This window comes from Tenrec ecaudatus, chromosome 4, assembly GCF_050624435.1.
Source record: "Tenrec ecaudatus isolate mTenEca1 chromosome 4, mTenEca1.hap1, whole genome shotgun sequence".
NCBI lineage: Eukaryota > Metazoa > Chordata > Mammalia > Afrosoricida > Tenrecidae > Tenrec > Tenrec ecaudatus.
The window spans coordinates 84,108,563-84,180,651 of record NC_134533.1 but is presented as its reverse complement, the minus strand read 5'-3'; the positions used below and the strand labels follow the sequence as shown (position 1 = coordinate 84,180,651).

At 45.9% G+C, this 72,089-nt stretch overlaps 1 protein-coding gene across 2 annotated transcripts; it reads right to left on the bottom strand.

The window, feature by feature from the left end:
• Positions 1 to 52,265: 52,265 nt before the first annotated feature.
• Positions 52,266 to 66,434, bottom strand: PRSS23 (serine protease 23). 2 transcript variants are annotated; one of them, XM_075546425.1, is made up of 2 exons: positions 66,280 to 66,434; positions 52,266 to 53,774 (listed from the first exon to the last, which is right to left on the bottom strand). In XM_075546425.1, exon 2 carries the CDS (start codon positions 53,759 to 53,761, stop codon positions 52,625 to 52,627), a length of 1,137 nt encoding a protein of 378 aa, XP_075402540.1. In that variant the 5' UTR covers positions 53,762 to 53,774; positions 66,280 to 66,434; the 3' UTR covers positions 52,266 to 52,624. The 2 variants fall into 2 exon arrangements, with proteins under 2 accessions (XP_075402540.1, XP_075402541.1); XM_075546426.1 differs by lacking the exon at positions 66,280 to 66,434 and adding an exon at positions 65,290 to 65,307.
• Between the last annotated feature and the right edge of the window lie 5,655 nt (positions 66,435 to 72,089).

Below are 72,089 nucleotides of genomic sequence, written 5' to 3'. Positions count from 1 at the left end.
CTGCCACCATGCTAGGATCAGTGAAGAGAAGATGAGGAAGGCCCAGTCTCTGCCTCATTCTGGGAACGGCCACTGAAGGGAAACAGGCATGAGGATTTAAGCTTTTTTTAAGAATCTGATTTTCCCAGCAAGTGCCCCGGTTTTCATAAAATACCACGAATTGACATGCTATGCATTTACAATAATAATTTATGAGTAGTGGAAAACCAAAGGGATGACTGGAAATTCCTTTAGCTCGGGAACAGCTGCGTCCCTTCTCAGGATCACCCGGGAAAACTCCATGAAATGTGAGCTAGCATCTGCAGGGTGCAACTTTCTTTGGAGGTACAGCTGTTTCTCTTCCAAAACCCAAACTTCAAATTCGGTGTTTTGTCATTTACTACCTACACAGCGACTATCCGACGAGTTAGTTAAGTGGCCAGCTGTCACAGGAGACTTCTGGTTAGAAATGTCCTGACTTTGATAAACGGACCTGTTCTTTGATTGATCCCCCTATTTAGTAGCTCTTTGCCTAAAAGAGAGGAAAATTTGGCAAACTACCCCCTAGTAGCTTTGGCTTGAATTAAATTTGGTTTCAGGTCTGTTTACTAATTTGGTATTCTGTCTTGAAGTGATTTTGATCAAGTTTTAGAAGTAGGTGTTCTCTGAAGCCCGGCACTAATTTGTTCTGAAAACATCTAGCCCGCATTGTGAGCAGGGAGCTATGCCAGGTTCTTGACATACAATAGGCTAAATAAAATGAAATGGAGTTGCATGTGTTACAACTGGCAGTTGGGTTGGCAGCATTCATTTATTTTATTTATTTGTTAATCGTTTTATTAATGGCTCATACAATTCTTATCACAATCCATACATACATCAAATGTGTAAAGCAAATCTGTACATGCATTGCCCTCATCATTCTCAAAACATTTGCTCTCGATTTAAGCCCTTGGCATCAGGTCCTCATTTTTGCCCCTCCCTCCCTTCTCTCCCTCGCTCATGAGCCCTTGATAATTTATAAATTATTATTTTGTCATATCTTGCCCTGTCTGACATCTCCCTTCACCCCCTTTTCTGTTGTCCATCCCCCACGGAGGAGGTCACATGTAGAGCCTTGTAATCGGTTCCCTCTTTCCAACCCACTCTTCCTCTACCCTCCCAGTATCACCACTCACACCACTGGTTCTGAAGGGATTATCAGCCATAGATTCCCTGTGCCTTCAGCTCCTATCTGTACCAGTGTACATCCTCTGGTCTAGTCAGACTTGAAAAGTAAAATTTGGATCATGATAGTGGGAGGGGGGCGGGAGGAAGCATTTAGGAACTAGAGGAAAGTTGTATGTTTCATCGGTGCTACATCGCACTTTGACGGGCTCGTCTCCTCCCCTAGACCCCTCTGCAAGGGGATCTCCAGTGAGGGACAAATGGGCTTTGGGTCTCCACTCTGCACTTCCCCCTCATTCACTATGGTAAGATTTTTTTTTTTCTGATGATGCCTTGTACCTGATCCCTTCGACATCTTGTGATCGCACAGGCTGGTGTGCTTCTTCCATGTGGCCTTTGTTGCTTCTGAGCTAAATAGCTGCTTGTTTATCCTCAAGCTTTTAAGACCCCAGATGCTATATCTTTTGATAGCCAGTCACCATCAGCTTTCTTCACCATATTTGCTTATTCACCCACTTTGTCTTCAGTGGTTGTATCAGGAAGGTGAGCATCATAGAATACCAATTTAATAGAAGAAAGTATTCTTGCATTGAGGGAGTACTTGTGTGGAGGCCCAATGTCCTTCTGCTACCTTAATACTAAACCTATAAATATAGGCACATAGATCGATTTCCCCATACTCATATATAAATATATTTGCATATGTACATGTCTTTATCTAGACCTCTATAAATGCCCTTTGCCTCCCAGTTCTTTCCTCTATTTCCCTTGACTTTCCTCCAGTGCCACTATCATGCTCCATTCCCACCTGGGTTTCAGCAATACCTCTTCGTTATATTACCCTTGATCATGCCCTGGGTTGGCAGTATTTTTAAGACTTATCCTTTCTCAATGTAAGGCTAGCTTTCCTATAAATCAGGCCACCCTGTGGACCATTGAAATCCTGGCAGGTTTTCAATAGACAGTTGTATAATCCAAGCAGAGATAGGTTTTACTTCCATTTTTTGGGCAATATAAACTAATCTCTGCCGATACTCAGTAGAGTACCTTTCTACCTGTGGCATGTGGCTGCTACCCAATTCAAGGCTCTCCTGCCTGAATAAACCTCATCAAATAGATTAATTCTATTGACTCAGTTTCTTCTGACAAATACATATAAAGTAGACATAGCTATTCTTGCTGGCCAGGAAACCTAATATCTACCAGTATTGGAGTAACAGGCATTAAATAAATGGCCCCACACATTATAAAATGTGCTAACAAGGAAAAAACTGAGTATGAGAGTATAGTACCAAGGAGCCCTGGTGGTGTTGTGGTTATGCCCTGGGCTGCTAATTACAAGGTCAGCAGTTTGAAACCACCAGCTGCATTGAGGGACTGTCTACGCCTATAAAGAATTACAGTTGTGGGTACTCACAGGGCAGTTCGACCTTGTCACTATGAGTTGGAATCAACTTGATGGCTGTGAGTTTGGTGTTTGATTAATCAGACCTAATCTGGATTGGGGGACAGAGGATACCTCTTTAAGAAGAGACAACCAGGCTGAAACTTGCAGGGGCAGGCGCTAACCAGGAATCATTGGGGAAAGAGATCCCAGACAAGGAGGAGTAACATATGCATAGACATTTTGCTAGCAATAACAGTGTCTTGTGTAAACTGCCAGCAGATAAATGTGGCTGAGGCATAATCATGACAGAGTGGGGAGGCGGTCCGGAGCCAGGTCATGGTGGGCCTTGCAGTGTCTGGTAGAGAGGGTGGATGTCATTCTTGTGCAATGGGAAGTCACAGGAAGATAATATATAGGGAAGTAGTAATGCACTGCATACATTAAAAAAATCTCCGACAAAAAAAAAATCTCCGAAGTATGTATGTAGATAGAACAAATCAGATTTGCATTGAAGAAAAACAAAATAATCTCGCTTGATATGTATACTGCATACCTAAATTGCATCCTGGCTCACTTGCTTTTCCAAACTCTATGGCACTGTGGGCATATTCTGGGCACATATTCCATTGAATAACTCCTCCTACCTCCTCTCTCAAATAGAAGGCCAAAAATTGCTTAATAGCCCATGAAAAACCATCCAGAGGATCTGAAATTGAAGGAGAGGAAGGCTGTGAGGGGGAAATTTACAAATTGAGTTTTAAAGATCTCAGCGACTTAAACAAGCAGATTCCAGTCTTAAATGGGTTCTCGGTGAAAGGAACACATTTGCCTATAAGTATCTCAGGAAACATGTCCTGAGGGTGTGTTGATTTAGAAAATCTCATTTTCAAAGTGGTATTTAGTTTGCCCCTTCCCTTTTCTAACTCAATTTCCTACTCTCCTCTTTCACAGACCATGCATTCTTTGCTTATCTGATTTGTCTTTGCCATTTTTTTTTAAGACAAGTAAAAACATCTTGAAAAAGCCAGCCTTTTAAACTTCACTTGTCATTAGTTTCCCCTCCCCATTCATTTCATGGCCAAGGTCTCCCTTGAGGTAATGTTTTATTTCTTGACCTGTTAAGAGTCAGCTTCATTCTTCCCTCCCCTCTCTGCTTCTGGTAGAGGGTGTGGGGCTTGGGGGAGGGATCGGCCCAGGAATGTGTGCAGACAACGCTGAAGTTTGTTGAAGTAAGGGGGTGTGTATGTTAAGAAACTCGAACCTCCTAACATCACACTCTCAGTGTGATAGCAAGGGAGTGTGGATGCATAGTAGTCTGTTTGACCTGGTATCGGTGGCCAGAACACAGAGAGACGCCGTGGGCTTGATGGCAACGGTTTGGTTTTGGTTTCCATAAAGGAAATAAATATCTTAGAATAATTCGGTAGCCCATCTGGCTTAGTCTGGTTGCCTTCTTCATTATTACCGTGAGCCTCCATGGAAATGGAGGTGAAACACCTCCCTCTCCCTGTACTGTTGACATTATAAACAGTGGCCTACATGTTAACCACCAGGTTCTAATGAAATGAAAGTCTGCCCTGGGGTTTAAATTCCTAACTTTCTGTGTAAGATGATCCCCCAATGAAAGTAATCTAAGAAGAAAAACAGGGATTAGGTGTTAAACATCTTTAAACCTCTGTGAAGAGCTTTCCTTATACTGTATTATCATCTGATTAGACTTATGATCTACAATAGCTGCCTCTTCTACTAATCAGAGAACATTTTTTAGGAAAAGAAATGTACTTTAAATGTGATATTTGGCATATTTTTGAGCCCATTAAAACAAGCACCCTTTGTCATCAAGTCAATTATGAACCCTGATTCATAAGAACCTCATAAGTCAAAGTAGAATGACAGTGGTTAAGTGTTCACCTGCTAAGCGGTGGATTGGCAAGCTGGCTCCTTGAGAGAAAGAGATGGTAGTCTACTTCCATGAAGATTTACAGCTTTGGAATGCCTTTGAGGGCCGTTCTCTGTCTTACAATGTTGCGAGAAGCCGGAATCCACAGCATGGCAATGGATGTGGTTTGATTTGGGTCAGGACGAGGAGAACTGACCCATGGGTTTCCCCGGGCTTTCATCCTTATGGAAACGCACTGTAGTATCTTTCTCCCACAGAGCACTTAGTTAGTGCATTCAAATGGCCAGCCTCTCGGTTAGCAACTGAATACTTAACCCTTGTGCCGCCAAGGCACCTTGAGCCCATAAGAGGGGCTCAATAAATTTTTTAATTAATTAATTTAAAAATCATTTTATTCCCCTTCCTCCCCCACCCTCCTTCCCTCATGAACTCTTGAAAATTGATAAATTATTATTATTTTGTCATGTCTTACACTGTCTGATGTCTGCCTTCACCCACTTTTCTGTTGTCCGTCCCCCAGGGAGGGGATTATATGTAGATCCTTGTGATCTGTTCCCCCCTTTCTCTCCCCCTCTCCCTCCCCCTCCTGGTATTGCTACTCTCATTATGGGTTCTTAGGGGTTTATCTGTCCTGGATTCCCTGTGCTTCCAGCTCTGATCTGTACCTGTGTACATGCTCTGGTCTATCTGGATTTGTAAGGTAGAATTGGGGTCATGATAGTGGGGGTGGGGTGGGGAGGAAGCATTAAAGAAGGAGAGGAAAGTTGTATGTTTCATTCTGACTGGCTCGTCCCCACAACCCTTCTGTAAGGGGATGTCCAACGAAGCACTCACTAATTGCTTGTTAAACACAAATGAGGAAAAAGACATGCTGAGAGCACAGGAAGAGCAAGCTGAAGACATCCTGGTATTCTTCGTCCCGGGGGGGGTGGTGGTAGGGGAGGAGGGGAAGGAAGAGGAGGAAAACGAGGAAGTGGCAGCACCCAGAGTTAGTATTGACTCTGCTTGGCATTGTATAGCCACCTGACCTGCAGCCGCACTCCTTTCAATGCTCACAATCCTGCGAGTGGACATTTGCCTTACTCAGTAACCATGTCCTTGTTAAGGACTTCAGGTTATGAAGTGTGGAGGCTACCTGACTCAGTGGGGACATTCCCAAGCTCTCCACCCCAGTCTCCGCATTTATCTAAGTGAACCAGCACGTCTAGTCTACTTGATGCAAATGAGAACAGTTCCTGACCTACGCCAAGGTACTGCCAATTGGCTCACATGGAGGTGAAAGTTGGACATTGAATAAGGAAGACCAAGATATACCTCTGAGTGACGGTGCTAGCCAAGAATATAAGAAACACCACGGATTGCCAAAAGAACAAACAGATCTGTGTTAGGAGATGCACAACCAGAACTCTCCTTAGAAGCAAGGATGGTGAGACTTCCTGTCACATACTTTGGAAGTGTTATCGGGAGAGAACGGTCCCTGGAAAAGGACGCCATGCTTGGTAAGGTAGACGGGCAGCAAAAGAGAGGAAGATTCTTGACAAGCCAGACTGACCCAGTGGCTGCAGCGATGAGTTCAAACAGAAGAAGGATTGTGAAGATGGCCCAGGACCGAGCAGTGTTTCATTCTGTTGCACACAGGGTGGCGATGAGTCAGAGCCGATGTGATTGCACCTACCAACAGCTCTTTTTATTTCGCTTGGCTATAAAGCAACCGTGCTAGAACAGGGTAAATGATGAACGCGAGTTAAAGACACACACATGTAGAGGGCGTGCACAATAGTGCTTTGCCAACTCTGCAGGATTACGGAGGATTAAAAATGTTCAGTGTAACAATTTGGAGCAGGAAAGTGTTAGCATGTTATAAGGAATTTCCGTTCCTCTGAGCCATTGGGTTTTTGCCAAGGCTGCAGGGTAGATACTGCATTAGTGGAAGACGAATTTGATCCTATAAGGATTCATTTCAATCTCAGTGTAAGATTAGTCTGAATAGGAATCACTTGGTAACAATTTAGAATGAGGTTTGTTAGAATAACATTGCTTTGTCTGGGCTGAGCCTAGAAATGGGTGACAGATGTTAGTGATGAGCGACTGAACAGATGTTTGGGGGAGGATTACAAAAAGGGTTTCTATCACACAGGATCTCAACCTTCACCTTCCTGACCGATATTGAAAGGAGAGCTTGTTTGTGAAACATGTTCTTACAAAACTGTTTGGTGGCTTGTGACAAAGATGAATGACCGGATACTATAATTTTAATTTGAAAATAAGGTAAATGGGAGTGTATGTGTGTGTGTGTGTGTGTGTGTGTGTGTGTGTGTTTTCTGACAAGGGACAAAGTCTTATTCAAGAATGGGGAGGCTGTCTGAGAAACTCATTCCACTGGGCTGTCCTCATTTCCTTCCTACTCCCCAGCTGGAAGGAATGAGCAGCATTTGATAGAATGCCTTGAACCTCAACGAAACTATTAAAATACCGTAACTAACACACATGCTACAATAGCTGTCTTAGAATTACACTAGGAAAAGAGAAGCGTTTTATCATAAAAAATGGAATTTTTAGTTTTAATGGTACTCTAACATTTACTTGAAATTGCAAGGCATCTACTTTCTTTCAAGGTAACAGGAATAAAGGCATATTTTAAAAGCTGCATAGGTACTATCATGAACTGATCCCCATCTTATCCACTGAACTGAAAGATGAGCTCTTTCTTTGAAAAACTATTGAAACTCCCCAAAATAGGTAGGCCCCAACGTCAACACACTCAAGATACAATGAACTACACTTACAACATTTTGTTTTCTTTTTATGATTTGTGAATTTTTAATACATATATATGGTAAATATATCTGTATGTTTGTATATGTTTCCAACCCACTAAACTTACTGTCATCTAGTAAATTTCAAATCACAGTGACCTTATAGGACAGAGTAGAACTGCCCCTTCGGGTTTTTGAGACTATACATTTTTCTGGGGCTGAGAACCCCATCTTTCTCCAGGGGGTGGCTGGTGGATTGGAACTGCTTAGCTTGTGGTTACCAAGCCGACACGCAACCCACAGATAGTATCAGGACGCCTTCTTGCACCAAAGTAAGGCTAAATAAGAACTGCATGGTCCTGTTCCAACTTTCCCGAAAGTTCTTAGGGCCTTCATTTAGCATTCCGGATTTGTTAGGTTTCTGGGGTGGTGTACCTTCGTTCTTGCTTCTCAGTGCTGACAGAATTCACGCGGCAGAAGCACTTTTGTAAGTCCAAGTAACTTTTATGAGGGGAAGGGAAGTTTCAGGTATTACAGTCTCGGAAAGTACAGCTCTTTCTAGAAAGAGTGCAAGGCCGCGGAGACCGCAAAAGAGTTCGCAACCGAGGGTGGCTGAGTCAGCAGCGTGAGTAAACCATGGGAACCACGTTCTGGAACCAGAGTCGGAACCAGAGCAGAGCCAGAGAACGGCTGCCCTTGGGCCCTGCTGGTGTCCCATTCTGCCCTACTGGAGGGGCGTGGTTGAGGGCATTGCCATTCTCAGTGGCTAAATTCAGGCACACCTGTGACATTGACCTGTGAGGGTTGACCACCTGCACCTAGATGACCTAACTGCGCATGCTCAGTTCTGGATTTTCCCGTTGGTGTCCAATGCTTGCCAGATTCCTTTCCAACCCCTTTATTGTGGCATGGCCAGCTAATTTTCGTTTTGGGTAGGTTTCGTTTGGTGGAGAGAACCCCCTTTATCCCAATCTATCGACCTGTCAGATTGACATGTGGGTATTTTGCATTTTTCTTTGAGTCTTACTGTTTCCTTCATTAGTTGATGAGTTAAATAAGGTGTTTACCATGTGTTCATGCCGGTCAATATTCGACCTTTAAAAAATCGCTCATTAACAGGAGCCATAAACCTCTATTTTATTTAAGCCGCTGTAAGTCTGTGTGTTAGTTAGAATGATCAAACCACTATCTTCACAAGATAGCTCTATCAACTTACTAAAAGTATTCTCTTGAAGGTCAGCAGAACGTCTTGATAAAAAAATATAAAGATCTTTTCTTGATCACTATTCACCCTCATTGACCAACAAACCTGTTGTCATGGTGTTAGGTGCTGTGGTTTCATAGAGAAGCCCAGACACACTGCTCTGTGCGGCATCATCTGCCTTGGTTATGTTTGAGCCCGATGTTGAAAACAGAGCTGAGCCGTGTTTTCACCATCACACCCCCCAGCGGGTCATGAATTTAGTTTAGTGGGTCACAACCAGCATTAATAGAAATAGCACAGTGCATTACCCGTAGTAAGGGTGTTTTTAAAGCTGCGGATTCAGATAGAGGTAAGTATATATGCATAAATATGTATTCCTGAATACGGTGTCAGATGGTATTTGTTCCATGGGATAATGTCTAAAAATATTAAGGGGTATGACAAGAAGACTCAGGTTATCCTTTTTCATTTTCATTCCAGAGAAGTATCTCACACGATTGGCCCGTCTACCTTTTTTTATTTTTGCACTAACAGTAGTGAGAACTGGTTTAAAATCCCTCAACAAGTAATCTGATATGCAAGAAATCATTTCAATCTCACAACACCTTGGGAAATAGGCTTTAATAATATTGCTGTTTTAAAGCTCCTCAAACAGGCAAAAGGCAATGACACTAAAAGTAGTTCTGAACACGTTTTCTTCCCCCTCGATCCTGTTCCTTTGGCAGAGCCTGCGACCGCACTGACTTTGGTGGCTCTGACGTGGCTGCATTTTCTGGCTTTTCTTTCCCTTTGCTCAGCTCCTAGTTTTTTCCCTCCACCACTTTCTCACCCTCGCTTCTCCTTATCCAATTCCGAGCTCTCCTTCTTTCTGCTTGCAGGGATGGGCCCTCAACCCCCTGGGCAGGCAGAATGGCAGCAGCTTCTCTGGAGCTGAGGTAAGGCGAGATGAAAGAGAGGGAGGGACCAAGGAAACAGCTCCACTCAGGGGGTGGAATTCTCCTGAGGGGAGGGGAAGGACCCCCCCCATCTCCTGGAACCTTTGGTCATTTGTATGGGACAAGTAGTGACAGCGACAGATGGGGGGGTCGGCTCACATTCTCCCAGTTTGGGACCAGAAGCCCTGGCGTGAAGGGCCAAGTCTGGCCGCAGGGATGAAGTGAATCATTTTTCAGATGAGACCAAGCCTGGACCAGGAAATGAAGCGTTAACACAGAGTTTGGTTACTTCCTTAAAGATAAAAATTTAAGAAAGCCCCCGAAAGAAAGCAGAAGCAAAAACCCAATACCCAGAAGCCTTCCTCTCTGTCACCTCATTAAGTGAGGTGACGACTCCCAGAGACACGGAGGACATGTCAAGGATCCAAGACGGCTGTGTTCCTCAGCCTGGGGAGGCCTTCAACAGCCACAGGCGCCGGGACCAGTTACAGACCTCTGTCTTTCCTAGGTGATTAATGGGGTGTCCCGTGATGATGAGCCAGGAAGACCATAAGCATCAACAACTCGTTTCTTCACATGGGGACCTTTTACATAAGAAGGCATTGTGGGAGGGCAATAAAACTGTCAGAATGGGGATCTGGCTTCTTTCCATCTTATTAGGCTTGAGGTAATTATCCAGATAATTCAGAAAAAATAAATGTCAATTGCCTGAATTACTCAGATAATTACCTCAGTGTTCCACTTCAGCCTGTGGTGGAGGACCAGCTGTGAAGGTCTGCCCCCCCCCCCCAACTGTCTGATAACGGAAAATAGGCTGGGTAACTTCAGGAGCCAAGGGTGAAGCGATGGAGGCAGCTCAGCTAGGACAATTAGAAAGCCTGAGTTTGGACGCCACGATCTACTTCATTTGACCTTGTGGCCCACCGTACCTCTGCGCCAAAGGTTATTGTGGGGAGGGCAAATTGTACATTGGCAACCAGTATAATATAAGCAACTATGTATCAGTAATATTATATCGGTGCTATTATGAGCAACTGGTGTAAACTTTTCTACTGAGTTGAACAGAAGCCTCATGCTTTATGCACTGACCAGTGGTTTTTAACATTAGTCACATATTAGAATCATCTGGAGAGCTTTAACACGTACCGGACTTCCCAGACCTCACCCAAGGCCAATTAAAGTTGAATCTCTGGGGTGGGATCACTGACATTGCGTTGCTCTTGTTTTTTCAGTTCACCGAAGATTCCAATGAGCAGAAGCAGCACAGTCAGACGTGGGCCTCAGAGAAAGCCGTAATGGGAGCGCCATAGCCTGGCTTGGACACACCTGATGGATGAACTTCCTCATGCTGATGGCCAGAAAGGGCCTACCCTGCCCCTGCTCCTGGATCTGGGGGATCCTGATTCCAATGGCAATGGAAGAGCTTGTTACGTCTGTTCCATATGCAGGTCCAGGACCACCCTATCTCCACATTAGTTGGCTCGAGTGAGTAACTTAAGGATTTGTTAAAGGCCATTTGACTACTTCTAGTTAACAGTGAAAGGCTTTTAATTCCTTAAAATTGCACAACACGCACACACACACGCACACGCATGCACGCACGCACACATGCACACACACACGCACACACACACACACGCACGCACACGCACGCACACCCACACGCTCCCCCGCAAGGAGGAGGGCTAGAAACGCTCTTGTCGTGGGTTCCCAGGTCTTGGGTGCATTGGGGCATCACATCAACATTCATTAAAAATAACAAGACAGAACTGCTAAAGACATTACTTCATCCTGGCAGCAAATGTTTCCCAAGTGCAAACCTGCCATCTGCTAGGCAGTGCTGGAAACCGGGACTCTTCCTTCTGAAGCAATTTGGTTGAATCCTCGGGTTTCGAAGCATCTGGCTGGTAACTAGCTTGTCAGCATGAAGCTGCCCTCTCAGTTTCAAACACCCCAGCAGTAGAGCCCAGGATAGAATTCCTGTGGTCTAGACAAAAACTCCTGCTACTAGAGCTTACAGCTGGGGGTCTCCACTAGTTCTTGGGGGCAGTAGGGAGGCATGGCTTAGAAATGATCAAGCAGTCTCTCAGGAATGATCAACAAGCTCTCAGAATACAGTGGAACATCTGTTTGCTACGTGTAACTCCCCTAAACATAGGCTACCTTCCCTGTGCACATGTTGCTTCTACTGGAGTTTTATGACATGGGAATTCAAAGGACCATTTCTTTTGCCCCATGACAAGCCTTTCTGAGGGCGAAGTGCTTGGATTTACAGTGGTTCTCCCTGGGGGCTTTCCTGGAGGTGTTGAAACGTGGCAAATGCCAAGTGCTCCCTGATCTATCACAAGACACAATGCAACAATTGTTCCTTACAGAGTGCTTGCCACACTCCAGAGAAAAGCAAATATTAGTGTGTTCCCTTTAGTTCCCTTAGAAAATAGTCTAGTCTTAGAAAATTCCCCTTGACCCTGTAAACCCTGTTACCTTTCAAGTACTGTTCAAATGTTACTTTCTTGCTCAAGCATTCCTGGGTCGATTGAACTGCACTGATGACCGTCTTCTTCCTAGCTTGATACTCAGCTGCATGGGGTGGTATTTGGTAGTTCTGCGTCCCTTTCATGCTAGCTTCCCACTCTTTGAAAACTAGGTTCATGTGGGTGCATACCAATCGAATTTTATTTCGGGGATATTATATCAGGGACACTGGGCTGTTTCCAGTGCGGGAGGGAATCGTGTCTCAGCTTCTCATCTATTTCTTTATGTTTGTTGCAGATGCTTTTATAGCTTTCTCCTGGGACAGTTCTGACTTTTCTCCCAAGAATTTCTGGATTCTGTTTTCTTATTATTTGTTTCTGGCTCTTTTCCTATCCCTATCTTGTTTTCCCATTCCAGGATGATGTGGCTTCCCAGGAAAGACCTCAGAGGACCCTAATGTCCCCTCTGGCTGACCTTTGAGAGTCTGAAGAAGCAGGAAGTGAAGGCGCAGGTGGAGTCGTTCATTTCCTGCCTACATGTGGAAGGCCTGACTTACCTGTCCACATAGCTCCTGGACCAAGACTGGGAGACACTTAAGGAAATCTCTGAAAGTCATTGGCCCCCAACTAACCTAGAAAAGACTCCAGCAGCCAGACATACCACAGGATAAGTGCTTCACAGAACTAGTTTATGAAGTCGCTAAATAGCAAAAGTAGCCGCAGCAACCGTAACAGTAATTACCAATGCAAAAAGCCCTGGGAGCCACGTTAGCTTACTTAAAGCTTCCCGTTTCAGCAACAACAAAAAATATGAAACATATCAAGAAATTAAAAGTATAGTCTATACACGGAAGAAAAGCCTCAATGGGAACTGTCCCTGAGAAAAGACAGGCATTGGACTTACTAGACAAAGACCTTATATTAGCCATTTCAAATATATTCAGAGAACTAAAAGGAAACAATATGTCAACAATTCAAGGAAAGTAGGAGAAGGATGACTCACCAGGTAGAGAACATCAATAAAGTGATAAAAATGATTAGAATCAAACCAATTCCGGAGTTGGAAAGTGTGCTACATGACATGAAGAATTCACGAGGGGGGCTCGACGGCAGATCAGAGCAGTCAGAGGGATGAACCAGCAAACTCAAGATCAGCCAAACTGAGATTATCAACAAAGCAAAAAACCAAAGCGAAACGAACAAAGCCTCAGAGAGGCATAGGGCACCATCAAGGGTGTCAACACATGTACGAGGAGAGTCCAAGACGGAGAAGGGGTATCTGAATGCGTTTGGTGTTCAGTTTCTTTCACTTAGTGTAATGTTCTCAGGTTCATCCATGTGCTAAGCTGTGTCCTAACCCTTGATGGTGTCCTACGCCATTGTTCACTTCATGGTATGTCAAGTACAGTATTTGAGAAGCTTGCTGACCAATGGTTTTCAGAGATTTACAGCAACCCATCATTCTCCCAGTCTTTCTCCAAGGGCTATGCTTATTTTGAAAAAAAATAAACTATAGGCCCAATTTCCTAAATTTGATCAAAAAATACTAAAATGCATGCATATTCACATTGCTGGTGAGAATGCAACATGGAAAACAGTTTGGAAGTTCCTTAAAAAGTCATAGAGTTAACAGATGACCCAGAAAGTCCCTTCCTACACTATACCCATATCATTTTTAAGTCTCTATCTAAAAACAGATCTATTACAAGGGAGGCTTCAAAAAGTTCATGGACAAAGATGGACCTAAGAAATTATTATTACATTTTAACAAATGGTATGTTAACATTGACTCTCAATGAAGAAAGCATTTGCTGCTGTAACTGCTTTGGGAAAACCATCTGCCGATTCTTCACTATACAACAAAGTTGCCATAAACAGAGTGCCCACGTGACTCAGCAGTTCCATTTCGGGTATGGACTGGAGAGCAATGAAGACATACATCAGCATACACACATGCACACATACGTACTTTTATAGAAACATTACCAGTGATTGCCAAAAGGGGGAAATTACCCAATGTTTATCAACTGAAAAATGGAAAAATAAAACGTGATATACTTCTACAACAGAATATTATTGGGCAATTAATAGAAAAAAATACTGATATCAATCTATCAAATGAATGAACTTTGAAAACATCATGCTAAGTGAAAGAAGCTGTCCCCATATAGTACGATCCCATTTATATAAAATTTCTCGAATGAAAAACCTACAGAGAAAGCAGATTTGTGGCTGTCTAAGGCTGGGGAACTCGAGGACAATGTTTTCTTATGGGGTGATGAAAGTGTTGTAAGATTGATTATGACAATGGTCATGCACAGTGTGAATATGCTAAAACCTACTAACTAGATTCTCTAAATGAGTGAATTGTATGGCACGTAAATCATATCTCAATGACACTGTTTAAAAAGAAAGAAAACAATTGTATGCTGATGTTCATAGCAACATTATTCATAATAGTAAAAAAGTGGAGATGAAAGATGTTCATCAATTGATGAATGGATAGACAAAATGTGGTACATCCGGGAAAGGAATGAAGTATTGCCTCAAGTTATGACACAGAGACACTTGAAAACATTACGCTGAGAGAAATAAACAAAAAGGCCACCTGTCTGTGTACATGAAATGTCTAGAATAGGAAACCCACGGGGTCAGAGGTGTCTCGAGAGTCGAAAGTCCTTAGCGTGGGAAGGACTGGGGAGAGGGGGAGCGCAGAATGGACACGGACTTCTTGGTTTGGGTTTTGAAGATGAGGAACATGCTATGGAATTAGAGAGTGGCTATACTTGCACAACGTTGTGACTATACTACACACTATTTTATAATGGTATGCCAAATAGCATGCATGTGTGTGTCGTGATTGGATCTTTTCACTATATTTATTTAATCGGTAGGCTGAGCAAATAATCTAGGAAGCTGGACTATATGAAGAAGAATTTGGCATCAGGATTGGAAGAAGACTCCTAATAATCTGCATGACGCAGCCGACACAACCTTGCTCGATGAAAGCGCAGAGAACTTGAAGCGCTTACTGAAGACAATCAGTGAACCTAACCTTCAGGATGGCATGCACCTCAACACAAGTCAAACAGAAACATCAAAAACATCCTTGCACCCGGACCAAGAATCAGCGTCATGATACACGGAGAAAGCACTGCTGCTGGCAGGATTTCATTTTACTTGGGTCTACCATCCATGTCCATGGAAGCAACGATCCGGACGTCAATTAATGTATTGCATTAGGCAATGCGGCTGCAAAAATCTTCTTCGAAGGGTTAAAAAGCCAAGATGTCACTTTGAAGACTAAGGGATCCTGAGCCCCCCGCCCTGCAAACCTACTGACATTGATGTGGTTCTGACTCATAGTAACCCTACATAGGGTTTCCAAGGTGGGAAGCTCTTAGGTGAGCCGGCAGACTCCTCTGCCTCCCACACCGGTTTCTGAACCGCCATCTGCTAGCAGCCTAACGCGAAGACCGTACCTCCTTCACCAGAGCCCAGACCCAAGCCCAGGTATTTTCAATGGCCTCATAGGCATGAAGGAGAATTGATGCTTTTGAAGTGGCCATCTTAGGATATAGACCAGGCAGCAGAAAGTATCGATTTTTACATACTAATGGATGTGGAAACTGAGGCACAGGTTGTCTAGTCAGCCAAAGTTGGGAGGCACCCTACCTGGAACTCACCTTCCTACGTTCTGAATTTATGACAGCAGACACTGTGCCTCCTTAATCATGTGTGATAACTGGGGACAGGAACTAAGCCTTGTTCAACACGGTGTCATTGAAGTTTCCCCGGCAGTATCTGTGAAGTCACAAGCTTTTCAATTTGATTGACTACAGAATTTCTCTTTATGTTCCAAGAGTCACGATGCAAGGTTCCAGGTGCTTTCTTTTCGGTGTGTGGTTCTAAAGCTCACACGGACCCTCTGAGATCAGGCCATGGTCCGCATTGCACAGCCAGGAAACCAGGGTCCCCAATGTGTGTGACGGGCTCGGTGCTGGCTCGGTGCTGGGGAAGGCAGGAACACAAGGCATTTCAGTCCGTGTCTGTCTTATTAAGGAGCTCATGGCTGGCCATCTGATTAATTTTGTACACACATCATCCAGTAAAGCAATGCTTCTCAACCAGGTTGGGAAGGTTGTAAAAAATCTTCCAACGCTTGATCATGAACATGTTAGTTGATCTTCACAGGCTCTCTGAAGATTAAAAAAAAAATGCTGTCTTTAATTTCCTACCATGTACCCTCACAGCTGTTGGAAGTCCATGCCCAGCTTTACGTCAAATGACAGAATACTTGATGCTGTTGGGGGATTCACTGTCTAGAAAGAAAACACATTTGTTTTGCTGTGTCTACTATGTTATATACAGCGGCTTAAATTTTCCCCATTCGTATGTGTATGATTTACATGTATCTCCGACTCACGTGAGAGATGTTGTTATCATTTTATGATACCATTGTAAATCATCTACTGGTAGTCTCATGTCTTTAGCCAAGTACAGAATTTAAAACACAGTTGAGTGAAGGTAATTCTACACTATAGGGCAGCTTCGGAGTGCAATGCATGAATTGCTGACGGGAGCAGATTAAACTCACACGTCAGTGACTGGACAGTATTTACACGAGCAATGGACATTGGCGATAGATACAACTCTCAATAGCACCCAGTCACAAAGGCGGAAGTCAGAGATCGTGTTCACCGACAGTATAGAAAAAGTTAGTCTTCCTAAGGATGGTCTGAATAGGCATGGAGAAGGGGATTTTATCCAGTGGACGCATTAAACATTCAAGATTTTCATTTATGAAGGAGCTGAGTTCCTTCTGGAGAGAGGCACGTGACAGATGTTTGGAAGCATGTGAAAAGTGACATTCTGAGCTTGGTCAGTGGATTCACGTGGCACCGTAACAGCTAAGCTGCAGTCTTTTTCACATGGAGAAGTACAGATGGTGGTGCCCCCCTCAGGAGAGACTTGTCCCTAGGAAAGGACATCATGCTTGGTTGATGATCAGCGAAAATCGGAACCACTGTCAAGGAGATGGAGTGACTCAGGGGCTGTTAACAATGGGCTCACACGTAACAACAATTGTGAGGCCGGCTTAGCACAAGGCTGAATGGCCTTTTGCTCTGTTGTACGTAGGTGGGCTATGAGTTAGTCTTCTCCACGAGGGTCCCAAAGCTCAAACCAACCCCACTGCCATCTAGCAGATTCCAACATATGGATCTGCATCCCCACTCCCCACCCTGAGGGTTTCCAAGGCAGGCAGACTGCCGAAGCTCTCTTCTGTGTAGGAGCTGGTGGGTTCTAGCCACTGACTTTTTGGTTGTCAACAAGCCACCACGGCAGAACAATCCAGATGGCAGATTTAGTTCCACCTTTGACCCTACCGAGACTATGATTCCAGGGGAGTGGAAAAAATTATGATCATTTTAAAGGCTAGTCTGTTTAGAAATGTAAAATGTGAAAGATAATCCGAGCTTTCTTTCCTGGTTTCAACTAGGTCACCAGGCCACTCGCCGCTTGGTTTAAGGCTTCAGATTTTCAATCTGTGTATTGAAAAGGGAGCAAGATTCACATAAACACCGTCTCCCACCGGGATAGGTGATGCTGACACAAGTAGGATACTCTGGGAAAGGACTTTCAGCTTTGGTGCTTTTTGACCCACAGTGTTAAAATCAGATTTCTCTGCAGAAGGCCCAAGGAAGGCTCTGGTCTCCAGGGCTCAGCTACTAAGTCCATCCAACTCTGCCCTCTGCTGGTCAAATAGACTTACATCAAGTTTTGTGAAAATTCAATTAATTTGAGTCTTGGGCTCTTAACGTGTTGCTGATGACGACGATGGTGTTGTTTTTAATCCCTACATACTCCTCCAGGTTTCTAAAATCTATTTCAGGGCCACCTGGGTTGGAGCAGAGAGTGAGCATGAGAGAGGGAGAGACAGACAAATATAAAAAGAAAATACAGGAGCTGGGTTTTCTAAAGAGCGGCACATTGTACCTATCACCTTTGACAACCAACCAAAGGAACCCACTGTCATTGCCTTGATTCTGACTCATAGCGATCATATGCAGCAGCTCCAAAGCAGTAAATGTTTATGGGAGCAGATAACCTGCCTCATCTTTCTCCCAGGGAGTGGCAGGCTGAGGGTTTTAGCAAGTTCTAGTTACATGGAGGTGTTCCCGGGCATGGGAACTCACTTTGGTTCATTTTCTCCTGCACTCCCTGTGGGAGGGAAAAGGCCAGGCAGAGTTCAGGGACTTGCCCCTCTGTGCGCGTTGTCCCAGCACTGTCCCAGCTGTCATTGTGTGTTGGCCAAGTGACTTTGAACACCAGGTTACCCTCTGTGAGCACCATTCAGTATTCAATCTTTACTGAAGGCCTTTCTACATTCCTTATCTTCTGTCTGACTTAGGGGCCTACATAGATGAAAGAGTTTCCAAGTTCCTCACAATCTGGTGGTGGGCCAGGGCCGATCTCACAGAGGCGATGAATGCATGGTGCTCTGGCGACCTCTGGGCCCCGCCCCCAGACATAGGTCAGTCAGAGCAGTGAGAACTGTGTAGGCCTGGAGCAGACACGGCAGTCGGCACTCCTCTTTTCTGACGGGTGGGCAGCTGTTAGTCCAGCTGTATGACTTTGGGCAAGATTTAACATCTCTAAGCCTTTCCTCCTCTTCACCCCCCCTCATACTGCCAAGCCTGTGCTACTTGGTGACCTCCTTCCTCATGGTCCAATGACCTCTCCAGCCTCGTGCTTAACACAGGGAATTGCAGCAATTGGTGGTGTGCTGCTCTCAGTAGACTCTGAGCACACAGAAGGCAGGCAGGGTCCTTGGCTGTTTGACACTGAGCTCCTTGCTGCTCCTTTCGGGGCCTGCTGTGTGGTGAAGACATGGGGGTATGCCAGTGGAGCTCTGTGGCAAAGAGTGGCTCCTTTGGCCTCCATGGCTGGTGCCTGCTGCTCTCTGGACAAACAGCACTCTCTGGTCCCTTGACAGGCTTTGAATTTCCTTCCCAGCATGATGTATGGCATGCATTGAGTGCCTGCTACATTCCAGGCAATGTTCTGTCAAAGCTGATACACAGTATTCCACGTTTCTGCAAACAGTAACCATTTGCAGTAGTCAACGCTATGTCTGCTTTACATTACAGATGAGTTTCAGAGCAACTGAAAAACCTGTCCAAAGTCAGAGCATTAGAAGTGGCAGCTGATGATTCCCTTCAAAGGCCTGCACTCCATAGGGCTTCGCTTCTCTACACAGCCAAGACTTTCCTGATGTCATCTCATTCCTGCATGCCTGGACTGACACTACCACAACCTACCATTTCCCCCCACTAACCACAGCCCCTCCCTCCCCACAACTGACAGTAGAATGCCAAGGTCTTCCTACATTCCCGACCACAGGCTTCCTCTGGGAGGAGGGGTGGGAAGGTCCGGCCTATTCTGTGGGGTTGCACTGCATGCTTAGCCTGGGACTATAGGAAAATTTAACACAACTATGGATACACGTGAGAAGAATGGGAATTCCAGAATATTTAACTGTGCTCCTTTGGAACCTGTACATGGATCAAGAGGCATACGTGCAAACAGAACAGGGAACCCTGCATGGTTTAAAATCAGGAAGGTGTGTGTCAGGGATGTATCCTCTTACCACACTTATTCATTCTGTTCGCTGAACAAATCATCAGAGAAGCTGGATTATATGAAGAAGAATGGGGTATCGGGATGGGAGGAAGGTTTACTAATAACCTTTGATCTGCAGATGACACAATCTTATGTGCTGAAAGTGGGGAGACTTGAGGCACTTGCTAATGGAGATCAAGGATTGCAACCTTAAATATGGATGACAACTCTATGTGAATAAAACAAAAATCCCCACAAGTGGACCAATAGATACAGCATGACAAACAGAGAAAAGACTAAAGTTGTCAAGGAATATATCTTGCTTGGATTCACAATCAATGTGTCTGGAAGCAGCAGTGAGAAATCAAAGGAATCATTGCATTGGATAAATCTGCGGCACAAAACCTCTTTAAGATATTGAAGAATAAAACTGTCACTTTGGGGACTAAGGTGCAACTCACCCAAACCATAGAACTTTCATTCTCCATGTGCATGTGAGAGTTAGACAGCGAATAAGGAAGACCAAAGAAGAATCCATGTAGCCTGGTGAAGCTTGATCAAGGACAATGTAGCTGAGAAGAATTATTGAAACCCAACTGAAGGCTGAACATGATACTTGGACAAGAGAAAATAAAAGGAAATGAAGAAAGAACTGGGAGGCAAAGGATATATAGAGAGGACTAAACACAGGCATATATATGTAAATACATTTATATATAAAACAATAGGGAAATAGATCCATGTACATACATTTATATGTTAAGTATGAAGGAAGCAGACAGACATTGGGCCTCTACTCAAGTACTCCCTCAATGCAAGAACACGTTGTTCTAATAACCCAGCATTCTGTGATGCTCACTTTTCTGATATGATCGCTGAAGACAAAATGGGTACATAAGCAAATGTGGTAAAGAAAGCTGATGGTGCCCGGCTATCAAAAGATGTAGCATCTGAGGTCTTAAACAAGTGGCCATCTAGCTGTGAAGCAACAAAGCCCACCTGGAAGAAGTACACCAGCCTGTTTGATCATGAGGTGTCAATGGGATCAAGTATCAAACATCAAAGACCCAGAACAAAAAAATCATGTCAATGTGAATGGGGGTGGGGGGAAGCATGGAATGGAGACACAAAGCTCATATGTAGACACAGGAGGGTCACAAGGAAGGGACAAGTCAGTCAGGGTGCAGTGTAGCACCGACAAAAACCTACAACTTTCCTCTAGTTCTGTAACTATCATGACTCTAATTCTACCTTACAAATCCTGCTAGACCAGATCATGTACGCTGGTACAGATCAGAGCTGGAAACACAGGAATCCAGGACAGATAAACCGCTCAGGACCAAGAGTAGGTATACCAGGAGAGTAAGGGGAAAGTGGGAGGAGAAAGGGGGAACCGATCACAATGATCTATATATAACCCCCTCCCCAGGGGACAGACAACAGACAAGTGGGTGAAGGGAGATATCAGTTAGTATAAGACATGAAAAAAATAATAATTTATAAATTATCAGGGGTTCATGAGGGAGGGAAGGTGGGGGAGAGGGGGAATGAGCTGATATCAATGGCTCAAGTAGAAAGCAAACATTTTGAAAATGATGATGGCAACTGTGCTAGTCTGGATACTTTAGAGAAACAAATCCACAGAAACTCATATATAACAGAGAGTTTTATATAAAGGTTAAGAGCACATCAAGAAAACATCCCAACCCAGTGCCGCGCAAGCCCACAAGTTCAACATTAACCCATATGTCTGACACCAATCCACAAGGTCCTCCTCCATCTCACAAACACATGCAATGATGCTGACTACAGGAGGAAAGCCGAATCAGTGAACGTGTAAACATCTCAGCACTGGCAGGGGTCTCCACATGGCTACTCCAGCACCCAGGGCTAGCTACATTGGGGTAGGTCCATGTGGCTTCTCCTCAGGGATGTCTTGCAGGAAGTGAGCCTTGCCAGATGAAGCAGGGAACTGGCTAAGGCAGCTGCACCCTGGTCTGACCATCACAAGGCAAGAGACCCAAGAACTAGAAAGGCGAGGCTCACCCATTTATCTCTCCACCCTTCAATTGACCCCACATGTGTTTATCAGCCAGGTTGGTACAATAAACTTTAACTATCCCAGGAACATAGGTACAATGTGCTTGACACAAGCACAAGGTCAGTAGACCTCGACATGAATCCGTTCTAGAAGGAGCATTGAGATGCGATGCAGTCGAGTTCCAAATCAATTTTTCCCATACGAAATAACTGAAAATGGATCAATCCATTCTTAACCAAGTTTTTACCCTAACCTTACCTTTTTATACAAAACATTACACAGAAATTTCAAAGTAAATAAGTTCAGAGTTAAATAATATAATTTAAATAAGAGACACAACATTCAGAAAGTTTTTTTTAACAACTACAGTATGGTCCATACCTTGAGAATGATGAGGATCTGGATCTGGGGACACGGATGTGGAGAGGAGGGATGGAGAGAGAGTCAGTGTTGAGAAGGGGAGTCCCCTTCCATGACATCAACTGGCAGCTGCTTTTTAGGAGGTTTTCCCTTCTTTGCCCTTTTTCACTAGGACCTGGCTGGCTTTATCTAAAAAACAATCTGTCTAATGTGCTCTGCTGTTGGTGTTTCCTTAAGTGTTTTCTAAAAGGGTTTACTAAATTATCATCAACAATATTGATAACACGGTTAACCAGTTCCTTATCATGAGGATTCTTTTCAAAAAACTCTCTCTTAGGACCCAGGTTTTTTATCTAAAAACAGAAGAAAAAAAAGCCACAAAACTAGGAAAATTATAGCAAAACACTTAGGACACAGCAGCAAAAGGTTTAAACAATGCCTACTAACAACACCAAGTGACTGAAACATGAACTGCTTCTGTTTACAACAATCATGTGCATCTGGTTGGATTCTGATATTTTGTTCAAGCTCAGTAATCTGATGTGGTCCAGAGAAGCACACAGCCTAAGCAAATACAAGGTGTTGAACGGACCAGGTAGCAGACACCAAGGAACAAAAATAATTATTGTGTGATCACCTTCCTCACATAAACGCTGAAGACGAATGTGTGCATAAGCAAGTGTGGTGAAGAAGGCTGATGGTGCCCGGCTATTGAGAGATATAGTGTCCAGGGACTTAAAGGCTTGAAAGTAAACAAGCGGCCATCTAGCCCAGAAGCAACAAAGCCCACATGGAAGCAGCGCACCAACATATGTGACCGTGAAGGGCAGAGGGGACCAGGTCTCAAACAACAAAGGCAGGGTGGGGGTGGGGATCGCATCACTGTGAATGAGGGGGAGTGCGTGATGGGGACCCAATGCCCATCTTCAGACAGCGGGACACCCCTTCCAGAGGGGTAGTGGGGAGGAGATTAGTAACTCAGGGTTCAGTGTAGCAACAATGAAACTCAAAACCTTCCTCTAGTTCTTGAACGCTTCCTCCCCTCCCAATTATCATGATCCCAATTCTACCTTGCGGACCTGGTTAGACCAGAGGATGCAAAACGGTGCAGTAGGGATCTGGAAACACAGGGAATCTAGGATGGATGAACCCCTCAGGACCAGCGGTGGGAGTGGTGACACCGGGAGGGAAGGGGGTGCAGAAAGCAAGAACCGATCTCAGGGATCTATGTGTAACCTCCTCTCTGGGAGACGCCGGGCAGCGCAAGATAAGATAAAATCATTATTTATAAACTATTAAGGGTACAGGGGGAAGGGGGGAGCGGGGAGGGAGGGGGAGGGAAAAAAAGGAAAACGAGCTGATTCCAGGAACCCAAGTGGAAGGTGAATTTTGAGAATGACGAGGGCAATGAATGTATAAGGGTGCTTTACTCAATTGATGTATGTATGGATTGTGATAAGAGTTGTATGAGCTCCAATAAAAAGATTTATTAAATAAAAAAATAATCTGATGTGGTCGAGGACAGGGGTTCTACTGTATGTCTAGATTGTGATGAGCTTTACAAGCCCCCAATAATTTTTTTTAAAAAAGGAGGAATACATATATTTGAGTTACGGTGCTAGCAAAAAATATTGGAAGGACCAGGGACTGCCATAAGGTCAAACAAATCTGCTTGGAAAAAGTACAGCCAGAAAGCTCCTTAGAAACAAGGATGGTGCGGCTTCATATCATGTACTTTGAGCATGCGAAACCAGTCTCTGGAAAGGGACATTATTTGGTAGAGGGGCAGCTGACAAGAGGAAGATCCTTGACACGATGGATTGACACAGTGTCTTAGCCCAGGTAGACTAGAGAAACAAATTTATAGACACTCATATGTGTATAAGTAAGAGGTTTATAGACAAGAGGAATTATACATTGAGAAAACATCCCAGCCGTCCACAAGTCTGATATTAGCCCATGTGTCCGATACCAATCTCTAAAGTCCTCTTCAGACTCACGAAACACATGCAATGATGCTGAGTGCAGGAAGATCACAGACCAGTGGGTGGAAGTCTTGTGGATCCAGTGACGTTGTAAACATCTCAGCACTGGCAGGGGTCTCCACGTGGTTCCTTCAGCTCTGAAGTTCTGACTGCCTCCGGGTAGCTTAATGTGGTTTCACCTCAGAAATGTCTCGCAGGGAGTGAGCAGAGAGAGAGAGAGAGAGAGACTCCTGCCTCCAGGGAGAAAATACCGGAGTTCCCAGAAACCTCAGGTCAAGGTCATGCCGTACAGAAGCCTCACTGACTATGAACCGATTGACAGACTAGACTCTCTATTCCTTTGCTCTTAATCCTCTCAGGTGCCAAACTGACACCAGATTGTGTAATAACCAAACACAGTAGCTTCAACAATGGGCTCATACAGAAGGCCCGCTGTGAGGATGGCGCAGGACCAGGCTGTGTTTTGCTCTGTTGTTTACAGGGTTGTAATGAGACAGAACTGACTCAATGGCACCAGAACAACAAAACACAAGAAAATTTGCTACTGGGAGGGGCTGAATTGCATGCCTTCGAGACTTTGATGTTAAATGCCACTGATGATTAGAGAGTCTGACTACATCCCGAGTCTTATAGACATTGACCCACCTTTCACTCCACCCACTTGTCCTCTGGCAAGAATGTTTGTAGCTGGCGTTCCCACAGAGGCCCCGGTGGAGAGCTCCTTTGTCTAAACGTGTTTGGAATCCTCATCGTCACACTCACAGAACTGGCTCACGCAACATCACAACGGCAATGATGCGTGCCAGGCACGTTGCGTACATTTACTCCAAGTTTAACAATAACCCTGTGAGATAAGTACTATAGTCGTGCTCACAAAAGGACATTGAAGTGGAGAGAAGTTAAAGCAACTCATGCCAAACTGCAGTAAATGGTGGAGCTGAGAATCAAATCTCACATCTGACTGGCTCCCAAGTCTGTGGCCTCCCTCCTGTGTCGTAATACTTCCATAGAGCAGGAAGTTCAGCTCTAGATTACTCACCCACTGAGCTCCTGCCACTTCCCTCGTCTGTAGAGAGACTGATGGTCCCCTGAAAAAGGATCTATGGTGACGCTGTCAGCTAAGCATTGGGCTGCTAACCACAAAGTCAGCAGTTCAAACCTACCAGCCACCCTATAAAAGAAAAATGAAACTATCTATTCCCATAAAGCTTTACAACCTCAGAAGCCCTAAATAAGGTCACTATGAGTCAGAATCTACTTGATAACTGTGTATGTGGTGTGTGTGTGTGTGTGTGTGTGTGTGTGTAGTGGGGGGTGTTTGAGGAGTGATGCTCACACTCTTATCACCAGAACCTATGAATATGTTACTTGACATGGCCAAGGAGAATTTGCAGGTATGATTGCATTGAAGATCTTGAGAAGGGGAGATGATCTTGGATTATATGAAGGGGCTGAGTGAACCATAAAACCCAACCCAACCCACTGCTATTGAGTCACTTCAGACTCACAACCCAGTGGAACTCATTACCACAGAGTAGACCTGTTCCACTGACGTTCCAACGCTGGGAGGCTGTACAGAAGCCGACTGTCACGTCCTTCGCAGAGGGAGCAGGTTGTTGGGTTTGCACGGCCAAGCTTGTGGTTAGCAGTTGAATAACCATGGCCCTTCCAGGGCTCCTTTTGATCAAAAGAGCCCTTATAAGAAGGAGACAGGAAAGTCACAGAAAGTGCAAAACATGTGACAATGAAAGTAGAGTCAAAAAGAGATGGGGAGATGTCAGGCTGTTGGTCTCAGAGGTGAAGTGGGCCACAGGTCAGGGAGTGAAGGCAGCGCTAGAAGGTGGGAAAGGCAAGTGGATGGACCCTTCCTTACACACAGCCTTCAGAAGGGACGCAGCTCTGTCGACATCTTGATTAAGCCTTGTTCATCCAGTTGTGCACTTCTGACTTCCAGAAGTGGAAGAGAATAAATCTGTGTTGTTACACACCATGTAGTTTGTGGTATTGTTATGACAGCAGCAACAAGAAAATCCAGCATGAAAACAAATGACCAATTGCTCAAAAACAACATATGGTGTCTTGAGAGCTCTGCTTACTTAGCGGGAGCCACTGGAAGAGGGAGCTGTGCGAGACAGACCCAGAGAGAGCCGCCATCCTGCCCAGGCCCAACTACAGGCCATCTCCTCTGGGTTGTGGCTTCAGCCTTTCTGTTACCAGCTTTGAGGGACGTCAGGTGTTAGACTTGGCTCCCTGCTATCCCCTTGCCTCTCCCAACAGAGAGTAGTGTGATGTAGCAGCTCAATTTCGAGCACTGGCTCTGTCATCTCCCTCCCTTTTTCATCTGTGTCTGGTCCTGTCAGGACACCAAACTCAGGAAAAAGAGCCAAGTTACAACTATCTGATTCGAGGCCTGGTAGGGCATGATCAAGGGTAATGTAATCAAGAGGTATTGCTAAAACCCAGGTGGGGACGGAGAATGATAGTGGGACAGGAGGAAAGTCAAGGGAAATAGTGGAAAGAGCTGGGAAGCAAAGGGCATTTATAGAGGTCTAGACAAAGACATGTTCATATGCATATATATATGAGGATGGGGAAATAGGTCTATGTGTCTATAATTATAGGTTTAGTATTAAGGTGACAGAAGGATATTGGCCCTCCACTCAAGTATTCCCTCAATACAAGAATACTTTCTTCTATTAAATTGGCATTCTATGGTGCTTACCCTCCTGACACAACCACTGAAGACAAAGTGGGTGAATAAGCAAATGTGGTGAAGAAAGCTGATGGTGACTGGCTATCAAAAGGTATAGCATCTGGGGTCTTAAAGGCTTGAAGGTAAACAAGTGGCCATCTAGCTCAGAAGCAACAAAGCCCACATGGAGGAAGCACACCAGCCTGTGCGATCACGGGGTGTCGAAGGGATCTTGTATAAGGCATCATCAGAACAAAAAATATTACCATAGTGAATGAAGGGGGTGAGTCCAGATTGGAGACCCAAAGCCCATTTGTCGGCCACTAGAGATCACCTTGCAGAGGGGTCTAGGGGAGGGGATGAGTCAGTCAGCATGTGATGTAGCACTGATGAAGAATACAACTTTCCTCTAGTTCCTAAATGCCCCCCCCCCCCCACTATCATGATCCGAATTCTACCTTGCAAGTCTGGATAGAGCAGAGGATGTACACTGGTGCAGATAGGAACTGGAGGCACAGGGAATCCAGGGTGGATGATACCTTCAGGACCAGGTGGGTGTGAGTGGCAATACTGGGAGGGTAGAGGGAGAGTGGGTTGGAAAGAAGGAACCGATTACAAGGATCTACATGTGACCTCCTCCCTGGGGGATGGACAACAGAAAAGGGGGTGAAGGGAGATGTTGGACAGGGCAAGATATGAGAAAATAATAATTTATAAATTATCAAGGGCTCATGAGGGAGGGGGAGGGGGAAAATGAGGACCTGATGCCAAGGTCTTACATGGAGAGCAAATGCTTTGAAAATGATGAGGGCAATGAATGTACAGATGTGCTTTACACAATTGATGTATGTATGGATTGTGATAAGAGTTGTATGAGCCTCTAATAAAACATTTAAAAGAAACAACAACCAATGACAGTAAAAGAAGTGCCTGTAAACAAAACGAAACAAAACAAAACAAAACTATCCCATTCACAGGCTGTGTAATGGCTACAGCCACAAACTCAAAGGGAATTTCTTTAAAATTAAAAAAACCCAATAATTTTGTTGTGGTCCAGAAGAGGCACAGCAAAATATGCCCCGGTCGAACAATTTCTACACAGAGCATTTGGTGGCAGGCAGCAGTTGCGTCCTTTGGCTTGTGCAGTCACTCAAGCATTGCCTGAGTCGTTCCTCCCTGCTGGTACACACTCACTGTGCCCGAAGCTTCCCATGACTCTTTCGAGTTGCTGTTGGCATGTGGATCCCATACAGACAGCTCTTAAAAGAGCCTAATGTTTAAGGCAGGCCTTCTTTATTAGTTAAGGTAGACTGTGCTTTGGTGTTAAGAAGACTTTGGGGATATTTTTGACTTATGGTTTAAAGATTATCTCAGGGCAATAATTTCACGAGTTCATCCACACCTCGTGATTTTAGAAAGTCTGGAATCCAGGAAAATTGAAAATTCTATTCTGTATTTCCCCTTTTTTGATCAAAATTCTTCCATAGAATGTGTGATCAAAATATTGAGTAGTGGTAGTCATCAGCATCCAGTTTTTGTCTGGTCTTATGGCCAGGAGGCTGTTGATAATGGAGGTCATCAGCTGCATGTTGCATATCTCCACCCCCGTCCCCCATTCCTGCCTTCTTTTTCCTCTGTTACTCCGGGTGACGAGGGCCCATTTGCTGAGCCTTATATGATTGCTGAAAGCAAAGCTAGTTTCTGAATATCTTCCAGCCTTGGTGACCTCATCTGATAAACACAGAGAGGAACACCTACCCCATGAAGCTGTAGGAAAACTCAGACGCCTTATACACTACACAGCACAAGACACAAAGTAAACTTCCCGTCAGGGACAGCTATTATTGTTATGATTGCACATGTTAAACGTGAGTCATGTATGTGCGTTCCAAAGTGATCTCAATTGTAACAGTCATTCAGATATTTGGAAATTAGGCAATTCCTTGGGGTCCAGCATTACACTCTCTTACAGAATTATAATATAGACTTGTTCCAAAATATAGAATGAAATCTGGAGACAGTTTCTTCTACTCACAGCTTGTGACTTTATCATTCTTTTTTTTAAAATGCTGGTCACCAGGCAGCCAATATTTTAAATGCATCGTGGGTGTTGATGAAGCATTTGAAGTGTAGAGAAGGACTTTATGGAGCAGAAAACAGTTCTAGGGAAAATCCAGTCAGCGGAAAATCGAGAAAGAATGGTTGTGGCCTTTGTAGGGCGTTTGAGCTGCGGTGGCTCTGGAAACTCGGAGTGAGCATTCCAGCATGATGAGAAACAGTACGGGGGCATCACACAATTGAAGCTTTTCTGAGGCTGTGTGTAGTGGGCTGAATGACAAGTTCAGTTAACTCTCCACCCCCTCCACACTGGTTCCGGTTTGACTGGCAGGAGAAGGCCACCACAGGGCCTTTACAAACCCCTCATGGTTACAGGTCTTCCAGTGGTAAGATGTCTGAAATGAAGGTATCGCCAGGGCTCATGCTTTCTGGAACGCTGAGAGGAGAATCCATTTCCTTCCCTTTTCAGCTTCCAATGACTGTCTAAGGAAGCGGTTCTCAACCTGTGGGTCGCAACCCCTGCGGGGGTCAAATGACCCTTTCACAGGGGTCGCCTGATTCATAACAGTAGCAAAATGTCAGTGATGAAGTAGCAACAAAAATAATTTTATGGTTGGGGGGGTCACCACCACATGAGGAACTGCATTAGAGGGTCGTGGCAGAGCCCTGGCAGCACAGTGGGTTAAGTGCTGGAATTATTTTTGATAACTTCCATGAGAATCATGGAAGCCCGAATTATGTCTGCGTCTTCTTGGTGATGAGAATTTTGCTGATCTAGTCAAAGCTGCCATTCCGTTTCTCTCCACAGTGAAGTGCTTTTCTCCTTTCCAACTCATCCGGGATCCGTGGGGAGATGCTTTGTCATCATATAAATGCTCCTCAGGAAACGTTGCCTCCTGGATTTAGCTTCCATTGTCGATTCTTGAACTTCACAAGGATGTTTTAAAAAATAGTGGTTTTCCACCCAAGGGGAGGGTATTGTTTATATCTCCACAGGAAACGAGGGACCAGACCAACCCAGTGCCTCAAGGTGTGAATGCAACATTATGGCGTGGGGTAGGGAACCAGTGGAGAGGTCTGGGAGGCTGGCCCCAGTACCAAATATTAAGGGGATGTCTACACCTCCCCCCAGAAGAATTTGTTTCAAAGGACGACATTGATTCTGCAGCTTTGGGAGAGGGACATATCTGATTGGAGCACACGGGAGCAGATGAAGGGAGAGAAGGAGAGAGTGGAGCACAGCCTGGCCCACCAGGCCGTGAGGATGAGGTTTCTGATTAGAGCAGCCAGTCCACAGAGAGGACAACCTGGCCGGCCCCACTATGAGACATGATGCCCCTCACTGGCCCATGGTGCTACAGGGGACAGCACCGGAGACACAGTGTGGGAATTGCATCTGACCTGATCCCACCACGCCGAGGCAAAGCACTGGGGGAGTGCAGCAGAACAGCAAGGGAATGGAGCAGCAAGGTCCCCAGGGAATGCTGAAAGTGGACTTTGGGGCCAGGGCGTGGTGCCCCAACAGACTGGACTGGAAAACACTCCTGAAGGCCAATAAACGATCCTCGAACTAACTACAAGCTTTTCTTTCTTGATGTGTTTTGTTTTGTTCTTTGTCAGTAGTTTGTTGTTATTGTTTTGTTGTATACTGTTGTTTTGTTTTCTTCTGTCTTGTTTCTGTGCAGGTTATTATCTCCACAGGTCTGTCTAAATAAGATAGGCTGGATGAACTATCTGGCAGAAAAACAATGGGGCCGACAGTTCCGGGGGGGACTTCGGATAGGGGGAGGTGGGGGGTAAGGAAGTGCTATTAACAAACCCAGGGACAAGGGAACAACAAGGAATCCAAATTGATGGTGAGGGGGAAGTGGCAGGCCTGGTGGGGAATGATCAAGGGTAAGGTTACATAAAGAAGAGGTATAGCTGTAAGCCAGGTGGGGATGGAGCATGATAGTGGGGCAGGAGGAAAGTCAAGGGAAATAGAGGAAAGAGCTAGGAGGCAAAGGACATTTACAGAGGTCTAGACAAAAACCATGTACATATGCAAATATATATATACGAGGATGGGAAAATAGATCTATGTGCCTATATTTATAGGTTTAGTATTAAGGTGGTAGGAGGACCTTGGGCACTACTCAAGCACCCCCTCAATGCATGAATACTTTCTGCTACTAAATTGGCATTCTATGATGCTCACCTTCCTGACACAACCGCTGAAGCCAAAGCAGGTGAACAAGCAAATGTGGTGAAGAAAGCTGATGGTGACTGGCTATCAAAAGAGATAGCATCTGCGGTCTTAAAGGCTTGAAGATAAACAAGTGGCTCAGAAGCAACAAAGCCCACATGAAAGAACACACCAGCCTATGTGATCACGTGGTTCCAAAGGGATCAGTTATCAGGCATCAAAGAACAAAAAATCATATCATTGGGGCACACCTCCATGATATGATCACCGAGGACAAATGGGTGCATAAGCAAATGTGGCAAAGAAAGCTGATGGTGCCCACCTAGCAAAAGAGATAGTGTCTGGGGTCTTAAAGGCTTGAAGGTGAACAAGCAGCCATCTAGCTCAGAAGCAACAAAGCCCACATGGAAGAAGCACACCAGCCTATGCGATCACGAGGTGTCAAACGGATCGGGTATAAGGCATCATCAGAAAAAAAAATCTTACCATAGTGAATGAAGGGGGAAGTGCAGATTGGAGACCCAAAGCCCATTTGTTGGCCACTGGAGATCCCCTCGCAGAGGGGTCTAGGGGAGGAGATGAGTCAGTCAGGGTGTAATGTAGCACCAATGAAGAATACAGCTTTCCTCTAGTTCCTAAATGCTTCCTCCCCCCAAACTACCATGATCCGAATTCTACCTTGCAAGTATGGATAGAGCAGAGGATGTACACTGGTGCAGATAGGAGCTGGAGGCACAGGGAATCCAGGGCACATGATACCTTCAGGACCAGTGGTGTGAGGGGCGATACTGGGAGGGTAGAGGGAGAGTGAGTTGGAAAGGGGGAACCGATTACAAGGATCTACATGTGACCTCCTCCCTGGGTATGGACAACAGAAAAGGGGGTGAAGGGAGACGCCGGAAAGGGCAAGATATGACAAAATAATAATTTATAAATTATCAAGGGCTCATGAGGGAGGAGGAGCGGGACGGAGGGGAAAAAGAGGACTTGATGCAAAGGGCTTAAGTGGAGAGCAAATGCTGTGAAAATGATTAGGGCAGGGAATGTACAGATGTATGTATGGATTGTGATAAGAGTTGTATGAGTCCCTAATACAATGTTTTAAAAAAATAGTGGTTTTCCTCCAGCTTCCACATTATCGGCAGTCAGTTTAAATTTTAAGGAGGAGCTCCCTTTTCCTGTTTATTAGTTAATTGATTTGTTTATTTTCTATTACCCACATAGGCTTTACGGATTACGGCTTTCTTCAATGTATCATAATCCTTTATTGTCCTTGTATAGTATGATCCACGAACCATTCCAGCATTGGTCAGTAGGAGCTCCTTCAAGGGGGCTCCTGTGCCTTTTTTAACTTGTCTTCATTATAATCATCACCATCTTCTTCTTCTTTATTATTTTGACCACATCCTTACTTTCTGAACCAACAAGGAGTTCTCAGCTCATCTTGTGTCTTCCCTATTCAAGCTCTAAAATCAGACATGTTTCCAAGGACTCCTGCTTCTTTTATTGGATCAAAGCCCAAGCTCCAGATACTAGTGAGGTTCATTATTATTGGGGTCAAGTTGCTTCCATGCCCCTTTAGCATGTATGTAGATTTCTGGGTGGTGCACACGGTTGTCACTTGTTAGTGACCCTGTGCACAACAGAAGACACACTCCCCTTCACCATTGCTCCTGTGCTTGAGCCCATTGTTGCAGCCACAGTGTCAATCCATCTCCTTGAGGGCCGTCCTCTTTCTTGATGCCCCTCTACTTTCCCAAACATAACATCCTTCTCCAGGGACTAGGCTCTCCTAACATGACCAAAGTGTATTAGATGAACTCCTCCATCTTTGCCTTTCAGGAGCACTCTGGTCACACTTCTTTCAACACAGACCAGCCTGTGCTTGTAGCAGCCCGAGGTCCTTTCGCATTCTTCTCGGGCACCGCAGTTCAAATGCATCACCTCATTGGTGTTCTTCATTCAAGGTCCAACTTTCCCATGCAGATGATGCAATTGAAAAAACCATGTCTTGGGCCAGATGCACCCTCGTTCTCAAGGAAATACTGCTGCTTCTCCATACTGTAAAGAGGTTTTGTGCTGCAGATTTACCCAAAGCAACTCATCTTGTGTTCTCTTGACTGCTGCTTTCACGAGCATTACTTGTGGATCCAACAAGACAAATCTTGGACAACTTCAACCCGTTCTCCATTTATTATGATGTGACCCATTGGTCCAGTTGTGAGGATGTGGGTCTTATTGACCTTGAGTTGTAATCCGCATAGAAGAGTGTCACCCTTGTTCGTCATCAGCAAGTGCTTCTAGCCCTCCTTGTTTTCAGCAGGCAAGGTTGTGTCATCTGCAAATTGCAGGTTGTTAATAAGCCTTCCCCAATCCTGATGCCTCATTCTTTTTCACATACGCCAGCTTCTCGGTTGATTTGCTCAGCATACAGATTGAGTACGTATGGTGAGAGGATACAACCCTGACACACACCTTTCCTGGTTTTCGACCATGCAATGTGGCCTTGTTCCATTCTCATAACGGTCTCTTGATCTGAAGTGTTCTAGAATTCCCATTCTTCTCAAGGTTATCCATAGTTTTTTTTTTTATGATCCATCAGAGTCAACTTGACAGCTACTCCATATATATCCTCTTTCTCCAACAGTGCCATATATATATTATCGGAGAGAGTTTTAAATGACTCCTTCCTTTTGAGACCTCCAATTCCAATTCTACCTCAAGGCATGCAGCCCTTTGTTACCTCCTGTTTCTCCGATTTATATCCTTCCTCTTCCTGGGACAGAACTGACTTCCAGCAAGACCTAACAGTGATACAGTTACTCAATCTTACAGCACACACAGAGAGTTTTAGATCTGCTACCACTATGAAAAATTAAACCGACCCTGAAGAGTTCAAGATCCATTGGCAATCCCTTCCACCCCCATGGCTGCATCCTCAAAATACTTCAGTGTGATGATACTAATCATTAACGAACAGTTTAGTTCTTTTGTTTCTGCTTGCCTTGCTCAAGTATTTGTCCACATTCTTGAGGATTTATTTATCTTTAAAATGTACAACATTAACATGCTTCCAAAAGTCAAAATTCCATGAAAAAATGTGTCAGTCATCCCTTATCCTCTTCACCCCCACCCCCACCCTCATGGCAACAATCGAATTGATTTCTGGTTTTGGTCATATTCTCTACTGCTTGGTGTCCATTCCTTTTTAAAAAATTAAAACTGGGCATTATCAGATTGCATTGTGACCTCCTGATCACTGCTGCCTGCTTGAGTCTATCTTTTTCTTCAAAGATTGCGAGCCTTTGTTCCGGCATCCAAATCAGCAACCTGTTGATCATCGTGGGGAACACACCCAAGAAGAAACATCATACGGAGAGGAGGACTTCATTACGTTCAACCCATTGGAGTTTCTTCCTCCAAATGAGCTCTTTTGTGAACACACTCAGAATGCTTGGTACATGGGGAGGGGGATGGCATTCTCTAGTAACTTTAATACAATTATGGACTTAAAACCAGTCTTAGCCAACATTTTGGATCCCTACTTGCCTTGCTCTTCCTGATTGAAGTTGGACTCCCCAGCACTTGGAGTTCATGCGTTTTTTTTTCACTATGAGTTGGAATCCACTTGACAGCAGGGAGTGGTTCTTCTGAGGGGCTTGTCCCAGCGCCCCCAGTGTTTGAGAAACATTTCTACCTCTCAGTCTTGAGAGGCATGGTGTTGGGCCCTGGGCTTTGGAGTAAAACAGTTCTGCTTTGAAAATTTAGAGTAGTGGTTATAAGACTCGCTCACCCAATCTACATTCCTCATTTATGAATTAGATGATTATCTTTTATTAAAAATAATTGATAATAGAATGTGATGTAGAATATGGTCTCAAAAACCTCACTGTCATCGAGTCAATGCTGACTCATAAGACCTTAGGGAAGAATGGTTTAAATGGCAATCTAAGTGTGTGCTTAACAAAATAGTGGGGTGACCTTAATGAAGTGTAACTGCTATTATCACCACAGAAGCACATGTTAAATCTGACTCTTATTTCACTTACTCTCTTGCGTTCAGTCAATGCAGACTCATAGCGACCCCCTGGGGGTTCTCCAGACAGTAACTGGTGATGGAATTGAAAGTCTAGTCTTTCTCTGTGTTGTTGCTAGTGGTGTTGAACTGCTGACCATGTGGGTCTCAGCCCCGTGTGTAATCACTGCACCAACCAGGCCTCTTCCTATGACTCTTATCTAGTGCTTTTGTTTAGTGAGAACAACACACACACACACACACACACACACACACACACACACCCTAGAGGTGCCAATTCAGGTATAGTTACGTTCCATGTTTTCATTCATTTGGTTCTTTTAACAATTTAGGGCATATTCAATATTCTTCATCAACAGTATAACTCAAGGCATCAATTCACTGGCCTTCTTCCCCCGGCTTTTGCAGTACAAGCATATCTTGGGAGAAGTGTAGCCAGAATGCTCCTGAGAAGTAAGGATTGTGAGACTTCCTCTCACCTACTTTGGATAGCTTATCCGCAGGGGCCAATTCCTGGAAAAATGAGACTGCTCGCTAAAGGAAAAAGTCAGTCAAAAAGAAGACGACTCTGGGATGTGGGGGCGATCTGGCTGCGACATCTGTCACCCCACTGATCGCCAGGGTTGATTCGGCTGATCTGGCTGGCTAGGCGGGTGTCCCCTTCCACCCATGTGCGTCCCTCCCGAAGCTGCACGCTTGGTTGAAGAGGACGACCTCCCCCAATAGAAGGAAGACCGTCCTTCGGTCAAGGGTATACGAGTAGCTGCGCTCCCCTGCTAGAACCTCCAAACAAGTCTCAAGAAGACGACTCTGAATGAGCTGGACAGCGCAGCAGCTTCAACAATGGGCTCGAACACGGCAACAATTGTGAGGATGGCACAGGACCAGGCCGGTTTGCTCTAGTGTACATAGGGTCACGATGGGTAGAAACTGACTTGGTTACACCTAACAACGACACCCTCCCCACCTGACATAGAGCAGGCACTTTAGACGTGCTGGTGCCACATTAACTAGCAGTTGGATGAGTGAGTGAATGAGGCGTCACAAGACTGGCCCTTCAGGAAGACTACAGAGTGCTTTCTCATGACTGATGTCCTGACTCGGTTGCTAAGGGCCTCCAGGGGTGTGGACCTGAGCAGCTCTCAGAGGATGGTTGAGGAGGAGTGTGGGAACGTCCGCCTTTGGCCAAGTGCTCGCTTTCGCCCCTGTTTACCCTGCTGGCTTGGATGTCCTCCAGGCAATGACCACAGAGGAGTCTCCGCCAGTATTTGGGGTTTGTTTATTCCCAGTGGGACTCAATTGCTATGAACTCAGTTTTCTAGCTTTGGGTTTAGACAATATTCAAAAATTACAAGGGAAATCCCAGCGCTGTGCCTCTTCCAAGAATTGATTGAGCCCTTGCCATGGTACATAAAGGCCAGTTCTCAAATACACATCCCACCACTTCTTGCTTTTCACTGAACATCAAGTCCCACACATATGGGATAAACGTACAAGTCAGACAACTGGGTTAGGACATATTGTATCATCCACTGGTTGCGTGAGTTGAAGGAGCAGTCTCCTCATCCAGAAAGGACTGGAAAGAGTAAATGGTCTTACTCACATGTGGTGCTGATGGCTGGTCATACTGTGGGTGTGCTCAATGTCTGTTGCCTCATGTCCCACCCCTTTATACAGGGAGAATGAACAAGGATTTTTCTTCCTAAGTGCAGCCGTCTCCCGCCCTGTCCTTCCTCTCTACTCTTTGGAAAGCCTCAGTTGCCAACAAATTAGGGCCAAATGACACACTTTTATGCCTTGAATGGATTCTGGCCACCACCCTGCAAATTCTGGAACACCCACACCCACTCTCCTCATCGGATCTCCACACCAGAAGGGAAATGAGGACTTGTGGGATCTCTGCTGTCTGTCACTGATGGACATGGGGGGCTCTGGTGGGCGTGGAGCGCAGGATCCCAGGCACAGAGATGTGTATCCACTCTGCCCTGGGCCTCCAGTAAGAAAGTGTGCATGCAGAAAGAGTTGAGTTGGTATGTGTTTTTCTGTTTTTATTTTCAACAACAAAATAAATAAATAACTTAAAAGATATCTAATGTACTATGAGAAAAAGCTGAAGTTGTCAAAGGTTTTGTCTTTGGGTGCACAATCAAGGTTCGTGGAAGCAGAAGTCAACAGATCTAAAGATGAGTTGAACTGGGTCAATCTGCAGCACGAGAGCTCTTTCCAATATTGGAAAGCAAGGAGATAACTTTGAGGACCAAGGTGTGCCCGACCCGAGCCAGGGCATTTTCAATTACCCCCTAGGCATGTGGAATTGGACATGGAATAAGGAAGACTGAAGAAGAATTGATGCATTTGAATTGTGGTGCTGGAGAAGAACACGGAAATTACTATGGAGAAAAGGACAAACTAATCTGTCTCGGAAGAAGTATGGCCAGAGTGCCCCTTAGAGACATGGATGGCCAGACTTCATCTTGAAGACTTAACGTAACTGTTCTCTGACTTCTAAGGGTTTGCTCTCTGGTTGCCATCCTACAGCGGTGGATGCTGGATCCCCAGGTCCCTCTGCTGGCCAGTCTTCCTTTGGTCTCTTCTACGCCGGTGACTTTCCAGCGTTCTACCCTCCTTCTTCCATCCCCAGCCTACACATTCTTCCTGAGAGACCTTACCTGCACGGCAGCAGGCCATCTCCCGCCAAGCACTGCAGGCTCCCAAGTCTGCGTCTTCAGCCTATGTCTCTCTCTTCAGTTCAGTTCACCGTCCATCTTTCAGACATCATCATATTCACATCCCAAGATGCAGTAAGTCCTTTAGCTCCATGCACCCCGAAACCATCATCTCGCCCTGCTTAGAGAGGAGCTTTGTCTCTTGTCGCTGCCTGTGTCGGTAAATGGTAACACGAGCCACTCAGCTGCTTCAGCCTGCTTGCCTTGCTCACTCCTCTATTGCCAAGTTCCATTCATCCAACCAAGTATTTATTGAGTACCTGTTACATAATGATTAGGGAAGCTAATTACTTTTGGAGGTTTTTTTGGGGGGTGTCATATTTTGTGTTTACTGAACATCTAACTATATGAATTAATTTTATTAATGATTTTTCCCCTTATAAGCCATATCACCCATTCATTTAAAATTCTTACAGGAGAATGCAAGTGTTGTGTCAAATCTGTCACAGCCTAAATGTGGAGCCTTGTGGCTCAGTGGCTAAAGCACAAAGTCGAGCACTCAGAGGGCTGAGTTCAATGCCCAGCTCAATCTCTAAACTTAGCCACCCAGAGCCAGTGATTGAGCTTCGTTAGCTCGCAGTGTTCCCATCTGAAACTGTGCACAATACCAGATGCTCCATTAACTTCCGGGAACTACCAGGGGATTCATGAAACCATGAATAAGTGTTTCATAACTGTACCATTTAATACACAATCATCGGGGACGAGGATGATGAAAGTGATTATCCAGGCCATTATGAGAGGAGAGAAAATTAAGTGTCAAAGTTTAAAGCATTCTTCAAACCTTGGACACTGAAGTCAGAAAAGTAATGACAGACACAAGCAAAGTGGAGGCCTCCTTCTCCCTTATTTCAACCACCTTAATGAACGGCCTACATTTGGGAGTACAAAACTGGGACATCGTTTATAAACTCAATGCCATCAAGTCCACTCAGGACAGGGCAGAACTGCCCCTTGGGATCTTTGAGACTGTAATTCTTTATGGGAGTAGAAAGCCTCGTCTTTCTCTTGCGGAGTGGCCTGGCAGTTTCAAACTGCTGACCTTGTGGCTAGCAGCCCGATGCATAACCACTGTGCCATAATTGAATAGCCTCCCTACTTTCTCCTGGAGCAGGTATTTAGATTCCAGCTCCCTGATACTGCTGAACTGTTCCTCCCTACAAGAAGCTGGGCCAAGTCCATGGCAACCAGCGGGAGACACGCACATCTGTGGTGAAGTGAGGTACCATGTATGGTAACGACCCCAAATGATTCAGTAAGAGAATAGAAATAGGACATGGGGCTTGAATGAGATCAGTCAGTGCTGCCATTCCTCTGGGTACACAGCGAGCAACCTAGGAAGCAGCAACAGTGAATCTCGTGGCCATGCATGTCTTTTGGACCCTGAGATCCCTGCAGGGAGAGGCAGCAGTAATTCCTGATTTTAGATCTGGAAGCCCCTGGGTGCTATTGCCACTGACAGTACAAGCCCCTGCTCACCCCTCACTGATTCTCAGGGCAGCCATCCCCTTCCTGGTCATCACTGATTATAACGAGGTTCGTCCTCACATTGAGTGACAACAGCTGCTTTTGAACGTCCATCAATTGGTACTAATTTGTTTCCATGTCCACGTCAATCATGGCAGTCCCTGTCATGGGACTCCCCATGAGGCCCCAACAGATGGCAGTCATCTCCCTCCTGAGTCGACTCTGGTGACACAAGGGCACACGTCATGCTTGTCATAACTAGATGGGTGTCTTGCATATCACAGTGAATCCGCTGCATGAATTCACACCAACAGGTACTACATAATTCACTGGTCACCTTGTAAGTTCTCACAACAGCCCTGCTAAGAAGAAAAGACCCCTTTTACGTGCATTACATTGCATGTAACCCAGGGTCTCCTCTCTTTTATTGGCTCATTTCCATTTGCCCTGTGATAAAAACCCAGTTTTTGTTATTCACTTTGTTGGTGGCTCTTACCGCTCTGATCACAATCCATCCATTTGTCAAGCACATCTGTTCATATGTTGCCATCATCATTTTCAAAACATTTTCTTTATACTTGTGCCCTTGGTATCAGCTCCTCATTTCCCCCCTCGCTCCCCATCCTCCTTCCCTCACAAACCCTTAATAATTTATAAATTATTATTCTTATAATTTCTTACACCAACTGCTGTCTCCCTTCATCCACTTTTCTGTTGTTCATCCCCCCAGTGGGTGGGTGTGGGTTATATGTCAATTATTGTGATCAGTTCCTTCTTTCTCCCCCGACATTCCCTTCCCCTTCTGGTATCACTACTCTCATTATTGGTCTTGGGGGGGTATCTGTCCTGGATTCCTGAGTTTCCCGTTCTTTTCTATACCAGTGTTATTAGAACAAAGTGTTCGTGCATTGAGGGAGTACTTCAGTAGAAGCTCAATGTCTGTCTGCTACCTTAATACTTAACATATAAATATATGCACATAGATCAATTTCCCCATCATCTTATATAAATATATTTGCATATGTACATGCCTGTATTTAGACCTCTATAAATGCCATTTGCCTCCCAGTTCTTTCCTCTATTTCCTTTTACTTTCCTCTTGTCCCACTATCGTGTTCAGCCTTCATTTGGATTTCAGTAATTCCTCTCAGTTGCATTGACCTTGATCAAGCCCTACCAGGCCTCCTACACCCTTCTTGTAATTGATTTTAGGTCACTTGTTGTTCCCTTGTCCCTGGGTTTGTTGGCTTCCCCCCTTTCTTTCCCCCACTTCTCCTTCTCCTGTGTCCCTCTGGAACCATCGATCCCATTGTCTACCCCTCCAGATTGGATAACAACCCTTTTAAAATATAGAAAAGGATAACAATCCTTTTAAAATATAGAAAATATGCAGGTATTTTTCCTTGTAAATCTTTAAAACCATTAAAACCTTATGGAATTGAATCAGTTGTTGGTTTTCTGCTTATTAAAGAAGCTGTTCAGTTGAAGAATGTGTCGTTGCCCTGAGTTTCCAGGTTCTGTGATGTGGTCAGGGTGCCAAGACGGAGCCAGCAGCGGTAGAGGGTCAAGTTTCTGATGCTGGGCCTCTTGCTGGCTTTTGACAGAACCTTGAGGGTGTTTGGGACTGTTTGGTTGAGGCTCAAGTTCTGGGTCCCCACATTACAGCTTCAATTACCAAGAAGGAGCCCAAATGCATGGGACTGACTGAGGTCTCCAATGTGCCTGCCGGTCCATATGGGTGAGTGTGTGGAACCCCCTTTCAGCATCCTTCTTCTTAAGGCACAGCGTTGCCTAGAAGTTATCATCAAATCCCAAATTAGAGTAAGGTCACACAAGGAGAAAAACAGTAGATAGAAGGATTGGTATTTATATAATCTGTTCTCAATTTGAGACTTATGAGTGAAGGCAGCAGAGTTTTCCTATCACTCGGGTCACAGCTCAATGACCTCATTTGGAGGCACTAAGGAAATAAATAGCTAATTGGAGGTGAGACACACGCTCACTCGCTGTGTGACATTTCTGACACCAAGCCTGATGGAGCTACCCTGATGCAGCCAGAGAATGGGAGCTGGAGGAGCCACATGGAGACCCAGGCCAGCACTGAGATGCTTCCACCGCCACTGGATCCACAAGATTTTCCACCCACTGGCTTGTGATCTTCCTGCATTCAATGTCATTGCAGGTGTTGCATGAACCTGGAGAGGACTTTATAGATTGGTAGCGGACATATGAACTAATATCGAACTTATGGACTTGATCTGGACTGGACTGGGATGTTTTCTCAATGTGCAATTGCTCTTGTATATAAAGCTCTTTCCTATACACATGCGTGTCTGTGAATTTGTTTCTCTGGTCCACCTGGACCAACACAGAAGGCAAGCATAAGCACAAATGTGAGTGAAGGGTTTCACCATCATCATAACCGAGAGCATGTACCGAGCACCACCAAGTGTCTGGTTTGCTTTCCAGTTTTGCTCACTTTGGAGGTCTCTCCGAGCAACTGGAGGACAGTATCGGGGCCAAAGACTGAAAGACAAATGCCTGAAGCAGCAGGGCTTCCCTAGTAGCAGCTGGGAAATGATCAAAGCTCTGATGGCATCGTGGACTAGTTAGGTCGCTAACCACAAGGCCGGCAGTTTGAAAGCTGCAGCCGCTCCTCCGTGCGAGGTAGATGGGAATCTGTGCTCATGTAAAAAGTGGCAGTCTCCGACCTGCGAAGGGAAGGTTGTACCCTGCCCTGTAGGATTGCTATGAATGGCCATCACTTGATGGCCGTGAATTTTTTATTTTGAGAGAAACAGCCATAGGTCAAACAAACCACCAGGGGGCGATGCAGGCATGAGCAAAAGTCAAAGGAAAGTTCACATGGGGAGAGATTTTTCTGTTAGCGAATTTTCCAAGGCACAAAGAAATCTGAGATCCTTTATTCTGAATCAGCGGGTCAAGGTGATATGTTATGCACTCAACTTACTTCTTGAGAGGGTGTGTGTGTGTGTGTGTGTGTGTGTGTGTGTGTGTGTGTGTGTGTGTGTGTGTGTGTTACTTAGAGAGGCGAAATCTTCCAAAATGGTCAGAAACCTGATGATCGGAATCAGCACAGTCATAGGAAACACACATGAAATAAGTACTAACGTATGTGTGTTTGGGACATGTTATCTGGAGGGGCTTGGTAGAGACCCGTGAAAAAGAGGAAGACGCTCAAAGGTATGGATTGACACAGCGCAGCTGCAGCAATGGGCTCCAACAGAACCATCGTGAGGCTGGCCCGGGGCTGGGCGGTGCAGTGTGCTCTGTACACAGGGCTGCCAATCAGAACCTACTCCGCAGGCCGAACCACCACAATGCATTGACAATCATCCTAATTCCGAGAAACTTGGGAAACTTCTGAATGTTTTTATCCTCAGTAAGTTTTCATTATTGACATATAAGCTATCATGAGGATGTACGGAACGCAAACAGTATTTCACGAGCATATATAAATGAACAAATATATGCATATTTGTGCATTACTTTTTCTGAGGATGTGAAATTATAGGTATACGATGTAGCTTTTCGTAGAGGTGCAAGTAGCTTTTATTTTATAGTTTTGCTGTATCTTGTTTCCAGATTACTCACTATGTGCTGACCAGTTGCCAACATGGGTGCAGTGGAAGATTCATCAAGGATAGAACACCTCCTGCTGTTGCCTTCTCGGGTTCTCCCCCTTCTCCATCAGGAGCCATCGTTTGTTGCTCGGTCTTCCCAAGGCACCTTGAAAGGCAGCTGTGACTTGAATGAGAGCACAGTCTATTGGAGCCAGGCAGCCTCTAAATCCCAATCAGAATAGTGTGTCTTTTGGAAAGTTGTTTAATGTTTATGTTCTTCAGTTTCACCATCACTGATGTGAAGATAAAATCAACATCTACTTCATGAATTAATATTGGTCAAGCATTCAGGACAGTGTCTGGCACATAGCAAAACTCAAAAATACTTGACTTAGCGAATAAGTGGCCAGATACTTGACTCTTTCTCAGTGTAAATTTAATATAAGGATAGACTCATGAAGAATGAGAAGCGGGGCTACACAGAGAGACATGCCAGGACCACCAGAGGAGGAGCGTGTTTGCGATCCCTGTCTGAAGTGGTGATGGGGGAGATCAAAGGCACTGGAGGCGGTGGTCCCCACATTATGGGACAGAGTAAAAGGGGCGGGCGGAGACCAGTGGTCGAGACTCCATGAGACAGAAATAGAGGAGCAGCATCACGATTATGGGACTGTGAGGCAGAGGTGGGCTTCCTGGTCCACAGAGGTCAAGGGCAAGGCACCATGTAGCAGAGAGGCTGAGGACCAGAGAGAGACTTGGCTGCTGACTGAGGAGAGGGGCTGCTGTGGACCAGTGACCATGCTTGGTGTGCACTGATCCTGACCTGTGGTCACCTGTGAACTCTCCTAATAAGCCCCCTTAATCCTGAAGACAGAACCGAAGAAGAAACTCCAGAGGGTTAACGGGTTGTAAACATCAACTGCCCAGTCGCAAAGAGAAGAATTGAATCGCGATACCCTTCATAAAAGAAACTCTAGTCTGTGTTAAAGCCGACGAGACAAATCTCTTTGTGTTGCTGTTCAAACGTGGCGACGATCAGTGAGCTGGAAATAGAGGACATTTCAATAAGAGTGTCGCATTTTTGTCTCAAAACACCAGGCAGCCACTTATAAGGTCCTATCTGCATTCACAGACTTTCTTGCTTGGTTTTCATCTTCACAGTTGCAGTCATTTAAGAAGTTTAAAAAGAGCTGAGCTGTTAACTTGACTCTCCAAACAGATTGATAACATTTCTAGAGAAAAGTGTTCAAAATGGCATCGAAAAGAACTGTTCCGTAAATGGGCTACAGAACTCCAGAGTCAAGAAAAACATGATCCAAGACACATTAGAAATGAACACAGAATATGTCCAAGGAAACAGCAGCTCATGGCTAAACAATAATGAGGAGAAATCCAAATAATGAAAAAAATCCTTCTCACTCCTGTATGTTCAAGCAAAAACCAAACAAAACGGGGGGCTGGGGAGAGTGGCTATATGAAGAACCATGGACCGAGAAGAAAGACAAATATTAATGTCCAGATTTGGTCATTGTGTCTTCTTCCCTTCACACGGGTAAGCCCTATCAGTCACGGGGCATCGAACCACGCTCTTGTGTAAAAGATGAGTCTGTTCATCTTGCTGCTTTTGAGACCTCCGAAGCCAGAAGGCAGAGCAGAGGGGACCCGAATCCGTCTACAGAGCCTGCGGGCATACAGAAGTCGCTCCAGAAGAGCGTAATGACGTCATAACTGCCTTCTCCCTGGGGTCGCATTAGAGCCCGTCCTTTATAGAACAGAAAAACAAAATGCCGCCTTTCTGTGGCTTTTACCCCTTTTCTCACACCTGGCAAATATTTGGGGTGGAAAAACAGGTCGCGCACTATTAAAGTTCAGTCACCTCCTGTCCTCACCATGGCTTAGCCCCAAGGAGAAGCTGCATGGACCTACCCAGAGGCAGCCCTGGGTGCTGGAGCAGCCGTGTGGAGACCCTGCCTGCGCTGACATGCTCACACACTCACTGATTTGGCTTTCCTCCTGCCACCGGCATCATTGCGTGTGTTTTGTGAGATTGAGGACTTTGTAGACTGGTGTCGGACATATGGGTTAATGTTGGACGTGTGGGCTTGGGCACACGTGTGGGCTTGGGGTGTTTTCTTGATGCGCACTTACTCTTTATATAAAACTCTCTCTTCTACATGTGAGTTTCCGTGGATTTGTTTCTCTAATGTACGCAGACTAACTCACAGAGGAAGAGGCACGGCGTGCTCAGGTACTGCCGTTAGAAGATCTTTCGGGCACTGCGAGGAGAGGACTGGGGCTGAGTGTGCAGTCTGTTGTAGTAGCTTATAGAAGAAAAGGCAAGGGCAGCCGAGAGGAACTGAAGAGGGGCAGATGGACACCAGGCACCTAAGGGACTTGCTGCCTGAGTACAGGTCAGATATGGGAGAGGAGGATTCCTGGGCCACAGGCTAAGTCACCTCAGATAATAACCATCATTTCCTCCCTATTTCCATTGCTCTGTGTCAGGCCATGGGTCAGGCAATGGTGGAGACAGAGAAAAGCAGGATTCAGCCTCGGCTCTCACAGAGCTCACAGTCTACTTGGAGAGACAGACCCCTGAAAAACAACAAGAGGATAAATCCTCAGATAGATGTATGTTCAAGACAGCATAAGAATGTTATTCCAGAATATGCTTGGACCCAAGGAATAGCTTCTCCCAAGTGAATACCAAGCCACAGTGCTAAAGGTTATATAAAGCTAATAGGTAGAGACCTAAAGCCTATCTGTAGACAATTGGACATCCCCTTATAGAAGGGTCACAAGGAGGAGATGAGCAAGTCAGGGTATAGTATAACACCAATGAAACATACAACTTTCCTCCTAGTTCTTTAATGCTTGCCCTCCTCCTCTATCATGACCCCAATTCTACTTTACAAATCCAGCTAGACCAAAGAATATACACTGGTATAGATAAGAGCAGGAAACATGGATCCAGGACAGATAAACCCCTCAGGACCAATAATGAAAGTAGTGATACCAGGAGGGTAAGGGTAAGGGTAAAATCACAATGATCTATACATAGCCCCCTCCCTGGTGGGATGGACAACAGAAAAAGGGGGGAGGGGGACATCGGCCAGTGTTAGACATGAAAAGTAATAATTTATACATTATCAAGTGTGTATGACAGAGGGAAGGGAAAAATGAGGAGCTGATACCAAGGGCTTAAGTAGAAAGTGTTTTGAAAATGATGATGGCAACAAATGTACAAATGTGCTTGACACAATGGGTGGGTGGATTGATTGTGATAAGAGCTGTACTAAACCCCAATAAAATATACATATATAAAGGGAATAAGAGTCAGTCAGTTACTTGCAAAGGGTTTACTGAGCCCCTGTGTGCACTCTCTGAAAACTGGGGCTAATAGCAGTGCTGACACAGCTGACAAAAGCCAACACCCTCAGTAAGTTTCCGTGCAGTAGGGAAGGACAAGACAAGGAAAACGAATGCAAGACAGAAAGAGTGACAGAAGTGCTGAAGAGGAAAACCAAATCAGGAAAGGGATAAGGAGCTGTTAGAGGTACAGGAAGGTCAGGGTGGGGGACTAGGGAATGCTGGGCTTTTAGAAAAGGTGTCCAAGGAGGCCTTCCTGAGACATCCATTTGTTGGCAAGGAGAGTCCTTCCGACTGCTGAGGCCCTGAACGCAGCCGCTTAGTCTATTTATGTGACGTCCAGAGACTCCTCATTCTCCAGTGCAAACACTCCAGCCTTGCTTCATTGGTTTGGAACTCGATGCTTCTCAGAACTGTCCTTGCTCTTTATGGAAGAGAGTGTCTTCATCCTTTTAATAGTCTGGACCCACAGACAGGGATAAATCAAGATGAAGGGAGAGCTGGTATTTTTACACACTTGATACAGATATGCACAGACTGAAGAGTCATCTGGCACTTCCTGACCCTTAGAAAAGATCAGGCAGGCAGGAGGGGATGGCCGTGGGCTGCCCTAAGACCTGGTTTTTCCCAAACAGTTGGAGCCTGAGTTCCTCCCAGGAGAACCTGGCCCAAAGTCCCCAAGTGAGGGGCTGAGCCGAGGCCTCCCTGCCTCCCGCCCGGGGCTAATTAGACCTTCAGCATGCTTTGTGCATACCTGGTGCTCAGGGCGCCAGAGTGCAGGAAAGCGCAGACAGTTCTCTCATGCCTGCCAAGAGCTGAACTCGGTAGGACTACACACAAGGGGTGCCCCCCAAATTGGATTTTTTTCCCAAAGCTGTTTTTTTACAAAACAACCTCATCCCCTTCAAAGTACTCTCCATGACACTTAATACACTGGTCAAATCTGCAATTCTATTCTTGTAAACATTTTTCAAACTCATCTGTTTGAATGACTGGCAGCACCTCCCTTGGTTTTTCTTTCACCTCTTCTATGTTGTCAAATCATTGTCCTTTCACATCCCTCTGCATTCACGGAAACAGCAAGAAGTCACACTGAGCGAGGTCAGGTGAGTCAGGTGCGTGGGGAAGGAGAGGCGCACTGTTTATTGCCCCAATCTGGAGCCCTGAGATGGCCGTGTGAGCAGGTGCACTGTCGTGGTGGCAAAGCCAGTGCTCCATGTGCCACAAATTAGGCCTTTTTTGTTTGATGCTGTTACGCAATCTTTTCACGACTAGAAAGTTTTCTGAATAGAAAGCTTGATGAACAGTCTGACTGGGTGGAAGGAACTCCAAATGAACTACAAGTTAACATTTTCCAGTTGGGTTTGGGTTTTTTTGGTACCGCTTCACAGACTCCCTCTGGTCTCCTGCTCTTCAGCCCTTCTGGTCCACAGGACCAGAACACACTTCTAGAGAACACACTTCTGTACACAACTCAGAAAACGACCTGGTCCTGTTTCATGCTCTACCCCATGTCTCCCGACCTTCTTTCCTCCAGGCTCCAAGATTGCTTGATTTTCCTCTGGCATCATTTGTTCAGGTGTATGAGAATCTGCTGCTGCTCATCCTTCTGGTTGACCCTTCTCCCCCCCTTTACACTAAACCAAATCCCCCCCTCCAGTTTAAAATATTTACTAAAATTAATTTATTTGACATGGCTAAGATTTTTAAACATTATTTTATTGGGGGCTTGTACTACTCTTATCACAATCCATCCATCCATCCCTTGTGTCAAACACATTTGTTGCCATCATCATTCTCAAAATATTTGCTTTCTACTTGAGCCCTTGGTATCAGCTCCTCATTTTTCCCCTCCCTCCCCACTACCCCCTTCCTTAGGAACCTTTGATAATTTATAAATTATTAATTTGTCATATCTTAACTCTCTGATGTCTCCCTTCACACACTTTTCTGTTGTCTGTTCCCCTGCAAGGGGGTTATATGGAGATCCTTGTAATTGGTTCCCCCTTTCTATCCCACCTTCCTTCCACCCTCCCAGCTTTGCTATTCTCACCACTGGTCCTGAAGGGATCATCTGTCCTGGATTCTCTGTGTTTCCAGTTTCTATCTGTACCAGTGTACATCCTCTGGTCTACCCAGATTTGTAAGGTAGAATTGAAATCAGGATAGTCAGGGGTAGGAAGCATTTAGGAACTAGAAGAAATTTGTATGTTTCATAGTTGCTACATGGCATACTGACTGGGTCATCTCCTCCTGGTGACCCTTCTGTAAGGGATGTCCAGTTGTCTACAGATGGACTTTGGGTCCCCACTCCATACTCCTAATTCAAAATGATATGATTTTTTGCTCTTTGATGCCTGATACCTGATCCCATCGACACCTTGTAATCTCACAAGCTGGTGTGCTTTTTCCATGTTTTGCTCTGCTACTTCTGAGCTAGATGGCTGCTTGTTTATCTTCAAATCTTTAAGACCCCAGATGCTATATCTTTCAATAGCTGGGCACCATCAGCTTTATTCACATTTGCTTATGCACCTACTTTATCTTCAGTGATTGTGTTGGGAAAGTGAGCATCATGGAATGCCAGTTTAATAGAACAACATGGTCTTGCATTGATGAGTCCTTGAGTGAAGGCCCAATGTCCACCTATATACCAAACCTATAAATATATGTACATAGATCAATTTCCCCATCATCATATATAAATATATGTATGTATGTACATGCCTGTATTTAGACCTCTATAAATGCCCTTTGCCTCCTAGTTCTTTCCTCTATTTCCTTTTACTTTCCTCTTGTCCCACTATCATGCTCAGCCTTCATTTGGGTTTCAGTAATTCCTCTTGGTTACATTGCCCTTGATCAATCCCTACCAGGGCTCTCACACCCTCCTTGCCACTGATTTTGGATCACTCGTTCCCTTGTCCCTGGGTTTGTTAACACCATTCCTCCCCTTGCCCCTCCCATGTCCTCCTGTTTTCTGTTGGTCCATTGTTTTCTCCTCCAGATAATTTATCCCACCTATTTTATCTAGATAGACCTGCAGAAACAATAATATGCACAAAAACAAGACAGAACAAAACAAAGCAACAAAAGAAAACAACAACAAAAACCAATGACAGAAAAAAAAATAGCCTGTAAATAGTTCAAGGTCTGTTTGTTGACCTTTAGGAGTGTTTTCTGGTTGAGTCTGATGGGGTGCCATGCACTGACCCAAAGTCTATTTTTGGTATTCCCTCAGGACTTCCTTGCTGTTCTGTTGCATATCCTTAGTGTTTTGCCTCAGTGGGGTCAGATCGGGTACAATTCCCACACTGTGTCTCCAGTGTTGTCCCTTGTAGGGTTATGGGCCAATGAGGAATGTTGTGTCTCATAGTGGGGTTGGCCACATGGTCCTCTCTGTGAATTGGCTGCTCTGATCAGGGATATTGTCCTCTAGGCTTGGTGGGCCAGGATGTGCTCCACTCTCTCTTTCTCTCCCTTCATTTGCTCCTGTGTGCTCTGATCAGACATGTCCCTCTCCCTGAGCTGTAGCTTCAGTGCTGTCCTCTGAAGTACATTCTTCTCGGGGGAAGGAGCACCTGTCCATGTAGCTGGGATTGGGGTCGGCCCCTCAGACTTCTGTACTGTAAACCAAATCTTTAAATCATGGCGGACCATGATCCTGCTCAGCCCTCTTCTCTTTAGCTTCGTTGGCTCTCCCAGGTGTGATGGATCTCACTCTATGACTTTAAATACCATCTCGGTGATGATTCCAGCTCTTTCTATTAAGCTTCACAATTAGACTTCCCACTGCTTATCTGACCTCTGCACTTGGCTGTCTCTTAGACATCCCCAACATAACACGTTCCATGTGGTAGGGTGTTATACAATGCTGTTAGCGGACAGTGGTCTAGTCATCAGCCTTCCAGTGGACTTGGTTATTTTTAACAAATCTGAAATAAGGACCTCCTTAGAGGGTAGTTAGGGACAGAGAGGAATCTTAAATAAGTTGTCACTGAAGTGTCCCTGCCCACTGAGTGGCTAGTGAATAAAGAATATGATGTCAGAGTTTCCACTTATTTTCTATTTTAAAAAATCTTTCTGGTTAAAAATAAATAAATCTGCTATGAACAAGCTCTACTTTATTTCTATTTTCTGGGGGTTTTTTTACTAGTTCCTTTCTGAAATACAAAAAAACTTAATAAATAAAATTTTAAAAAACTGAATAAAGTTTGCATACTTTTGTGTCCTAGATTGTGACACAACCCTCAGATTCTCAGTGACAAATTAGTTTCAAATTTACTCCTCCCCACTTTTATGCTTCAAACATTTTCCAAATCCTGGAGCCAAGGTCCAAGTTAAGCCCCAAAGGCACCTCTGCCTACACCACCTAGATACATTATACTTTGCATCAGCACTTGGTACAGAGTCTCAAAATGTATTCATTACAATATTAGATTGCTTATAGGTATTATCTGAGGAAGAAAGGGGAAAAAGTCTGGGATCAAATACATTTATTGAAATGCAAAAATGTACATGTCCGTATGTTTCCTTACCACTAAATTTTCTAGTCTTTTTATTATGCAAACAGGCCTCTTAGTGTCCCAGCCTCTGCATATTTGAGGGCTCATATAACTCTTATCACAATCCATATATACATCCATTGTGTAAAGCACATTTGTACATTCATTGTCCTCATCATTCTCAAAACATTTGCTCTCCATGTAAGCACCTGACATCAGCTCCTGACTTGCCCCCCTACCTTCCCCGCTACCCCCTCCCTCATGAACCCTTGATAATTTATAAATTATTTTGTCATATCTTACAGTGTCTGATGTCTCCATTCACTTTTCTGTTGTCTGTCCCCCAGGGAGGAGGTCACATGTAGATCCTTGTAATCGGTTCCCTCTTTCCAACCCACCCTCCCTCCATCCTCTCGCATTAATGAAGGCATTAAGGCTCTCGCATTAATGAAGGCATTAAGGCTCTCGCATTAATGAAGTGCATCAGTAGCGAGTACAACTTGTTACAGTAAATCATTTTGAAAGACAATCTGGCAGGACGTATCACAAGGGAGTGCTGCTGGCATAGTGCAGTGTATGCATTGGGTCGGATCGCACGGTTGGCAGTTCAAAACCACCAGCCACACCACAGGAAACTAACGAAGCTTTCTAGTTCTGTAAAAATTTAGTCTTGGAAAAGCACAAGGGCAGTTCTAGCCTAGGAGGTGGAATTGACTCAACGACAGAGTGAGTTTTTTGATGACTGTTGCCTCACACACTCTCCCAATTTCCATTCTCACTATTCTACCCGGTGACGCGCATCTCTAACCTAGAGCATTCCAGCAAAAGAGCACCCTTTGAAGTTGGTAAAAGGAAAAATGAGATCACACTAGTTTTTCTGAAAAGCACCTTCCAACTACTTATACTATGAAATCAGCTGAGTGAGAGGAAAGTGTCCAAGTGGAACGTGTTCACAGCTTCCCCAAAGCGCACGGCAAACCTGACAGAGGCATTTTCCCTCGGCCCTGTGACCGGGCCAGGCTGCAAACAAATACTGACTCTGCTGTGGCCTCTGCCGAGAATGCATCCATTGTTCCCTGGAATTTTCTTCATTTTCAATTACTCTCTCCAAATGATAAAACATGAGATGTACTACACGCCGGGGATAAAATGCTATGATTGTTTTTCAGTCTGACCACAGCTGTGGCTGGGGAGCAATCCAGGCTGGACAAAGTAGGTCTTGCTTACTGTCCCCTGTGAACTAGCGAGTGAAATTCTGTTTAGGGGAAGGCTTGGGGTACACAATCCATGCCCACTCCGGTGCGACTGTAAAACTAGCAAAGCTGGGTGCAAAGGTAACCCTCCCCCCCAAAAAAGCAGAACAACAGGCTACAGAAGAGAAACCATTTCAAAATGAAAAGCAGCCTGGTATCTGGGTCTACTATGAAAAACAGTTTAATATATGTATATATCTAGCTGATACATTATTTTATTGCTGAAGAGCTACCAAGTAAATGCCTCAAGCTTAAGACATTATAACTGCCTCTCTTCCCAGGAAGTGTAAAAGTTTCCTAAGAGTTGTATCCATGGGGAACACTGATTTCAGGGGGCAGTAATTGACCAGGCATTGGATGTGGCGGGGGGGGGGGATGACTTTCAGGACAGAACACACACACACACACGCACAGAGAGACACACACACTCATATACACACACATACACACACACTCACACACACAGACACACACACACTGACACACACACTCATACACATAGACACACACAGACACACAGACACACAGACACACACACCCCCCCACACACACATACACACACACACAAGAATGTACGCCTCCTGTCCACCACATATTTAATACAAGTTTCTGACACACGTTCAAACAAAATACAAATCAAGGGTCCTAAAAAAAGTGAAAGATTAATTTAGTCACCAAACATTCCCCATGGCCCCAAACATCAGTATGCTTTTTATTTCTATGCAAAAGTATGCCCTCAAATGGCTTAAATGATATGTGATACACAAACCAGTTTTCAAATAACAAAGCCAGTCATCTTGCAATTTTAAGACATTATAGGTAAAAGGTACCATATGTCACATAACACGTGCACGCACACACACACATCCATGACAAATGTTGGCCTTTCCTAAAACAAGTCTATGAAGACCCTTAAGTGCTGCCAGGGAGACACTAGGTCACCCCTCTCTACAGTCTAGGTAGTTCCCTTTAATCCAGTAGCAAATCTGGGCATATTTGAGAGGCGTGATTCTCACGGCCACGTTAAAGTCCTGTGGGGAACCGTTCATATCCACCCACTGGTGGCCTGAAAAAATACCAATAATTTTCCGTTCCCACTTGTGCTGCTCTCTCTTCCACATCCTCACGTAGACCCCTGACCCACTGGCCCCAGGCTGGGCATCACACTGCTGATAGAGCAGATCATAGGTCTCGTCTCTGATGTCGCAGAAGCGGTACACCAAAGTGCCCGGCCGGTCATTGTCATAGCCTGAGAAGTGAATTCTGCCCCCTGGCAGCTGTTTTGCTGGAGGGCTCACCCCGATCTTCATAAACTTTCTCTTGTGGGGTTTTTTGAGTTCCAGGAGGGCATAGTCATAATCCATGCCAATGTCATTGGCATTGCCCTTGATCCACCCCTTGGGCACGTGGGTGCGTTTCACCCGGATCCACTGAAATTTCATCTTGTCGGGGACGGCTGAGCTCGAGCCATTGGCACTGCGGCCATCTTTAAACTTGGGCTTCAGGAAGCCCACTCGAAGTTTCTGGGTTCCTTTCACATAGGTTTTCCCATCGTGAATGCAGTGGGCAGCTGTGAGGACATGCTTTTCTGCCACCAGGGTGCCAGTGCAGCCTGTTGACAACTTCACGGATGTCGAGAAGGGGTAATTCAGCAGGAAGTCCTTCCCCAAAATGCTGAACCTGCTGTCATAGCCGTAAATCTGCCGCTTCCTGCGGGACCGCCCTGAAGGCTCTGCGCCTTGACGCCGGGCTCCGCGGCCGCCGTTATTGAGGATGTAAATGCCCACCTGGGTCTCTGTACGGCTGCCGTTGGCATAGAGTGTTTCATAGGACAGGTATTGCTTGACCTCTTCGTAGCTGGGCAGAGGAGCTCCCTTATGACACTGGGGCCCGCACGAAGACGACACTTCCAATTTGGCTTCAGCCCCAAAGTCTGGCTTGGATAAGTTGAGGGTGGACTGGGGCAAGACGACAGGGAGGCGGTAAGCAGGCCACGTGGGCTTCCAGTGGACACTGTGGGGGAGCACCTGCACCGCTGCACAGAGGAGGAGGAGCAGCCCTGGAATCCCCGCCATGCTGAGCACCTCCCTGAAAAGACAAAGACAAACAGGTCAGGAGGGCAAGTGGCCGTCCCTTCATCGCAGAGGAAGCCTGGCGACATCCCTAGCGTTGTTTCTAACACTGCTCCGGCATCAGGCCATGGAGAGGAAGCCTCAGCTAATGGTCTTGGGCTTGACCAGGGGGTCGCTGCTGGGGCTGGGTGTCCAAGACAAGATTAGGTGTTCACTGCCTTCCTGTCTTTCCTTACATGGCCCCAGTGACAGCCAATTCTGGGCAGTCTGCATTCAGCCCCAATTTCCACCGAATGCCGAGCCTCTTTAGTACTTGCTCTAAAATCTTCATTCTTTCCCTTCAACTCGCGTGCCCACTCTTTCTCTTCCGCTTCCCTGTAGTCCTCATTACAGCAAGCACTTGGGAAAAGCTTGGCTCCATGTGTTCATTCCAAAGGTAGATCCAGATTACACAGTTTACCAAGTCACCAAGGCACGCACACAAAGATTCCTGTAGCTGCTAAGTGGTCGTCATGATCAGAAGCGAGCATGAGCTCTTTAGTGGGTTTTGCTTTGAATTTAGAACAATCTTGACTATTGTAAATTTAGTTATAAAGTAGCCTCATATTCCTTCCTACTTTAGACAATGCTATATGCTATCAAGATCCTTGTGCAAACATCTAAAGTTCTCCTGTTACATCACTCATCCATTGTACTGTTATTATTGATCCCTTATTCAGGTGTTCGTATTGTGTGTCCCGTTAGTAGAAATGTCTTGAAGTTGGGTCTATGTTGGCAACCAATAAAAATATATGGAGCACCCGAGACACTTGACAAATATATATGTTGAGTGAGTGTTTGCATTAGTGGATGAGTGAATGAATGAATGCACTGCCATTGAGTTGACCCTGATTCATGTGGACCCTATATGACTGAGTGGAAGTATACCCAGCCTGAAACTGTCCGTCTTTATGGGACCAGACACACTCGTCTCGCTCCCAAGGAGCAGCTGGTGTGTTGGAACGAGGGGCGCTGCGGCTAGCAGCCCAATCCTACTAAGCCCACGGCATCATCAGTGCTCATTGAATGAACAAATGAATGGCAAGCGTTACGATACCCAAAGCAGGATGCCTCCTGAGTGCTCCTGACAGGGCTGCGCAGGAGCTGATGCAGCAGCCCAGTGAAAGGGTCTGCAATTCCCGCAAGTCAGCTGGCAGGGAAGAAGAAGAGCAGAGCTCCATGAGATGGACTGCTGGCGATGACTCCTTTTGGGAATTACACTTAGTTCAGCCAGGGGGGTCTTGAGGAAGGGGTGAGTCGGAGTATGTAAGTTGGAGTATGGAAGCCTGTTAAAAAACCTGCACCAGTCATCCCATCCAAAAAAGGAATTGAAAAGAAGAGGAGGAGGAAGAAGTTGGAAGTATACCCAGCCTTCACTTGCGGACATCGTTAGACTCCAAAGACCAGGTCTATATGCAACATCCAGCTATGTGGGGAGAGGAAGGGAAAGGAGGGGGACCTGGAGGTGGGTGTGGAGACTGGAACCTTGTAACGGTTCTGTCCCAGCACCACTCTGCTCCAGACCCAAGACCTGGCCATTTGGGCTGCAACGCCAGCAACCTGGGGCCTGGAGGCTGGGCTAGAGACATAGTTGGCATCATTGAGGGGTGCCAGGGTCAAGATAGGCAGGGGTTGCCGGCCACGCCCACCTGCACATCCTATGTAGCCACAGTTATTTGCTGCCCCCTGTAGGCCAGGGAGGATCCTCAGGAAACGAATCCCTTGCTCTGGGTCTTCTGAGACTTAGAATTTGAGCAGTGACTTAAAAGCCTGGGCCCTCAATGAGATGGATTGGCATAGAGGCTGCAAAATGAGCTCAAACTTAAGAACAATTGTGAGGAGGGCACAGGATGGGGCGGTGTTTTGTTCTGTTTTATATAAGATCTGTCTGAGCTGGAGCTGACTGAATGAAACCTAACAAAAACCACCACCACCACCCCACTTCCTGTTCAAGGCCTTGGTCCCCCAAGGAAACACTGGAGTAAAGGGGAGCAGCAGCAGCAGCAGCCTTCCTCACCCCTCTTCTGAAGACCTGCAGCAACTCCTAAGCCGTTCTCAAAAGGGCTCTCTCAAAACCTGCCTCGGTCGCCTCTTTCTTAAGGAGCGTGGCAGCTGTGGCTGCGGTGGTGGCGACTGGCAAAAGGCCTTTCGGAGAGTTGGCTGCTTCTGCTTGGCTGGTTTTGTGGGTAGGGAGCTGGGCTAAGGGAAGACACCGCGTTAGTTAATGTGCAAAATAGTCGGATTGTAGATTGTGTACTCATGCAGTAAATGCCAACCATCAGAGATGGAGGTAGTCAATAAGTGGAGTATCACGAATATTTAAGTGTCCATTGGCTCTGAATCTTCTAGTTCAAGAGACGATGACTTGGCAGGTGGGGTAGTGCATTGAAGAGGGGACACTAACCATCAAGGACCCCACAAGGACAAGGGAGGTGTGAATGTTAGGCTTTGTGCCAATTTGCCCGGGCCAGGGTTCTGAGTATTTTGGCAGGAATCCTCTCTGCATGATGCGATCTAACACAACGTAATCAACTCGGTGATAGGATCTAACCATGTGGGCTGCCCTGTGAGCACCTTGCCCCTGTGATGGCGTGCAGCCTCCCGGATCAGCTCACAGCCTTGAGGCAGCAGGAAGACAGACTGCTCAGGGGTGGCCTGCTCCCTTTTGGTCAGACTCTGAGACAACTGATCGCTTCTGCTGGATCGGGGTCCCACATCTGGTTTGTGGACATCCTGCCATCTTGCCTGTCAATCCCCGTCACTATCAGCAGACTGTCGACCGTGGATCTATTAGAATTTGCACCCATGAGTCTATGGTCTTCCTGTTTCATCTTCCTGCACCTGGTGCTTCAGCCTTCCCAGCTGTGTAAGTCAGGAGACGCCTCCAGCTTAACCTGTGACACGTGGTTTACACCAGACTGGATTTACCCACCACCGCGTGGGCCATTTCTTGGCGTAAATGCATTTCATTATGCATACAAATATAAGCATCTTTGGTTTTGCCTCTCTAGAGAATGCAGCCTAACCAAGGAGGGATCATTCTCAACAGGCAAGGGGAACAGCAAGAGTCAACGAGAAACTTGCTTTATCATTCTTACCCTCTTTCTCTTTGAAAGGATAGACCCACTGGAAATCTCTGGGGATATTTTTTCACTCCTCTTCTTCCACTTCCTTTTCTTTTTAATAAATCGAGAAATGTCCACTGATCTCCTCTAGTCCAGGTGAGGATGCCAACCCATGAGTCCCAATCTCCACATACTGTATTTCTAAATCTGGGGCTTGTTCCACCCATCTCTGGGACCTGTTTACCTGGCTTTGACCCTAGTTCTTTTTTATAATTTAATTGGGGGCTCATACAACTTTTATCACAATCCACACATCCGTCAATTGTGTAAAGCACATGTGTACTTTCATTGCTCTCATCATTCTCAAAATATTTGCTCTCCACATAAGCCCCTGGCATCAGCTCCTCATTTTCCCCTTCTCTTCCCACTCTCCCTCCCTCATGAACCCTTGATAATGTATAAATTATTATTTTGTCATATCTTGCACTGACCCTAGTTCTACCTTGGAGAACACCAGAAAACAAACTCACTACCATCAAGTCAATATTGACTCAAAATGACCCTTCTGGGTTTCTGAGATGTAACTGTTTCCAGGCCTAGAAAGCCTAGTCTTTTTCCCACGGAGGTTTCGAACCATCAACTATGTGGATAGCAGCCCAACGTGTAACCACTACACCAGCAGGGAAGGGAAAAGAAGGGAATATGGTTCTAAAAAAGCAACATCCTATTTCCTTGAAATTCTGCTTTTTCCATCTCTCTACTACTGGGCCCTTTGGTTATTTTTCTCTGAATGGGGTGCATGTGTATGTTGGGGGTATTACAGAAACTAGCATTGCTGTTAGCTACCAATGAGCCAGCCCCCAACTCAGGCCGACCTTCTACACAAGAGACTAAAATGTGGTCTGCACCAACTCTGATTAGTTGTAGTCCTAGCCGTTGAAATCCATAGGTTTTTTTCCATTGTCCGACTTCTGGCAATAGATACCCAGGATTTCCTACTCCATCCTAGGCCATACATTCCTCTGGAGCTGTGCAGCCTCAGAGCAACGTGCAAGCCTGCCCTGCAGCACAGGACACAGCTGCACCTGACGTGCATTGGCTTGGAATCAAACCCAGGTCTCGGGCATGGGCAGTGACACAACTGCCACTCACTGCCTCCAAGCGGATGAGGAAGGGGATGGGCATGTTAGCAGTGCTCTTTGCAGATGGAGAATGTGGAGGTGGTCTGACAAGCATTTAGGAGATTTCCCAGGGATGGCTCTGGGCCTGATTATCCTTATTGCCCAAGTGAAGAGCCAGTTTCAGGCCTTCTCTAGGGATTGGGCTGCCTTATCTTTAGCTAAGCTGTCTAGGTGACTAAATGCCTCACTCTTGCCAGAATCCTTACCAAGCATGACATGTACTCAAAGGAATCATGCATCTCCCACATGGCTGCATCTTGGCCTCCTCTGCACTCTCCCCACCCTCAACTCAGGCCAAGAATGGTGATGCCGCTACCACTGTGCGGCAGCGACGCGAAGCCAAGTTTTAGCTCATCTCGTCTGTAGAGAAACACGAACTATAGAGGTCTAAGCTGACACATGCTCCTGCTTTAAAATATGGTTCTTGGGGGAGAGAAAGAGGAGGAGATGAAAGAGTATAATATGTACTTCCCATAAGCTGTGTGTAATATTTTCAGTGTGTATGAAAAATAAGACAGCTGGGGTATAAGGTGCAGATGTTTAAATCTTAAATTTGAAATTTATATGTAACTTGGATCGTGCTCTTCAGAGTACAGACTTTTTTTACCTGTTGTTGCTAAGTGTCATTGAGTTGATTCCAGCCCATAGTGACCCTCCGAGCATAGAACCCAACAATGCCTGGCCTGCTCCATCTTCACAATCGCTCCTATGTTCGAGCCCATGGTCGCAGCCTCTCTGTTGATCTATCTTGCTGATGGTCTTCCTCTGTCTTACTGACCTTTACCAAGATCGCTCCGTCCTGACAACATGTCCAAAGTACTCGAGACTAAGTCGTGCCAGCCCCCTGCCTCAGGAGCATTTGGTTCTACTTCTTCCCACATAAATGTGTTCGTTCTTCTGACAGTCCATGACATCGTTACTGATCTTCACTAATGCTGCAGTTCACAGTATCCATTTGATTCAGTCTTCCCTAGTCCTTTTTTCAGCTTTTGCATGCCTATGAGGTGACTGAATATACCAAGACGGGTCAGGCACACCTTCCCTGAACTAGCTATTCTACCAAAATCGTGCCAGTGGCAACTGTCTGGGGCTTTACCCGTGTATCCCAAAATTGAAGCAGTCTACTATCAAGGGGAGGAAAAACCTTGAAACTAGGTTGAATACATTAAAAAAAATCTATCTGGGAGGCTTGTCTTAATTAAACAAAGTTAACAAGTGTGCTGCCTGCAGTAAAGCCCTGTCTGTTATTATTCTTCTTCCAATGCCCTTTAAGCACCCCATGGCATGTGTTCTATTTTAAGCCTATCAAAAATAGACAAGGTGTTTACAAACCAGTGTGAGAGTGTTACGGGGTGGGACACAATGGGAACAAGTCTTTCCTGGGACGCGAGCAGTCAGCGAGGGCCCCGCACTGGCCATGGCTTGACTCTGGCTTCTCTGCACAGAAGACGCAGGTCTGATGTTCAGCAAAATAACCGAAGATGATGTACTGAGGACCCCTGAGGTCACTGGGCATTCACAGATTGCTGTCTGAGGATGTAAAAGAGTATTCCATAAAATGAAACATTAATTCAGAGGATTTACAACTTAAATTCTGGTCCTTTAGCCAAGGGTATAAATGTGCTGCCCCTAGGAAAGATGCTACACCAAAAAGACAGGGTGCACCTCTAACCCCTTAGAAATATTTTTCAGATACTACGAAGGCATTAACTTAAATGTGAAGTACCGCTCATTGTATTGCTGAACTTCTAATCATTCATTTATAGGACTCTAGGTGGCGCAAACGTTTTGCAGTTGACTGTTGACCTACAGATTGGCAACCTGAAGCCACCCAGTGGTAGTGCAGAAAAATGACCTAGTGAGCTGAGTCTGCAAAGAGGAGGCCAGAAAACCTGATGGGGCAGGTGTGCTCTGTAACAATGGGCTGGAATCTGCTCGACAGCAATGAAATCATTCATTCTCTCCCGTGATAGATCTTGTTCTGGCATGTTGCATCTCTATTCATTGTTGAAAATATACACAGCAAAGCATAAACGGACAATTTCTATGGGGACACGGGAGTGACATTGATTGTACTCTCCAAGTTGTGCAAACATTTTAATCCCTCTTTTCTGAGAGGCTCTGCAATTAGATTTTTATCCTACGTAGATCAAAAACGAACCAAACAAGTTGCCATCTCGTTGATTCCAACTCATAGTGATACCCTATAGGGTTTCCAGGGCTGAAAATCCTTACAGGAGTGAACAGCTGGCTCCTTCTCTCACACAGCAGCTGGTGGGTTTGAACGGCCGACCTTGGTGTTAGCAACCCGGTGCATATCCCACAGTGCCACCAGGACTTCTTATACAGATCTCATTTGAATGCACTGCAATTGAGTTGATTCTGACTCATAGAGACCCTATAGGATAGAAGAACTATCCCCTTCTGTCCTGCCCACCTCCTTGCCACCCCTCGTGAGCTTGTTTCTGAGACCGTAAATCTTCACACAGAGTAGGAAGCCTCATCTGTCTCCCAAGGAATGGCTGGAGGATTTAACCGAATTGCTGATCTTGCAGTGGGTAGCCAGCCCATCTTGTAAGCCACTATGCCTCCAGGGCTCCTATGTCGTTCTGTGTATAGCTCTATATAGCTCCTACATAGTGATGCATGCTCTTTAAAAAGAACACCATGCCCCTGGTGAGGTGTGTCTGAGATCCTTTATTGGACAACTCTCACTGAATCAATGATGTTACAATCACAATGCTCCCCACGTGTAATCGTAGTGTTATGCCCTCAGAATCCTTTGGAAAAGTGGCTCTCACCCTCTCGGAAGAAGAATTGAAGGAGACAGCGGAAGGTAAAATGCCCAAGGCAGACATTCTTTACGAATCAGGCTGAACTGTTGTTTGGTTTAAGAAGAATTTAGGGGAAATTTGTGGTTTAAGGTTTAAAGAGTATCCCAGGGTAACCGTTTTTGAAGGAGATTGAATCAGTTTCCATTGCTCCGGGAAGTCTGGATTCTGAAACATTGTGCATCTTGATGAACATTCCTCTGGGACTCAGAAAGTCACCAGACTTTAATACAAGTTTATTCATTTTTAGAAATGAATATATACTTTTAGAAACTGTTCTTGCTGTCCAGTAAATTCCAATTCATAGTGACCCAAGAGGACAGTGCAGAACTACACCACAGGGTTCCCAAAGTTGTGATCGTTACCGAAGTAGATGGACACATGTTTCTCCCATGGAAGGGCTGATAGATTCAAACTGCCCATCTCTCAGTTAGCAGTCAGCACTTAACCGCTGCACCAGCAGGTTCTCCTTTAGAAACTCATGAAGATCAAATATCCCAAATGTCTGGCTTGCTGGATCAGAAGTTGGATGAAAAAGCTGTGTGGTCTGAAGCCCCCACATGGGTATAAAGTACCATCTGAATGAAGGTGGCCAACTCCCGACACTGTCCACTCCTCTACCAAATGCTTACTTTAAGGGAGTCTAGAAATCATGCCTCACAGGGACCTGAACCAGATCTAGCTGCTAACTGGTCTTTTCAGGGCACGGCTTTCTAATGTTCCTGGGTCACAGAAGTCCAAGTAAGAGATGATGCCATTTACAGACACTGTCTGCACTGGCAGGAACTGCTCAAGACTCTTCGCTCATGGAATTATGGAGGGTGGAGGCATGGGGCAGAAGGGAAAGCACGGTGTATCCTGTGAATCTCTCAGTTATCTGCTAGGCAAGGTTTCCCTGTCTTCAGCCAAGGAAAGTAAAGCTTCCAGCAGAGGGCAGCTTTCAGGAGTGTAGCGACTGACTGCGCCTTGGAAGGTTGAGTGGGAATTTTCTTTGGGCAGTTCCCAAGGAAAAGTGTGAGGAACTATAAGCGTCCAGTCCATTCAAGACCTTCTCTGAGGGGGCACTTGGGCCCCAACCCCTGCCCACCAATTTTGATGCTTTACATTTAGGTGGATGGCTTTGCATTCACTTCTCAACTCATTCAATAGAATGAGTTCCCAGGAGGTTAAGGACGATTGTTTCCGTTTTTATAAACTCTAGATTTGTAAACAAGTAATTCACTCTGCCACCACGGTTCTTTCGATAAATACTAATAACACACACAATCCCACATCAACAGTACTAAGGAAGGATGGACAAGTGGATGCACACCTAGATATGTGAGCTGAACAGCTGAGAGATGATGAATGATAGTAGTCCTGTGAATCTACACAGGCTTGGCAGAGGATATTTCTACATATGTCATAGTATGTGCTGCAAATACACCCAGGTTTATAGGACAACGTGCAGGGAGGAAACTTATGAAAACTTGCTAGCCATAACCAAACGTGACTCATCGGATTTGAGACTCAGAAGCATAGTCTCCGGGATCATCTAGGTCAGTAGGCAAAAACACAGTCCACAAAGAGATGTTTCTCTGTCCTACTGGTGTGCATAGGGACTGAGGTCTTAAAAGTTGGTGAGGGACCATCTAAAATGTACCTATTAAGCAAAACAAACAAAATAAAGTAAATTAAATGCACCTCTTAGTTTCTCCCTGAGGGGAGCAAAGAAGAATGAAGACAACGAAAGGCTCAAGGTAAATTACTCCAATAGAGCACATGAACCACATTCTCCACTCCGGAGACCAGGCCCTGGCTCCTATTATGGGCTACTCTGATCTGGAACACCATAGAAGGCCCTCGATAGAGAGGGAGGAGACTATGGAACCAAATTCGAAGTCATAAAAGAGCAGAATGACTCGTCTTATAGAGACTGGTAAAAAGCCCCAAGCTGGGGCTCTCACACTGGACACATCTGCTGCACAAGACCTCTGTAAAGTGCTGAAATTGAGGGTGTTACTTTGAGGACCAAAGCGTACCTGACCCAAGTCATGGTATTTTCAATCACCTCGTATGCACGTGAAAGGTGGACACTGAATAAGGAAGACTGAAGAAGAATTGATGCATCTGAACTCTGGTGTTGTCAAAAAAACATTTAAAGTACCACAGGCAGCCAAAAGAATAAACGTCTGTCTTGGAAAATGTATAGCCAGAATGCTCCTTAGATGCAAGGTTGGCAAGACTTCATCTGAGAACAACATCATGCTCGGTAAAGTGAGGGGCATTCCCAAAGAGGAATGCCCTGGACAAGATGGACTGACACAGTGGCTGCAGCAGTGGGCTGAAGCCTAAGGAGAATTGTGAGGATGACGCTGGACCTGGTGGGGTTTGGTGCTATGGGCTGAACCTGACTCGATGGCACCTGACAACAACATGGTTCTTCACACCTGGAACTGCACCTACGCTTTGAGTCAAATACTAAACAGACCTGGACAGGGAGCAGTCACACTCCTGAGGACCATGCTCTTGAGAACTATCCCCCATGCAAGAGGAAAAGGGCAAACTGGCCCCCAATCAAGCTCAGAAGGCAAGAGGGACAGTACAAAAAGGCCGAATGGAAACAAGGAACCCAAGGAAGAAGTGGGCGGGTATCGCTACTTTGAGGAACTTGCAACGATGTCACGCAGCCCAATGTGTTTAAGTGTTGGATGTTGAAACAAACTTGCCCGTGAACTTTTCACTCAAGCCACACTAATATGTTAAAAGAGAGAGAAATGAACATGTCTGCATTTCATCCTCATTATGTATGCATCCAGATGTAGAAAATCTAAATCTACAGCATTTCACTTCCAAAAAGAAAGCTTTCTTGGACAAAGATGCCTCATATACATAATCACGTTTTAAAATTTTCTAGCTAACTATTTTCAGGCATCACTTGATCTAAATGGAAAAGCCGAATGGAAAATCCAGGTAAGCAAATATTGTTTTACCACGCTTAGTAACCCGGGAATGGCCTCCTTTTCCAGCTCTGCCTATCTGACTCTGACTCTGAGCCTCAGAGACATATGCCATGCTCCATCACTCAATAGAAGTCCCTCTCCCTTGTCCCACTGCCTAAAATATCTGTATTTCGTAAAAGGATGCTGACAGCTTACTAAGCCACTACTAATTTTATGGCGAGGCCACTTTACAAACGATCAGATGTAAAAACAGCCATCATCTACTTCCAGACCAGACAGCAAGGCAGCTCTCTCCTAGTCGGGCACCTTAGTCTTCAAAAGAGAAGCACAGCTCTCATCTCTACCGGCAAAGGTTTGGCAGAACGGATCAACTCCCCTGGCAAACAAAGGAGGGGAGAGTAAGCTTAAAGCCTCAGGACACACACTGACAATTAAACAATTAGGCATTCTTGTGACCACTAGAAACACTAAGACAGAAAGCCTCAGTACCAAAGTTTATGAAGCTAAATGTTTTAGACACCATTTGGAAGGCTGGAAACAGGGTTTCTAAGGAATGTGTGGCCCAGAACATTGAGCCTCGAAACCATGCTAATTCCTAAAGCAAATAGTTCAAGTGGACAAAGCTGGGGGAATACTCTGCAGCAAGGAGTCATTTTCCTGAGTCACAGAACCTGTTACAGCAAAACAAACCTAATCACATACTAGTTTAAGACTACCACTCTTGTACAGGCAAATGCTAAGCACTTCCAAGTCCGGCAACCCTAACCACAACCTTTTGGTCAAAGGAAATGTAACCTCTTCCCTATCAAAATTTCCACAAAATGAATAGCCCCAGTGAGCTTGGTTCAAAGCAGGCAACAGAGCAAGACTGGAGCGCATGAACCCCTCAGTGGTGAGCCCATGAGAAACAAATTCCCTACGTTCCGTGCGAGTTATGCATGAATAATGCCTGATGGACTAAATCCTAAGGGATCAACCTGGGAAGATGTGCAAGTGATCCTGAGACAACTAAACAGCCCAGACCTGGGCTGAGCGTTCTCAGACCCACTAATGGGCACGCTGGCACTTATGACACAGACGGAAAAGTGCACCTATATCCCCCATCTACCTGGATAAGCCGTTGGTGTTAAAAAGCTGAGATCCATATTAATTACTTTGGGAAAATGCTTTCCTCCAAGTTCAAGCACAGGAAAACAAGACATGCGAGCTCTTAACTTTAACTGGGAAAACAAATTGAACAAGTCCAACCAATTCTTCAAATGCAGCAGTGGCTCCTGTGAACACAAACCCTGTCACCAATAAGTGTGACACCCCCACTGCCGCACCCTCACCCCTGACACCTTCTCAGCTCCTTTCCCCCCCCTCCACTCCCCACCCCTACTTCCATCAGCTCCTTGCTAACATACTTCTGGATAAGCCTTCCTCTGACGGTTCCCCTTTGCCCTGAAACACACCTTGCATCGAAATACGCACCTTCAATAGGTATCAAGACATGGCATGACTTTTGGCGCAGCTGACTTCAACTTTAAGCCCAACTCCTTCCAAGGTGTTAACTCCCAGAGGCACCGCAAGATTACCCAGACAAGGGCCCTTCCCCGACCCCACCCACAAGTACAAAGGGGCCCTCAGGCTCCACTGAGTTTTAGGAACCTCCAGGAGCAGGGAGCCCACTCCAACAACGATCAAGTACAGCAGGAGTTTCCACCAGGCTCGGCTGCTTCCCAGATCTCATGGTTGTCGCCCCCAAAGCAATTACGCACTCCAGATTTTTATCAGCTGCTTTCTCCTGAGATCGTGCAAGAAGGTCAACCTAATTTGTATTCGGAACAAGGGGGGGGGGCGTTAGTTTGCCCAAGTAATTCTTCTCCCTCCCCTTACTTGAAGAGCTGTTATTTAAATGCAAACAACTGGAGACCAGTGCCTAAGCTGGAGAAGAAATATGTGTCTCCAACAACTGCTGATATTTCACAGCCCGTGGTTTCTCGATTTAGCGCGTGAGGGAAGCAAGGCCATTCCCGAAGGCCTGGAGGAAAGCGCCCCTGCCCTAGCAGGCACCGTTCTTGCTCGCTAAGGCGCGTTCACGTGCACCGAACTTAAAAATGGTCAAGACTAGGTAGGATCACACGCCTGCCAAACTGAGACCAGAAAGCAGTGTCTCGTGTGGAAGTGGGCAGATGCTCTCCTCTCCCCCATCACTCAGCATCCAAGACAACAGCTTCCAAACTTTCCTTCCCAGGTACACCGAGTGATCCGCTCTGCAGGCCCTGCATCTCTCCAGAGCGCCCCAAGAGCCCAAGTCCCAGTCCCCCAGGTCTGATGGCGGTCCAGGCCGAGTCCCCGGCGCCCCCAGGACCCGGCGCTCGGCCAGCACCCCGCGCGCAACAGGCCTTTGTCCCACTTCTCCGGGCGACGCCCGGTGCCCCGGCGTCCCCGCGGGCGCCCTCAGTCGGAGCGCACACTCACCGGAGCGGAGCAGCCCGCCGGGCTCAGACAGGTGTGGGCGCCGGCAAGGCGCGCGCAGATCCCATGCCTGCGCAGCGGCGCGTCCGAGTGCGAGCCGGCCCGCGGGCGCGGACGAGGGGGCGGGCGGGCGGACGGGCCCGCCCCCCGCGCCTCCCGAGCTCCTCCCGCCCCGCCTCCCGCAGGGGGAAGCCGCCCTCTCAGGCCCGCACCCCCGCCCCGGTCCCCGCCCCCGCCCCCGCCCCTCGCCCACAGAGAGGGGCGTGGCTCCGAGGCCGCGGCAGGTGGGCTCAGGGCCCCGCTTGCCCATCTGGACCGCTCCTGGACCTCGGTGCCCAGGACCTGCGGGCCCGTACCCTCCAAAACTCGGCGCCTAGGGCCCTTGGCACCGACAGTCTGCTGTCGTTCGGTAAAGACTAGGGACGCGCATCTCCACCTGGGACCCAACTGGCCACACCTAGTGCAGGGGAGCCTGTGGGCCAATATGAGGGCAGAACCCGTGCTCTCCCATCCCGCATACATTTTTGGAACAGTTTTAGATGATGCCAGGTCCCTTCCCGCTGCTCAAAAACGCTCAGATGCCACCACAGCGCCGCCGTCCTGGTCCTCGTAGCTGGATCCTCAGTCATCGGGAGCGGGGTACAAGCTAGACAGATTCTGAAGGATAGACTGTTTGGGGCGTTGGTGGACTTTGGGCGCTTGTTGATGGAGCCGCTTCCTGGCATGCTTCCCAGGGCCACTTGCAGGGATCCCCTCAGAGTCTTCCCCAGCCAGCTCGCTAACAGGTAAGAGCCCTAACACAATTGATGTATGTGTGGATTGTGACAAGAGTTGTATGAGCCCCAATAAAATTATTTAAAAAAAAAAGAAGAACCAAGGTCCCGTGGCGGCGGCGTAGTGCGTTTTGTTAGGCAGCTAAACTTAGGATCTGCAGCAAGAAACCACCAACTGCTTCGTGGGAGCAAAGCTTGGGTCAACTTCACAGCTCCCAACTCCTGTAAGGGCTCCCAGTCCGGGGAGCCCACCTGGACACCTCTACTCTGCCCTATCCGAGGGGCTCTCTGAGTTGGAATCGACTCGACGGCAGTGAGTTTGTTTCTTTAAGAACCAATGGTAGAAATCGCCCTATCCTAGCCAGACACATTCATATTTAAAAGGATTTTCCGCCAAATCACCACATGTAGTTACCACCCATCCGTGGATGGGGGCAGAGAAGCTGAACAGGTTCCCGGGAAGGGTCCAGAGGAAGACAGACAACAATGAGTCCATAACATCCGTATGGAAAACAGCAGTCTGACTCACAGTGGATCGTCAGGACTGGTCAGCATTTTGTGCAGCTGGCCCTGGGGTGGCCACATGTAGGGGTAGGGGAGGGGGAGGGGAGGGCACAAATCCAGGGCAGCTCATGACAACAGCAGGCCCTTATGGGAGGGGGCCGTCTGTGAACCAGCTGCACATACAGGCTGCTGTGCTCAGCAAGGTGCAGAAGTTACCACCACTTTGCAGAAGAGAAAAGAGAGGTTTACAGATATGCCCAAGGTCACACAGTCACTGAGGGAGGGCAGGGCAAGACACCCACAGGGGTCATACTCCTTTCCTGTATTCATGCTGTTGTGTGGAGTTTCTCACATGTAAGGAGAGATTATATTCTCGAAAACCCAGTCCATCCGTTATGGATTAATTAGCATCACAAGTGAATTGCTACCTCCTGATGGCAAGGACTAGCCCACCACTGTGCAGGCCCTGAAACCAGCCAGTGGGACTTGGTGTGAAATGTTCAGCCAGATGACCCAGAAAATATTTATATCCACTTTTATTTATTTATTTTTATATCTACTTTTTTATCATACGAAAAGAAATGAAAATATATGGATTGCCAAGGATCTGTAGCTGCTCCAGTTGGACACCCACCATGAAAAGTCCAGCATCTCCCTGACTAGAGAAGCAGGGGTGCCGCTGAAGAGAAGGCGGCGACAAGCCGCTCAACCACGCGGCAAGTTCTGTGAGTTCTTCTCTTCACTGACTCTCTACATGGGTGCAGGACAGACTCGATGAGACAGCCACCTGATGAAGAGAGTGACGGTGGTGTCGAGTGTGGGAACGCCAGTCCGGGCTCCTCCACTAGCTATGTGGCTTTGGGCAGCCACGAAACCTTTCTGTGCCTCAGATTCCTCTTCTGTAAAGTGAGCACTAACTACCTCGTAGGGTTGTTTAAAGAAACAAATGAGTAAAGACTTGTCAACAGCGTAGAGCAGTGTCTGGCACACAGTAAATCCTTAATAAATGTTCACTAGGTAAAGACATTCGGCTGAGTGGATCATAACAAATTATGGGTAGCCTTGATTAGGAGATGCATTCCAGAACACTGAATTGTACTCATGTGGAGCCTGTACGTGGATCAGCAGGCAATGGTGTGAACAGAACAAGAGAAAGCTGTGGGTCAGGGTTGTAGCCTCTCTCCATATTTATTCAGTCTCCATGCTAAGCAAATAATCAGAGAAACTGGATTATATGAAGAAGAATGCGGCATCAGGATTGGATGAAATCTTAATAACAACATAACCCAAACCCAAATGAAGATCACTGACATCGAGGCGATTCCACAACCTTACTTGCTGAAAGGGAAGAGGACTTGAAATTCTCGCTGATGAAAATCCAAGATTACAGCCTTCAGTATAGATTAAAACTCAATGTAAAGAAAACCGAAATCCTCACAACTGGACCAACAGGCAATATCACGACAAATGGAGAGAAAAGATTGAAATTGTCCGGGACTTCCTTTTGCTCAGCTCTACGATCAATACTCACGGAAGCACCAGTCAAGAGCATGGGGAAACGTTGTTGCATAGGACCTCGATAAAGCGTTGAAAAGCAAGACTGATACTCTGGGCACTAAGGTATGCCTGACCCAAACCGTGGTATTTTCTGTCTTTTCACGTGCATGTGAAGGTTGAAAATTGAATAAGAAAGACCAAAGAATCAATGCACTTGAGTTACGGTGCTGGCAAAGAATATTGAAAGTCCCATAAAGTGCCAAAAGAGCAAGCAGGTCTGTATTGGAGGAAGTACAGTCAGGATGTTCTTTGGAGGCAAGGATGGCAAGACTTCGTCTCACACACTTTGGACATGTTGTCAGGAGAGACCAGTCTCTGGAGAAGGACATCATGCTTGGCAAAGTGAAGGAGCAGTGACAAAGAGGAAGGACCTCGCGATGGATTGATGCAGAGGCTGCGACAATGGGCTCAAAGCATAGGGACGGTTGTGGGGAAATCACAGGACAGGGCAGTGTTTGGTTCTGTTGTACCCAGGGTTCCCGCTGAGTCAGAATCAACTTGATGGGACCCAACAACAACATTGGCTATTGTTCTATCTACAGAGTCCCTGTGGCACAGTGGATACTGCACTCAAACACTAACTGAGAGGTCTGTTATGCAAATCCACCAAGGGGGAATACATGACACTCCACTCCTGTAAATATTCCCACAGTCATCGGATCCACTGCAACTCCCAGTGACCTAGGCAGCCTCAACTTTCTCTTGAGGAGAGGCTTTGAACCACTGACCATGTAGTTAGCAGCCTGATGCCTAACCCGTAGTGTCACCTGAGCCTCCTCTCCATAAAGATTAACTCAGTCAAACTCACTGCCATTAATTGAGACTCAGAGTCTCAGAAACCCCATAGGGGCAGCTCTGTGCTAACCGATAGGGTCACCTGAGTCGGCATCCACTCCAGGAACTGGTTGTTGTTGTATCTGTTATGCATAAAAGGATGCGCCTCGGCTTGATGTTTTATCTGTTATGCATAAAAGGATGTGCCTTTGCGGCTCGATCTTCTGATCCACCTCAATACACGTTGATATTGATGACTCCTTCGTCTTGGCAGCTGTAATGCTTTGGCAAATTGGATTGCCACCAACTTGAGGAGGTAGAATCAGGGAGAGCAGTGTGATTTATTCCCACTGCCATCCAGAGAGAGAGAGAGAGAGAAACTGAGGTGCAGAAGGTCCAAGGACACACCCTTCCCCTATCATGACCTGATTGCTCATGCCCCTTCCCCAAATACCTAACAGCCAGCAGTTTTGACTGCATAACCCACAGGGACTTCGGGCCTGAGTAAGCACGATCTTCCTGAGTCGACAAATGAGAAGGTACTACCTGGCTTGTATCTGAGCTTGCCATAGGAACTATGACTAGCCTGACCCCTGAGAGAAATGTCCTGGGCCAGATGTTTGCTTCTCCATTTGCTCTTCTACACCCACTTCCCCCCAAACAAGAACAGACCCCCCAACAAACTTCTCACCATTCCCTAAGACGTTAGCTGCACTCCATCATCATAAGTCTGAAATACTTCTCATTTGCATAGCAATGTCTTTGTTAAAAGGCATATGGACCAAGGCCCCCACAAGTTTTCCAACTGCCCTCTCTGTATAAGGTAATTGTACAGAGGGCGGTGAGAGTGAGAACGCAGACACCCCCCATCTCAAGGAGCTTACAGTACAGGCAGAAGCAAAACAAGACTAAATACTGCAGGAAGTTAGATCAGGGCACAACCTGAATCAAGGCACAGGCCTGAGCTAGAGAGTAAGGAGTCATTAATTGCTCAGACAGTTTCCCTGTAGAAGCAGAAACCGAATTGAAGCTCAAAGGATGAAGAACATGTGGGTGCAGCCCACATCCCACCAGCTGTTCTGTGGAAGAGGAATGAGGCTGTCAATCAATCTTCCAGAAAGAGTGACAGTCTGAGAAACCTACAGCAGTGGTTCTCAACCTTCCTAATGCCATGACCCTTTAATACAGTTCCTCATGTTGTGGTGACCCCCCGCAACCATAAAATTATTTCCATTGCTATTTCATAACTGTCATTTTGATACTGTTATGAATCAGGCAACCCCTGTGAAGGGACCGTTCAACCCCAAAGGGATCACGACCCACAGGTTGAGAACCCCTGTTTTACAGGGCTGATTTGTGTCAGGATCATCTTGATGGGGATGCATTCGGTTTTTTTGTTAACACATATTATCTCATTGGGTTCTACTTTGTAATATTGGCAAGGAGCAAAATCTCTGGGGCACAGATGAGCATGTGAATTAAGTAAGGTATAGGTAGTTCTAGGAGTAAAAAATAACAACACTAATATCAAACAAAAAAACCAAACTCACTACCGCTGAGTCAGTTCTGACACACAGTGATCCCATAGGGGCAGGGTAGAACTGCCCCTGTGGGTTTCCGAGACTGATTGCTTAAAGGAGTAGAAAGCCTCTCTGTTCTTCTGTAGAGCCTCTGATGGTTTTGAAATGCTGACCTTGGGGTTAGCAGCTCAGTGGATGAATACCATCCTACTGTAGTAATTATCGTTGTTGGGTGCCTACTATATGCCAAAGGAACCTGGCAGTGCCATGGTTAAGCGCTCTAACCAAAAGTTCCAAACCCACGCGTCACTCTGCAGGAGAGAGGTGTGGCAGCCTGCCTCGGTAAGGATGACAGCCTGGAACCTGGGAAACCTGTGCGGTAGCGCTGCTCTGTCCCACGGGGCCACCAGGAGTGGGCATCGCTGGTGTTGTGGGATCTAGTGTATTGTGTGTAGTCTGTGAAACAAATGAGAAGGGGAGGCCCATTTTACAGAAGAGGTCCAAGATGGTTAAGTAAGGTACCCCGTGCCACAGTACAAGTATCACAACTGGAACCTCTGCCAACCGAGCCTGTCCCATTCCTCGGGTGGGCTGTGGTGTAATGGACTGCTCCCCAGGCTTGCCTTTTCTCATCCTTCCAATTAAGAGCTTGAATCAGCAGCTGATGTTGATCCAGCTTGAAAAA

Excerpts from the sequence above, each read along its gene's own strand:
- PRSS23 (XM_075546425.1), bottom strand. The coding sequence starts at position 53,761 with ATGGCGGGGATTCCAGGGCTGCTCCTCCTCCTCTGTGCAGCGGTGCAG.